Raw genomic sequence first — 72,089 nt, 5'->3', positions numbered from 1 at the left:
GAAGGGAACATTCCACACCCACAAAGCTGAACACCCCGGGATGATTCAGGGTCCGGCTTCAGGGACAGGCCAAAGACCCAAGGAAGATATCTTTGCCAACTGAAATTGTCTTTCTGACTCTCCCAGAGTACAATCAAAGGATGGTCTCCAGCCATCAGTGTCACCCTCAAGCAATGCCCATCACAGTTGCCCATGAACCAATCTGCCTTTCCTTCAGCTGTCAGTGAGAGGGGATGGAGCACATGGGACAGTATTCTACTTCCTTATCCTGTAATGGGACCATGAAGCCTTGGGATGAGATGTCTCAGTGACCTCCACTGTGGCGTGTTCCTCTGACCTTCTCTGATGTTGTCTTTTGGGAGAGGAAGGGTAGAGAAAGAAAAGAGGGACATTTAAAAAAAGGCAACAATCAGAGAGGCATGGGTGGAGATGAAGAAATCTCATCCAAGCAGTTTTGATTAGGCCTAGAAATTACCATCAGCCAGGGCTGTTGCACTTTTAATCCAGTTCTTTTTGCTCAGCCTTGCAACCTTGGATTGGATTGGTAGATTGAGAAGATAGAGCTTTTGCTTTCTGTTGTTCAACATCTTTAATTGCTAAACACCAGTCTCCACTTCACCAGCCCTGTTATCGTTACCATGACTTCAAAGCAAACATCCGTCCTAATTTTCTTGGCCGGAAATGGTTCTAACTCAGCAGCTCCCATCCAAGGCTATTTGACAGCAGCTGCACCTTAAACAGATGAAGAAAGCACTGAATCAGTCCCATCATTTGTTACTAGTATACCTACTGCTGCTTTGGAAAGAGAACATGCCATGGAAGTAATCAGACACTGAGTGGTTTCTGCTGTAAACACACAACCAAATTTAGGTGACAATAAATTTTCATAACTTTATTTCTCATTATATCCAGGGCCTTCAATGTCTGAACATACATGAAGGTTTAATATTCTTGGAGTGTTCATTTGATACAGATAGTGCTTTTAAATCACAAGAAAAAGCTTTGTGATAAACTAACGTTTTTATGTAGAACTAACATTTTACATAGGGCATACTGATAGGAAGAATACTGCAGAAAAAAAGAATTTTCGAAGCAGGCAGCATCTCAAGCCCACAAAAATGCCCACACATAATTTTCTAAAGTAGCAGAAGTCCTAATTAGCAGAGAAACTTTTTTTTTAAAAAAAATGGTTTTAGAAAATAGTAACAGATACTGTTCAATTGCTAGAATAATTAAATTTCTAATTTTAGTCAAAATTAGAAATTAGCCAACTGTCTTTCAGGGATGACTGAGTGCATAAGCAATTAGGAGTAGATGCAAGTGGGCTCTTTTTGACGATTGAGTTTTCTGTGAGAAAATATTTTGAACAATACAAGAGATTGCAACAGGTATCTCTGCCGATAACAAATTGGGCTAGTTCTAAAATCCGAAATGAAACAGTGTGCATGCTGGTTAATTATACAGAGGATACTAATAAAAACAATATCTTGTGGAGTGCATTGATGAAAGTACTTGGGTTTGATTTGTTGACTGAAGGAAGAAAGTGAATGTGATGTCTCCATGGAGCCACGCTTGATGCTGTGTGATTACATCGATGTATCCAGGGCAGCGTTAGAGAAGTGGTTTACTATGGCTGTCTCTGGCCATCATCTTTTTTAAAATTCCCAGTCTAGCCTACAGCTTTCCAGGCAGTTTCTGTCCTAACAGTCAGGAACCACGCTGAGACAAGGAATAGGTCTCTAGTGTTTTATTACTGCTACATAAGAGAGAATCCTAACAAACTGAAGAAGCGTGGGAAAAAACCAGACATATAAACCTCAAAGACTAAGGCGGGCCCGATCTGTGTCTCTTGGAATGGCCACCTAATTCCTCAGTACTACGCATGCGCTTTACAGCCTGGATGGGAGCCCCCTGCTCGCCATCGTCACTCATGACAGTTTCCCATCTAGGTATTAACCAAGTCTGATCCTGCGTATCTTAGCCTAGCCCAGTGTTTCTCACCGTAGGAACTTTAAGATGAGTGGACTTCAACTCCCAGAATTCCCCAGCCAGCCTGGCTAGGGAATTCTGGGAGTTGAAGTCCACACATCTTAAAGTTGCCAAGGTTGAGAAACACTGGCCTAACCGAAGTCAGCTGAGTGTTGCCATGGACTGTGATCAGGGCAGACAAAAGCACGGAGATGTTAACAGTTGCTTTTTGATGTCTGGCAAACATGAACAGAAATATGTGTGGGTAGGTTAGAGCATTCCCCAAGTGTTCGAAGTATAACAGTTGGATGTTTCTTAATGCTAATGAACTTCCGCTTACATTTTTACAAGCTAATTGTTCAGCCATATGATGGAGTATCTGTCATGAAAGGCAGCTCCTGGGGTGTTCGAGCTCCCCTCTCAGAAATCTTGATCAAAATGTGTTGTTTCTTCATTGCTTTAATCACTAGCTGCAAGGGTTCATAATATATGCAACTGAGGCATAAAGGAATGTTTGGATGTGAACAGTTGTACAGTTTTTATAAAGAAGGGACATGTTGCTTGGATTTATAGAAGTTCTTCTTTCAGACGATTGCTGGTTCAGCAATTGACTGAATACTTGAATTCAGTTAGAATTAAGCACTCAAACAAAGAAGGTATTCTTTTGCCTCTCAAGTTAATTGGAGTGTCTTCCCCTTGTGAAAAATGTGATCATCTGAAAACTGAAGCAATTGGATTGCTCAGTCAGATCTCTGGGGTTTCTTCCTCTTTTCTGTTGAAAATCTTGCTGAAAGTAACATCACTGGGGAGCAGAAAAACATGTATATAGAGGCAGCATTGAAACATGTTAATTGGGCTGGGAAGTACTTGCCAGAAATGAGAGCTGAGGCTGTATTCGGGCAACACTTTGAAGAAGCCAAGAAAGCACATTAATTTGCTGACCATAATAGATTGATTATGTGCCATCAGATTGCTGTCAACTCTTAGTGACCACATAGATAGATTTTTTCCACGACAATCTGTCCATAACCTGGTCTCCCAACAGTGCAGTCATCGCCACTGTAACTGAGTCCATCCACGGTGCTGCTGGTGGTCCTCTTCTCCTTCCTTCCACCTTTCCCAGCATTACAGCCTTCTCCAGAGAGCCAGCTCTTCGCATAATGTGTCCAAATTGCTAATCATAAGGGACTGGCAAAATTTCTTCATGAACTTACACAATTGTTTTATCATATTGTTTACAATGGTGGTATTATTTTATTTTATTTTATTTTATTTTATTATTTTATTTTATTTTATTTTATTTTATTTTATTTTATTTTATTTTATTTTATTTTATTTTATTTTATTTTATTTTATTTTATTTTATTTTATTTTATTATCTTATTTATTTTACTGAACTAACCAACAAATTACATACAACAGCATGCAAAGATCAACAGCATTTCAGCACTGAAAAGGATAGTAATTTAAAAAGAAAAAAGGAAGGGAAGAGGTCTAAGAATTATATTAGAAACAGAACAATTCCAAAAGACCATATTGCTCAAAAATATTCCTTGCCCTTTATCAAAAAAGGATCAATTCAGATGCTGATGCTGATCCAAGAAACATTAAAAATCCTACTGATGTCAGCCTAATATGTAATCATAGGAGGGTGGTGTTAATTTTGAAGGTAGCGTTGAAAATGAATTAGAGGTCTGGAAGCTAACAGTGTTATCGCTCCCTGAGTTTATAATTGGGAAAACAGGGAGAAAGAGAGAAAAACTTAACTGGCAGAGTAGTGGATTACAAGTATTTGCTTCAGAATGGAATGAAGAAAAATTGTGAAATATTGAAATGCAACTAAAGCAAACTCCCAGACACTTAAGTCCAGTGCCTTATTTAGCAAAAGTCCTTACTGGCAAAAGGTCACTGTAGGTGTGATTCACAAGAATGCACAGAATATCAGCTTGTGTTTCCCAGAGCGTATCCTCTGATTGAGGATGCCCTGACAGCTTCATACAAAACGTTTGAAAAGTGCTTTTTCATTTAACATCATCTTTAAAATTATAGGGATTGTCAGTATTATGTGAGCTTCAACCTAATCTTGTTTTTTTAAGTTATAATAAGGATATTACTGGATATTACATTTGGCAGCACTGAAGACAAGAAAATGTTTATACTAAACTGTAAGAATATTCCTGTTATAGTTTGTCTTGGATTCTTTACTAGTTTTTCTTGACTTTTTATTTTTTTTTTCTGTGCAACCCCCCCCCCCATTTTTAATTTCTTTAGTGAAAAAAATTGTATGTGCAATGCTCTGCTGTCAAAATGATGACACCTGTGTCATGATGTCATTGTCCAAATGGAGCAATTATGTCATGATGTCTCATGCTAGTACGTACAGGTAGTCCTCACTTAACAACCATTTGTTTAGTGATGGTTCAGACTTACAATGGTGCTGAAAAAACTGACTTATGACCAGTCCTCACACTTACAACCATTGCAGCGTCCCCATAGTTACATGATCACAATTTGGGTGCTTGGCAACTGGTTTACATTTATGACCATTGCAGCATCCCGTGGTCATGTGATCGCCATTTTCGACCTTCCTGGCTGGCTTCTAGCAACCAAACTCAATGGGGAGCCATGTGATTCGCTTAATGCCCACGTGGCTCATTTAACACCCACAATGATTTGCTTAACAACCGCTGCAAAAAAGGTCATAAAATTGGGTAGGATTCGCTTAATGACCACTTTTCTTAAGAACCAAAATTCTGGTCCCAATTGTGGTCATTAAGTGAGAACTACATGTAACTCATGTCATAAATCACACTGAGAGCGGGTGGCACTACTACTCGATTCATGTCTTCATATGCCCCTTTTATTTCCCTACAGACGTCTGTGAACATTACAGAATCTTCCCCCAGGTGGGTCTCCTCCAGATGCCAGGATTCCCAGCTAGCCTTTGGGGAGGAGCAGTTGCCAGATGTTTAGTGATTCGAGTGGTGAAGGTTGTCTTAGGGCATTTCTGAGCATATGACTATCATGAGCATCTATTCTTGAACATTGATTGTTTCACAGGGTGGGCACAGTTAAGGCAGAGCACCATTCGAATTATAAAAAAAGAAATGGAGGAGTTCATTTCTGAAATTCTGATCCTCAGAAATAAGACCCATTTCACTGCAGAAAAAGATGATATATTTTAAGACACAGAAGTAATAAACAAGAGTTTGTTACCAACCAAGCCGCCTCGCTCTATGGAACATTGAACCCCAGAAGCACAGAGACTCCAGCGCTCCTTGCTTCCCAGCAGAAATTCAAACTGGGACCATCCTGGCAGGCTTCCAGCCCCTGGTTGTGCTTAGGCAGCCACCATAGTTAGTTGCTTATCGTTTTTTACTGTTTTAATTCATTGTATATTGGAATTGTTGTCTGTCACCCAAAGTCCATCAGGATTGGGGCAGCCTATAAATACTGTCAGTCAATTAATTAATTAATTAATCAATCAATCAATCAAGAAACATATGTGCCTGTCTGATATTCCCACAGCAATAAAAGGTTACTGATTTTTAAATAAGAAGGAAGGGTGCTGCAGCTATTTGCTGAGTCTGTTGGCCATCTTCCTCCTTCATCTGCTGATTTCACTCTAACTTTTTGAAGGCTCTTGGACTATGAGGACCTGGACATCATTCCTGAGGGTCAACATGATGCCTTTGCACACTTGTCTTCTATTCACCTTGTCTGGTCCTCCTGACTCGGGCTGTTCTCGGGGACCCTTGCCTTGCCTGAAGCCCCTTTTGAAACCCCGAGCGAGGGGGTCACTTGGCACCATCTTACCAGCCTCCTCACCAATCTAGAGTTGCTCCTGTTCATTCTGGTGCTCCTTGCTCCCGTTAGTTCTCACCCTTGTACACCCATCGCCAGAGGATAGGGCTGTTCTTTCCCTTCCAAGAGCCGAGCGGATGTGTCTTGATGACAAGAACATGAAAGCGAGACGCCTTCGTTAGTGCCAGAAGTTATTTTGGATAGAGGGGGAGGAGGGAGAGAGAGAGAAAAAGAATGAGAATGAGAATGAGAGAGAGAGAGAGAGAAGCGTGGCTCTGAGACACCCATTTCCTTGCTCAGGAACCAGGAGTGATCTTCACACTGGCACAGAGCACAGTCTTGAGGCATGCACAAGTATGATCTGAAGAAAATAAAGTTTTCCATTTTGTCAAAGGGCCCCTTTTACACAAACCCTGGCTGTATGCAGAATGTCACGCTAAAGGGTGACCTGCCCCGATTGCTGAACCCTGAAAGAAAGCCAGGGATGGTGGTTGCCCTTACTGTTTTAGTATGGGACAAGTTAAGGAACCCTCCACATTTAAAAAAATCGGTCCAATGTCCTTTCAAAAAAGGAGTGAAACCTGTGTCTGTAAGGAGCCAGATAAGATCTGATAGGCCTTTTGGAAATACCCATCTGGTTTTATAGTGACAGATGCCACTGCGGAAGCCAGGGGTCCAGTTTCTTCTGCAGCCTGAGCCAAACTGGCTGTAGAGGGCAATGGCCAGTGACCAGAGAGGCAGAGACATGTCTACAGCAGCCTCTAGTAGCCAGTGGGAGGTGAGCAGATCCCAGCCCCTAAGCTCATCAGCAGCCACACTGCTGGGGAAGCCTGCCAGATCATATCCCTGGCCAAAATTCTGTCAGGAGAAGAGGGAGAATGCTACTCGAAAACTATACGAGCTAACAAGGCCTTTTAGCTGCCTCGGCTGTGGGTTGGGGATGAGATGAAGGCAACACCCTGAGATATGGCATTAAGAAACAGTGACCAGGGCATGTTTGTGCTGTAGTTAGGGAGATACGAGGACCAACCCTTTCACAAGCCCATCTGAGATGCCCATTTTTTAAAAAACTCACACAATGATTGCCAGTCTCTCTTTATCGTTTGTTGCTCATCTGTCATACGGTGCATTTGAAGAGAAGGACAGGGAAAGAAAAAGCTTCATTTCTTGAATTTTCTCTCTACCCACCCTTCCTGAAGAATAACAACATCTGTGTTACTAAGAATAACCTTTGCATTGGTTTTTTTCTGTGTGTGCCTCTCTCTTTCTGCACACCCATATTGTCTCTGTTGGAAGTGTTAACAAATCAGCATGTCTCAATTAGCATATAGATGAGTTGATCCCATGATGCAATTCTCTATGTGAGAGGAAGCTGTTTGTTGCCACTCCCACTTCCTCTTTTTCTCTTCCTCCTTCCACCATCAGAGGAGGCAGCAAACATGCTGCTCTCTCTCCCTCCATCTTGGGCCATATGGTCGGGCCTAAGAAAAGAAGGATTCCTCCCCTTTCTTCCATGCAGCTCTTAGCAGCAATGAGGGCTAAGGGTGAATTAAGTCTTAGGAAAGAACAGAAGATAGAAGAAACTTCATCTTTTCCACTGAACATGGATGTGACTGAACTAAGAATAAAAAGTCAGTAAGATTCTTTTAACTTGTAAACCTACTCTGTCTCAACATGTAATTCTTTATGCTTGGGAGGGCTGAGTGTGTAAGATCAATAACCTGTATTTCTCTGACGTGCTCATTGAAGCTATTCAAGCTACTATTCTTTTTCTGTGTGCAGCTTCTCAGCTGTGTTAAACTCTGCTCATTCAGTGGTCCTAACAGGCCACTAAATGGCTTCAGTCTCCATTTGGATATCACGTCAACAAGTAAATCACACCCTGCCAGGGGTGTTGTGTGGGGCCTGGTGATGGAGGTCCACTGAAAAGTTTGAGACAGACCACTGGCTGAGGGCGCTGCTGCTGGACTGTCTTGAAGAGCACACCCCTCCCCTTGGGAAGGTCCCCTGTGCCTGGCAGAGTCAGGCTGGCTTTCAAAGGCTGGGACCAGGGGAGCTGCTGGAAGCTGATCTTGTTTCTCCAGGAATATTTCATGTTGCCCCTGGTGCTCGGTGGAACATTCAGTCCTTCTGGCTCATCTCACTTTGAAGGCAACAGAGAAATGGAAAGGGATCTTGAGATCCTTGTGGGCTGTTTCTTCTTCAGGGGGCTCTTCACTATGTCCCAGTATTTAGATTAACCAAAGGAAGGGGAGGAGCCAGTAAGACGGGAAGGGGCTTGTCAGAGTCGTCAGTACCTTTTGGAAAGAGCTGCTGCAAGGCTGTTCAAGAAGGGCCATGGCCAGTGTCCTGCCCATAGAAGGAGGAGAGGAAATGACCCAAGGAAGCTTGGAATCAGGGCATGCAGATATTCAAGGGCATCCATAGGGGGGGGGGGATAAAAAAGATCAAGATGGGGGTCTTGACTTATACAGTTGAAGGCCTGCCCTTTTTTTGCACATATTGCATGTGCAATGAACGTAAAAAGGGGTGGGGCTTCAGTCGCACAGTTGCAATCACCATCTTGACTTTTTTTACCCCCAGAGGATGCCCTTGTCAACAGAGGCTGAGGAATAATGGAATACAAGGCTCTCTAAAGCAATGATCCAAGGCACTTTAGGTTTTAGAGAAGAGCTGAGCAACCCTTTTGGGAGGCTGAGGGTGGCTTTGGGCCTTTGGCCTTTTCCCCCAGGCACTTACAGCACCGTGCAGCATCGCCCAGCCATCATGGAGGTGAGATACAAAGTTTGTCCTCAGTTCACTTAAATTGGCCCAATGGAAGATCCCGTAAATGGTTAGTGGAGAAGTGGCCCTTGTGATATGCTGGAGGCAGGATATGGACAAAGGCTGATTGTGCTTTAATTTACGTTTACATTATAAATGTAAATTTACAATACACCATTTGTTATTTTCTTTTGTATCACATTAAACATTAAAATGAGTGTCCTGTTTCAGAAGGACTCTGGAGGCTGAAGCCTGGGCTTCCGGATGCCCACTTCCTGGGCTAAAATGGCAAGTAGGAACCAGTATGAACTGGGTTTGATTTCCCCAGCCATGAAGGTCACTGAGTGGCCCTGACTCCATTTGTTCCAGTTACAGGATTATTGTCAAAAAAAAAAAAAAGTGGGGCTGGGGACCATCACTGCCACTTTAAGTTTCTGGGACTTAACAGAATGTGTATGTAAAATATTTATGTCATGTAACTTCTCTTACAAGATTTGTAATATCTACCTTCCTTCCTTCCTAGCTTGTAGTGACCTTTAGTTACACTACCTTAGGCTGAGTCTCTTGTGCAAATATTGACTTTTGTAGAAAGTCTCAGAAACCAAGCGAGATGGACTTTTGAGTCAGCCACTGCCTGGAAAATAATGGATAAACAAGCCAGCAGCTGCCTTGACTGGACTGGACTACCAAACATCGTAGCTGACTGATCTCTGACTCTAAGCAGCTCTGTGATTCTCCACAGAGATCTTTCTCATTACCAGAGAATGACCGGATCTGTTTCATGGGAGATTCCACAAATCATACCTGGCTCTGCAGATGAAGGATGCAATTTACAATCAAGCAAAGGTGCTCAGCATGTGATGTTGGATTAAATGTCAACATGGGCTAGATGAAGACAGACAGAAAAGTTTTAGCTTTAAAATATCTAAATATGTGGGTGCACATTGAAGTTGTCTTGGGATTGCATTGCAAAAACATTTTGTTTTGGTTTATTAGAGGAGAGTACTGTTTTTATTATGTTAAAGGAACCAGGCTTCACACCTTTTCCGTACTGCAACCCTACATTGATTTAAGACTGGCAAACAAATGTTTGTACAGTTTGGCAAAGTGCTAAGCATTCCTGTGGGGGTGGGGGCTCAGAATTCTTTATCCGGGAGTTCTAACTCTCTTCAACCTCCAGAGACCAGAAGCCCTCCAGTGTTGCTGGACTACAACTCCCAGAATTCTAAACTATCTCATAGAATTCTGGAAGTTGTAGTCCAACACCACTGACAAAAGCCAAGTCAGGGAGAGCCCCTTAAGAACTCCAGTTCCCAAAGCTTCCTGAGAAGAGGTCACTACTAAACCCATCTTAGGCATGAGGATGGTGGATTACAAATGTGAGCTATACCTCAATGTGTAAAGACTGTTCTTACCTTCTGGGTTCACATGACATACAACCACAAATGCAGCCAGCCACATTTTAGTGCAGTGTTTTAGTGCGGTAGCCAACTCCATGCTGGCTGGGGAATTCTGGGAGTTGAAGTCCACGCATCTTAAAGTTGCCAAGGTTGAGAAACACTGTTTTACTGGGTTGTGCAAAATTGTATGTATGTAGATTATGATTCAGTGTTGCACCAAACCCAAGAAAATGGGTTGAGTAATTTATAGGCAGTAGTGAATATGCATGTCGTACAACTGCAGCCATGCTTCTCACGGTGGAAACTGTGGGAGGGCGGAGGATGAAGGCTGAGCACAAGTAGCTTCCTGAAGGTTCCTGACAAAGAAGAAATTTGAACCAAGAGCTCCACTTTCTTAACTCAGCTGCTTAGCTACTGAACTCTATCAGTTTCCTAAAGCAGTTTTTGGAAGATGCTCCGAAAAAATGGAAGAATTTGCCATCTCAGTCAGAAGGTTTGGCAGCTGCAGTCAAGCACTCAGTTGGGTTGAAACCCTTGGGGGCTGAGCTTTGGATGGAGGGATCCCCAAATGCCTGCTTTCAGCCTCAGGGCCATTGGCATGCAAAGCCACCCTTTCCCCCAAGGCAGATTTTGTCTCCCCACCCCCCTGGCTGGTCAGCAGGGAGTGAGTTGGTGAGTCACATAGTCCTTGGGCCTCTTGCTGTTTCCTCTCTGCTCTTCAACATCATTCTTCAGCGACCTGATGAAACCCTTTCCCAGTGAGGGGGCCACACCAGGCAGGGACACTGGAGAACCTTTGATTCCATGCCAGGTAGGGAATCATTCCCATCGGTGTTGAGGGGGGAGGAGTGAAGAGATCATGATGGCCGGCCTATTTTGGGGATAACAAATCAACAGCACGACAGGTGGTGAGACTTACAGCTGCTGCCTGGGAGATATTACTTACTGCTCAAGGGCATCAGAGTTTCCACAGGGGCTCACCATCCTGTGATCTTCCCCACCTCCTGGCAGTGAACTGCAGCCCCAGTGTAAGAGCTTTTTCCTTTGGGGAGATGGGCTTAGCCTCATTTTGCACCAAAGCAGCAAACCCTAAACACTGTTCAATAAGCGAGCTGCTCCAATTTCAGCAAGGGGCCTATCTGTCACGTATGCCCACAAGGCCCACAAGGTCCTGTTTTAGGAGGAGCAGTAGGAACATTTGCTCCAGGATCCCCATATAGAGGGATAGCCATCCAATGGTTTGATCTTATAAGGAATCAAATAGATTGACACTAATTAGTAAAGTATGAAGCTAAGCAGGGTCAGACCTGTAATGGTATGTGGGAATGACCTTGAGGGATGAGGGGAAGAAATGCTGTCTAGGGAACAGTCAGGTAAAAGGGGGACGAGCCCGCAGCTGCATAATGGGAAAAGAAAGAAATTTGAAAAGGATCTGCCCTAACATATCTGGCTGTTAAAAGTGACAGCGGGAGATTTGTATTTTCAGACTTGCAAGATTGATGTCAGCCCTCCCAAGTAAACCAGACAGGCAACACAACCAGTTGAGTGAATTCTACTTTATTTAAAGGCTACATTAACAGACTCTTGCAAGACTGAAAATACAAATCTCCCATTGTCACTTTTAACAGCCAGATACATTAGGATGGACCTTTTTAAGGTTTTTTCCCCCATTACGCAGCTGCGGGCTCCTCCTCCTTTTATCCAGCCGTACCCTAGGCAGCGTCTTTTCCTCTTGTTCCTCAAGGTTATTCCCACATACCATTACAGACCTTGTGAGTTCTTTAATGGAAGAACATGGGAAACCCAGGCGTGTAGGCTAAACTGGGAAGTTGAAAAAGATATTCCAGAAGAAGGTGGCAATAGCAAACTATTGGAATGTTGTCCCCAAGAAAAATGTACAGACAGGTCCTTGAAGCCATCAGGAGTTGAGCTCAGCTCCAGGAAAACTTAATTGCAGAGGATAAAAAATACAGGAAAGAAATGGTGTTGACATAAGAAGCAGAGTGAAGAAAGGATTGGATGGAGGATGGCTTAAGTGAGTCTTCTGCCTTGGATGCTGGGGAGTCTTTAAAAAGCCCTGTCCAGATGAAAGTTAATAGCTGCCCAGCATTTCAGTTGTTTTATCACAGAGGTAGGATCCTTTGGAGCAGGAAAAGGATCTCTGCAAAGAGCAGATTAGGAGCAGTTCGAAGGGCAGCCAATGGGCTCCCCAAACTAGGGAGGATCCAGGAACTTGGCCACAAAGAGGAACAGGATGGTTATAGGCGCCAGACTGCCTTTTTCACTCTTGGCTGCCTGTTCAGATCCCAAGACAGTGGGCACTTCCTTCTGTCTGGCTGCCTACCTGAAATCTGGTGGGGTCAGGGCTGGAATCCCTGTAGGAACCAGATGCTTTGCAAGCCTGGTGAGGGTGTGGGGTTGCTGTCTTTGAATTTGAAAGGGCTTTGTTTGGCACAGTGACCTGGTTAAGTTTTGCTGGAAGTCTACTTTGAGGAGCACAAGTATCTTATGGCTTTTTCTCCACATAGCCCCGTCTTAAAAGGTCTAGTGGTTGTCCAACGTGGGCTAAGAAAACAGGCAAGCACTACCCACAGGGCAGATTTTGGGTGGCCTGGGTGTCTTCTCTTGATTGATATTCACCCAGTGGCTCAAATGCCTGTAATATGACGTAAGCCAATGGTGAGGAGGTCCGTTACCTTTTAGCACCCATCGTTCCTGACCACTAGTTGGGCTGGCTGAGGCTAAGGCAGAGATGTGTGATTTGTGACCTCTTGAAGCCTTTGGTGGAAGCCCTAGAGCTCATCCCAAGTTGCTGCTGAATTATTGATTTTTTAATGTGGTAAAAGTGTTTCCTATGAGTCAGGCTTGGCTCCTGGTCTCTTCATGGGCACATGTTGGCAACCACATAGAAATGGTTTGCTGGACTTCCTTCTAGATTTCTTAATTTTATTTCCTAGTCTAGCCAATAGGCTTAGGCTTTCCTGAAAGTACTCCCCTCCAAGCACAAACCAGATCTGACCCTTCTTAGGTTTTCAAGATCAGTCATGGTCAGAAGAGGACATCGATAATGTGTATGGAATAATCATATTGACTGTAATTACTGCAATTTAATTCTAATTAAGCTTTCATTAAAATTAGAATCCACATCTCTAATTTTTGTCCTGATTCATTTGCTTATCCTGGCCCCACCCACTTTTAAAAGTATGACCCCTGGAACTCTACTCAAAGGCCAAATGGGTCTCAGTCCTCAAAGGGTGAGCATCTTGAACTAAGGAAAGGTGCAATCCAGCAACAGCAGGGGGACCCACTGTAGATCTTCCACCCAGGGTGGAACCAAACCCCTCCCATTTGCATTTTACAGCTCTTCCCATAAAGCCCTTTTTTGGAATTTCAGCCTAGGAAGCCAAACCATCAGATGCTCCTCCCACGCTTCCAAGGGGCATTTAAGGATAGACAAGAACATATTGTTAAATGTTCCTCTTCTTGAGCAGCAGTCTGTATGTAGGAAAATCCTTCTCACCTGTTCTTTCTTGAGTGTTAGGTATAGATCCAAAATTATAAACTGGCGTGTGAACAAAAATGGCAAAGCCAGAAAGTTGGAGAAAGGAGGCAAATACAATATCTAGGAAATTACATTCAAGGCAAAAGTTCTCCTATAAGAAAAGAAGCTTGAGGGGCTAGGGAACTGCAGGCAATCAGAACCCCTCAGCCAAATAAATCTTGAATAAGTCAATAAGCTTTCCTAAATGGAGAGGAAAAGGCAAATTCCAGGGTAAAGCTCAGCCATGAAGTTCACCAGCAGCTTTGTGCTAATCAATCTCTCTTACCTTAACCCATTTCACAGATCTGTTGTAACAATCAGAGGAAGAAGTGCTAGGTGCACCACTTGGAGTTCTTGGGGAGAAAGCAGGCCATAAATGCATTAGATAAATAAGCAAATAGCCTGGTGAGCTTGCAGTCCTGGCAGTGATCTGAATAGTGCCAGCGTCCTCTGCAAAGTCCCAGTCAAGGCCATCTGCATTCTGGATGTTAACAAAGAGCTTGTTTGGGAGGTAAAGATAAGCCTGGCATCTGCCAGCCAAGTAGGGGATCATCTGTCATCTTTTAGCCCACTGATAACAAATAATCATTCCCTCAAAGGCCTCTTCCCAAGAAACCCCAACTAGAATGCTTTGCCTCTAAGACAGCCTGCAAAAGTGAACTAACTGGGATGCTTCAGAAAGGTCTTGCCTCAGAAAGCAGTAATAAAGCTTGCTACTTCCTATTATACCCACCCTTTGAGGAATGTAAGCTGTTCAAACTATTCAAAAAATGGAAAATCTCTCTGCAGGGAATCTCAGTACCTATCAATATTCCTTAACTGGCTGATTTTTAAAAAATGTTCTTTTGCTTCACAGAAATACTAATAGGACAGTTTTAAATTGCCAGTTTTGCTAGAAAGAAGAAAGGATTGAAAAATCCATGGCTATATTAAACTTGGTTACTTTTCTTAAGCATGAACTTTTCTTCTACAGTTAGTCTTTCCACAGAGATTAAAAAAAAAAAAGGAGGCTAGCTTCATGGAGATTTTCTCATGTGACCATGAAAAAAATCCAATAAGGGACTCCATAGCTGCCTAGCTGCATATGCTTTGCAATGCATTCATACTTGTTACAAATACGTCTATGGGACTGTAGCTCAATGGCAGGGCGCATGCTTTGCATGCCACAAATCTCTGGTTCAATCCCAGCAAATCCAGATAATGGAAATTATGCTCATGTGTGTGGGGGGGAAACCCACCATTTGGAATTCACCCAGAACTAGTAGCGTAGGTGGTTCTCTATTCCACGTTGGCCCCATCTTATTGATTTACTTAAGCATTTATGCAGCTCTGCTTTCAGTGTGGAGGCTTCTAGCACACCTTGCAGAAAATTACTAATCTTTAAACACAAGGCAATCCCTGTTCTCAGGCTTCCTATCTTAGAGGACCCGACAGAAAAGGTAAACTCAGGCATGCTTCCTTAAGGTTCCTAAAATGGGCTGCTCTTGTAGAAATGATCTGCTCAGGGAAACCCACATGCCGCTACCATAACTCATCCCAAGCAGATGGTGTGGCTCCTCTTAGAGAAGTTCATGCTGAGAGCCTCTACATAGAACAGGGCACCCCAACAAGCAAATCACAGCAAGAGTAGGGGACTCTACTAATGATTTCTATAGAACTTCCTTCCCCAATCAGGTGTCCTACAGGTAGTTGAATTTCATCACTTCTAGCCAACGTGACTGGAGGATAGCAGCGTATGGGAGATTGCTGTCAAGGAAGACAACAGACACTTCATTCTCTTTAGCCAAGTCTGTGCTGTGATGCCATTAAATTAGTTAGTCCAGCTTTCAGAAAACTGGATTAATCTCATTTGAAGGATATTGAATTGTATTTTGCAGTGGTGGTGGTCAGCTACTGAACAAGCCAAAACAGGACAGAATTCCCAATATGTGTATACCAAATAAATAAGCATAGGATAAACTACAGTGGCTACTCAAGGAAACCATGTCCAGACATGGAATTGATAATGTGTAAGCATTTGACACACAACCCATCATCTGAAGTACACTTGCTGTTACTGGAGAATGGCAACTCTGTTTGTACCTGTCTTTTGCATGACCTAAATAGGTAGGTAGGAAGATTGATCAATCCACTTTCTCATTATAATGTCTCAAAGTAATTTGAATTATAATGATAATAACTGTCATGATGAAAATGGTGATAGGAATACACTCTTGCCATCAGGCTTACAACATAAGAAAACAAGGAAGTGAGAACAGAGGGAAGAGGTAAAGAAGAGAAATCAGTTTGACAGTATTGGAGCTGAACCATAAACCAGAGATTTTATACCCAGCTGAACATTGGCTGAACTTTCCTTGCTGGAAGACATGTGTCAACAGAGCAGTGTTTCTCAACCTCAGCATCTTTAAGATGTGTGGACTTCAATTTCCAGAATTCCTCAGCCAGCATGCTGGCTGAGGGAATCTGGGAGTTGAAGTCCACACATCTTAAAGATGCTGAGGTTGAGAAACACTGCTCTGTTGACACATGCAAATGACCCAGAAGACTATGCTTTCTTGTGAGATCCTGGGCTGTGCTTCCATCCAAGTCTGTCGTCCTGGATTGAAGGGAAGTGGGCACTATTTTTTTTTCTCATAGGAAGGAATAACCTCCCTGCCGTTGCTCCTTCTGTGGCAGATGGAGGGGGCAAGGCTGAGCAGCCAATATTGGTCCTGGACTGACCCACACGGTGACCTGCATTTAAACAAAGCAGAGCATCTGTGCAATGTTTTCACCTGGATATCTGGAAGGCTTTCAGCCCCTTAAGCCATTCTACATATTATAGAGGCAGCTGGGAGAATTTTGGTTTGTACCATTTCTGGTTCCAGAAGAGATTTAATATACTCCTGCAAGCATTATCTTGCATAAACAACGGGAAAGGTTTCCATTTTCCCTCTCCCATGTGTGAGAATGTACTAGGTGCAGAAAGGGATTTTTAAAAAATAAAATAACAACAACAACAACAATTTATTAAATTTGTATGAAACAAGGGGAAAATACAATTAAATCATATTTGTCCAAAAGGGTGACACTGAATTTAAAATGATCCCTGCCCCCCAAAAAGGAGAAGATAAAACTCATAAACAGATCACCAAAGCAACAAGCAGTTACTCTAATTAAATGTGGAACAGCCTTTGTAGCTGCTGGGTTCTGGGCCTCTTTTGCTTTTCCAGTTTAATGGCCTGGTTAAGGTTGGAGGTCCAGGGACAGGCAGGAGAAGCCTTGGTCTATTTAAAACAAGGCGCTTTGAGCACTGAGCCACTCTATTTTTGTGGGGTTGCTTTAGCTGCCCCTTTTCACGCCAAGGGTCAGAAGAAAGAACTAACCTCAGCTGAATTCACAAGTTCTAAAAAGGTAAGCTGATCAACTCATCTAGGTATGGGGTGGCCTCCCTTCCAACCTACAAGTGTCTGGGTTTCCAGGTTTGAACCACACACTTGGATCTGCTTAACTATGCTGTGTGAAGGTAGCTTAGGCTACCCAGAGCTTCCAATGGTGAAAATCTATTACTTGGTTCATTCCATGATGTTTGTCCAGCCTCCAGCTTCTCTTATCCTCAAAGAGATTAAGGCAGCATAAGGATTCTCTTTTAACTTGAGATAGTTGTTTGAAACCAGCTAAAAGTTATTGTTTTGAACTTTGAAAAAGACAACAGATGTTAAAACCTTAAAATAGCACATCAGGAAAAATATACAATATTTTCAGAAATATTCCTATAAGTTGCCCTATAGAAGCAAATCTCAAAAAGGTCCAGTATTTTGAGATAAGCTATGTACTTGCTAACACATGCAAATGAGTGAATGTTCATTAAATGGAGGCGGATAACAGCTGGATTTATATGCTATGCAATGCCAGAATGAGACTGCTTTGGTCTTAGCGTATTTACAATTTCCAAACTCAGCCACTACATATTGAAATCTTGAAATTTATCGTGTGTAGCTGTATCAGTCTGGCTTATTCAAAAGCATGATTACTAACTGTGGTTTACAGCAAATCTGTGAATCCTGCAGCAACTGAAAGCACTGAAGATAGCAGAACATTAGTGTGAAAGTCACATCACAAGTGGCTTGGAGTTGCACAGACAGCTCTCTGTGGAGTCAACTTGGTGCTGAGCTTGGTTGTTTGCTTGCAGACACTTCATTACCCAACTAGGTAACATCTTCAGTGCTGGTGAGTGTGGGGTTTGCTCCCTGTTTATAGACAGTAGCTTGCCCTGCCAGTGCTGGTGGGGGTGTGGTTTTCTCCTTGGTAGTTCCTTGATTGGGGTATTGTTTTCTGCTTGATTGTCTGCCTGGTGTTAATCCCTGCTTATCTGGGCGGTGGCTGCTGGAGAGGATGGGTTCTGGTCTTTTTGTTTCCTTCTTAGCTTTTTTATTGTCTCTTTTGAATGGTGTGTAAATGTGGCTTATTTCTATGTGTCTATTGATGGCTAATTTGTCTGAATGTCAAGCTTCCAGGAATTCCCTAGCATTTTTGGATTTGGCTCAGACAGCCCTCTGTGCAAAAGGCCCCAAACTGATCACCCAATCACCAAGCAGGGTTGAGAAAAAAAACCATCACTGATTTCTACAAAAGTGTGCACATACCATGGGAAACAGTGTTAGTCTCTGGCCTTAGGAGTGTTTCATTTCCTTTCTAGCCTGGCCCTTCACTTCTGTGCTGGAGTTGAAGCATGGGATGAGAACCACAGCTTCCCCTGCAAAGAATTCTCCAGTTTCAAAGCACTTGGGCTACCCTGGCATGTAAATGATCAGGCACATAAACAAGTGGGATTAAGAGTTACATCTACTTGGGTATTCTTTTTTATTCAATATATTAAATATATATATATTTATATATATTAATAATTGGAAAAGTCACATACTGGAAATTGGAAAGCAGGGATAGACAAATATAAATGTCAAAAAATGGAGGACTTTACAATACAAAGTTATTTACATAGAAAGACAGAAGGTGTCCTGCAGGTATAGAGTGATACACAATTGTTGGTGGCCCAAGACAAAGAGCCTTCCTTTCCTCCCTCTGCACATCTTTCATCTGTATTTACAGGCCAACCCATCATTCTTCTTATATACATCTTTTACAGAGAAAATACTCAACAGAGCAAAACTGCCACTGTCTAAGCAGCAGGTGGGAGGGACACATGCTCATTTACGGCAAAACTCTCCCTGACCCCCCCTCCCCCCCCAGTTGCACCAAGGACAGGATGCAAACAGCTTCTAGGCCAAGGGGTTGGAAAACTTCACTTCCCAAACCTGGGAGTGTATTCTCCGCTGGGGTTGATCCAGGCCTGATGACAAGGTCAAATAAGAGAAGACAACTTTTTTTTTTTTTTAATTCTAAATCTCTAACTGGCCTTCAACTGTCAAATCAATGGAAACGTTCCATTTGTGATACAGACAGTGGCTCCATGCAACAGTATGGAAGAGGGGTTCTGGATTGCACACAGAGCTGTTGGCAGGTCCTGGGACAAGGCAGCATTGCTTAGGGATTGTGTATGTAACCCGAGAAGGCACACAGGGCTTCCCCCACAAGTTTTAAAAAAAATACAAACCCCAAGAAGTTGTCCTAAGTTCGGAGAGAATTACATGGCAATTCTTAATGTCCTGGTAACTTCTAAACTTAAAGGGAATGAAGGGGAAAGGGCACATACAGTGCTTGTGGTTTTCAGTCTCCAGCCACTGGGCTAACATTTTAAAACACTCTTCCGGAAATGTCTCTGGAAATGTTCCTGCAATCTTCCCTCCAGACAGAAGGCAGAAGAATATTCACTCAGCGAGTTTTTCTCTGCCTCCGAGGAAGATAAATGGCGGCGGTGGTGGTGGCAGTAAGGAGGAGGAGGAGAAACCCAAACAAAGACACTCTCCCCCAAAGAAAGCACCGTTTGGTTCATGGTGGCTTCCCTCCACCTTGTCCTCAGAATGGCAGTGTGTCCATGAATATTTTATCCACAATGGGAGGAGGGGGCACCAGATCTTCTAGCTTCAAGTAGAAGATGCGCTGTAGGCCTTGAGTGCAAAGGGTGCGGAGCTCAGGAAGTTTGCCCAATAACTTCGAGAGACAGTTTGGATGTACCTGCTCATTGGTGATGGAGGTCACGTGGTCCTTAAGGCAATTGACAATGCGGTTCTGGAGGTCTTCAACCTTCTTTGGCTCCTTTAGCCCATGGCGGTCTGGTTTAGACATCAGAGTTGGGTAAGGAACAGGGAAGAAGTCATTAAAGAAAGCAACAAAAGTCTTACTTTAAAGCATTTAGATAAGCAACCTTCTCTGGAATGTATTTCGAAGCTCTCTATCCCTGAAGTTTTTCTATTGAAACTAATGGGAAACAGTGGTTTCTACAGAAACAGTCTCTTATACAAATCTATGCATCAAATCTTATACGTCAGAACAATCCTGCCTTGTGTTTCACAAAGAATAAACACAGAAGCAAGCAATGTAGGGCCTTCCTTTGGACTCATCAGTTTCATCACATAAGGACAAGTATACGAAAGTTGGGATTCTATGCATTTTTTTCAGGGATCTCCAACAAATGCTGCTTGAGCCCCATGGTCTAAGTTGATTATTTTTGACCTCACTAATACTATATGCTATTCCGGGGACAGAATGTTTGGCATTCCTAATGTTACTGAATTGCAGCTCCAGACAGTTATGATTAATGATGAGGGATGCTGAGGGTTGCTATTTAGCACCTGAAACAACTGGGTGGACACAGGTTTCACACACTTGAACAACACTTTTTCTGAAGACATCTATATTACAGGCATGAGTTAAAATATTTTTTCACAGATACCTGGAGTCCCCTTCAATAACACCTTGCAATTCCAGGTTATTATATAGCTTAGACCTCTGAATTTCCATATCCCTACAAGTGGTAGTTGTTTGATCTTCCTAGGATTTGCTCCCCACACCCCCATCCTATATCTCCTGCTTGCATATCTCTCTGTCTGCTTGCCTGTCTGTTTTTCTCAGGAGCCCTGCTGTCCACCTACCTGTAATTATGACAAGTGCTGCAAGGCAGGAGAAGGAGGGCACATCAATATTCATGCGGTGGAGGTTCTGGGAAAATTCAATGATGGAATCTATCCATTCCCCAAAACCCCGGACACACTGCATACGATGCAGCACAACACCATTACAGAAGATAAGTGTGCCTTCTTCTGGCTTGGATCTACAAGAGAGACAAAACATTGTGTAGTCAGGGAAGATGGCCAGAAATGAACACCTGAAAGGAAATCTGGTAGTAGTGGCAGAACCATGCAGAAGATCCCAAATTCAATCCCTGGCCTCTCCAGGTAGGGCTAAAATCAACCCATCACCGGGTGGACAGTTAAATGTACAACATTTCCTTCCTTACAAATTGTGACTGGGAAGGGCAGCCCACTGAATCCAAACAAGTGTGGGTTGCTTGTGTTAATTATAATTATCACATTTAGGGTTGCTTGTGTTAATTATATTTTTATTTTGCTGCTTCTCAAAATGAATTCAGTGCAGCAAATATAGCTCTTGCATGCATCAACAGATACTCTATTTTATTCTGTCAGCTACACTGTGAGGCAGCCAACCCATGCAGGTGTCATGAAGCCAAGGTAAGCTTCATAGCCAAGCAGTTTTAAGCCTTGGGTCCCCTGGTCAAAATCTGACATGCTAGCCCTATTTTCTTTTCTCACCTCACAGGATTCCCTTGCTACTCTGAATATTGGTCTTACTTCAATACCTACAGCCCCTGCAGGTCTTCCGTCTCTAACGCCCTACTGATTTATTTAGTTACACACACACATATTATTTTTATTTTAAAAATCCTGAAGTAGCTTACATTCATTATACAAGCATATGATAAAAGCAAGATACAATCAGATTTTTAAAAATCCTTTAAAAAACCCTTGCCCTAACACAACATCCAGAGGCCCTGCACTTTCACTGAAGCAGAAGAGTGAACCATTCTTACTGGTGTCATTGGCCATGGTGAGTACTCACTAGAGTAGATATGTGGGATATAAATCAAATTAATGAAATAATTGGAGTGGGCAGCCGTAGTAGCAGTAATCATAATAATAATAAATTCTGAGGAAGCAAAAGTCATGAGGCTATGGTAACTACAGCTCCCCTGTTCTGATGTTCAGAGCACCTTCAAGCCACTGGTGCTATTGGTTCCTCCGCTGCAGAGGCCAACGTCTGTTTTCCTTGTATATTAGACCAGGCATGTGGAAATGGTCACTGAAATGCACCTGGAGTCTACCAGAATGGAGCTTATCCACAGAAGGCATTCCACCCTTCTTGCTCTGCTCCTTTGATGCTAAGGAGCATAAGTGACACTTTAGAATGACGCTGAACCTGTTTAACACTTATAGCCCCAAATATTGAATGGCTTCATGCAAATTGTTTCAAGACAGCGAAGGCTAGGAACCAGATGGGGCTAATAGACACGATGGTTTGCTGTTAACCGAAGGGAGTAGCTGTGACGTGTTACCTGTATGCGAGCCGGAGAATGAAGAGCTCCAAAAAAGCAGATTCCAAAAGCAGGTCCTGGTCCTCTTTTGGAAGCTCTAGGAAGCCTTGAATCTTCTCTGCCCATTTCCGGATCACGTCCATTGAGCCCGTTAATAAGTCATAGAACTGCTGAACATCCACACAGTCCTCCTTCTCAAATTGATAGGAGACAGATTCCTGGAACTGACAGCACAAAACAAGCAAGTCTTTAGAAGAGAAGCAGAATTTTTTTTGTGAGGTGGCAAGCAGTGGTCTTCTTGAGGTCAGCAGCATACAATCCACAAAGCAGCAGTCAAGAGTGGCTTCCCCACTCAATGATTACAACTGGAGGCACACTCAAGAATTACTTTATTCTCTAAGGGACAGAAGTGCATTCTATAAAACTTCTTCTGGCACACTTTGGTTTGCCAGTGCCATCTAGCATGAAGAGCTTAAATATTGTAGAGTATATGCTCTAGAGCAGTGTTTCTCAGCCTTGACAACTTTAAGATGTGTGGACTTCAACTCCCAGAATTCTCTGACTGGGGAATTCTGGGAGTTGAAGTCCACACATCTTAAAGTTGCCAAGGTTGAGAAACACTGCTCTAGAGGGCGGGCAGGACATGCCACATAAAGTTAAAAATGATGGCTGTCAATAATCAAATGCAGTAAAATATCTGCTTTGTCATTAGTCATTGCTTGTTGAGAATTCTGGGATCAATAATCCCCACACTTCATGCATGTGCCACACAGGAGGTTTTTCTCCTTGGCCCAAGTTGATGCACCACCATCAAGGTGATGTATGAAAATCAAACCTGTATACGTTCAGATATGGAGATTGAATCTATATCCAATGTTCTATTAAAAATTTCCACTTTTTAACAATGGCAATTAAAACTTATAACCCCAGTCATTACAAAGTTGAATTTCCCTCCTGACAAGACCACCGCTTTCCTTTTAAGTGATCAGTTCCTAAATACTGTCAGTGACAATAGCAAAATTTTTATCTGTAGCTTTAGCTCATAGGAACTGGCTAGTGCCTCCCGCACAGCTTTGTCTTCGTCATATATTTATATTTTTATTTGTGTGTGTGTGTGTGGGTGTGTATTTATTTCAAATTTCTGTCACCGCCCATCTCCCCCAAAGGGGGACTTAACTTTTATGTAATTTATATATATTATTTTTTCCCTTAATTGCCGTATATGTCTTAATGTTTGTTAGTTTGGTCTTGGACCATAAATTAATAAATAATAATAATAATAATAATCCCAACACTTCTAAAGGTCACCAGGTTGGGGAAGGCCCATGTACATCAGCAGTTCATAAAATATAGCCACTGAACAGCAGCCATTAGCATAACAGTCTTAAAAAATAAGCTAAAGGAGTCATGGCTGTGAAGTGAAGTGACAGCTGTGATGGCTTAAGCAAATATTACCTGGATGATATTTAAAACAAAAGGATATGGATTCTGAATTGTCCCGAGAACTTCTAGCTCTATAGTGACTGGTTAAGTTTTAAAAGTAAATAGATATAAAGTTACACTAATCTATACAGAAGAGCCTATCACTGGCTACTGGTTTTAAAAGGACACATGAATTGGACGATACTGGATGAGGGGTCTTGGCCTGACCCACCACCATTCTCCTGGTGCCACTTACCTGTTTAATTTGGCAGAGACATTTCAGGCACAATTATTTCATGTGGCTTTCTCTGAGCCACACATGGCCAGTCCCCCAAACCAAGTGTGCATTTTATACAAAAGCAGAGTAGAGAGAAGGAGGGGGAGAAATACCTGCTGCCTTCTGTGTAGGAAGCATGAGGAACTTCCAGATCTAGTTAGGATCAAATGATGGCCAGAGGATTGAGGTCCAAAGATATCAGGCGTATTGTCTCACTTCTCAGTTTCAGAAATTCAACCCAGAAGAGTGTCAGTGTCTAGGCCACAGAATCTCAGATCAACAAAGAACCTGATAAATACCTTGGAATAGTCAAGTTTGGTAGCGCTGGGTACAGAATCTATGTGTGCTCTCACAAGAGAGGAGATGAGGCTGACCGGTGAAATATCTTGAGCTTGTTTGGGCTTGGAGGGCAGCCGACCACGTCGGCCTTTCAGGCTGTCTGTCCGCACCACTGAAACAAAAATAGGGAAAGGGAAGGTGAGAAGAGGATTGTAGACAAGCAAGAGCTATCACCAGGAGAAGCCCACAGTCTTGGAAGAGCTGCTTCTTGCTTAAAAATCAAGGACCACGAACTGAATCTCAGCCAGGGGCATACGATATTACGCTTCTGTGCATCTCAATGCCATCCAATGGGGTTGAGAGCCGTGCAGCCTTCCATACCTTGCGAGGGCTTTTCATAAGGGCAGCATGCCATATTCTCCAAAAGTTGGATTTGTTTGGCTTTGGCCTAGCATGTATGTGGACCCAGCCATTTTGGCTTATTTGGCTTTATGGCTTCCTGCAATGCATGATTTATTCAACAAATTACACCATGGATTTATACAGTGTGTGACCCTAGTCACAGAACCCTAGAAACTACTCTGGATAACCAGAGGAAGCGGTCAGAAGCCCTGCAGTTCAGTTTCCTCTTACTGCATTTTCAATCTTGGAAAAATCCATGTTTCCACAGCGCAAAGCCATTTTCACTTCCATTGGTTGCCTTCTGTCACAAGGCTCTGAATATCTCAACTCCACATATGAAGATCTCACTGTCCAAAACAGGGTACCAACCCCTCCTGGCCTGAAACCCCACCCTGATTCTGTACATGACACAGTTCAAGTTGTTTGGCTTAGCACAAAAAGCCAATCAACTGGCCATACTGACAAGTCATGCTTGAAGAGTGAATGTTTCCTACCATTTCAGTACATCCCAATAGCTACCAAGAGGTTTTAAATCCTCCTTTGCAATTACAGGTACTGGACCAGGCAAGTGGATTTCATAACTAATGCAGGTAAAATGCTGCTACTTTTTTTTTCAGCCAGTTGCCACTCAACTTGTAAATACTTAATTTGCACTGGGAGCCAAATGTCTAATTCCAGTCTCTTGCAGCCCTATCCAACCTGGAACCCTCCAGGCATGTGGAAGTTCAACTCTTAAAATGCCTCACCAGCCTGGGCTTCAGAAGGCCTCAGTATGGAGAAGGCTGGTGAACAGGAAGGAACACGCCTCACCTTCTTTGACCATTCCCACAGCAAGGCACTTCTGGAACCGACAAAACTGGCACCGGTTTCTCCGCCGCTTGTCCACAGGGCAATCTTTGTTGGCTAAGCAGATATATTTGGCATTCTTCTGTACTGTGCGCTATGAGGGAGAACATAACAAGGTTAAACCATTATAAATAAAGGACATTTCAACCTTGGTGACAGGGAGACAAAGGGGTGTTAACTAGAGATATATTTCTTGCAACATTTTGACAACCTGGGTGGTTTCCCATGCCATGAGGGCATTATCCTGTTAGTATGACCAAAATCTCATGTTCCATCTAGGTGCACCTTCCATGCACAGCTAGACCGGCATACCTTCATTTGCAAGTAATACTATTCTAATGTCACAGAAACTGAAGCTGAAAGATGGAATCTGCATGGAGCAGTTGACTTAAGAATCAACTCATCACCTCTGCTAAGAAAGAATGTAAAAGTGTTTCTGCTTCAAGCAGCATCTCATGCAGAGATGAGGAATGTGTGGCCTTCCAAATGCTGCTGAATTGTGAAAGGTGTTGGGAACAGTGGTTCAACATCTGGAGGGTCAGACATTCCCCACTCCTGCATTACTGGATTCTGGTATCTACATACCAAGACACAGACCCACACAGAGTCAAGAGCTGAAACCAAAAAGCATTTTATCTGAGGTGATACTCTCTTTGTGGCGTTAAATTTATGACAGCCCTGGTGCGCCTAAAATCACTGGGTAGTAAACATGAACAGATGATTCAGCAATCTGACATAATACACCTTTCACGTATTTTGGAAAAGCAGCGATACATCCAGAAAGTCATCTTTCCATTCAATTAGTGGAGATGCAAACGAAGCTGAATTCTTCAGAAGACATCTCTTTATTAATCCATATGCATTAAAAGGAGGATATGTCTGGGCAAGGGACAGACCAACCCACCAACTCTAGCTTTCCCACTTTTTAATTTTTCCAAACTTGTTCATTCTATCCTGTTTTTGCATTTTAAAAAAAATCTACTTGGAAATGTAGACACATTTCTCTAAGCATTCCTGCATGCAAGTTTCTTTACTTTGTGCTTATTTACAAGTCTTTGCAGCAGGAGATTCAGAAAAAGGTAACTGGGGCCCCACATGGTGGGACTGTGAGCGCATATCCAGAATACAGTGAAAGATCACTTCCTCAGTCAGGAACATTTAACAAAGACCAGGGCAATCAAGGTAGGTGTCAGGAGTGTGGCAATGCGTAGAGATTAGAGAGCTTGCAAGTTTGCTGTTCCATTTCTTCTTTCTTTTTGAGGCTGGGTGGAGCCTAGCCTGCTTTCCTTGGGGAACTAAGGCCACGTTTCCATTTATTTATTTATTTGCTTGCTTGCTGGATTTCTATCCCACCTTTCCTTCAGGAGCTCTAGGCATTGTGTAGATCTCCTTCTATTTTTCCCCAACAACCACAACCCGGTGAGGTTGGCTGGGCTGAGAGAGAGGGACTGGCTCTAAATTGCCCAGTGAACTTGCTCGGCTGAGGATAGATTAGGGCCCGGGTCTCCCTGATGCTGATCCAACTATGTCCAAGACGCCTCAGAGGTAAGACTTGCTCCCTCCGTTGCCTAGTAACCAAGAATAAAGAGACAGTTCTGGGCCTGGTGTGTGTTGGCTGGGAAACCCAGCCTAGAAACAGGCTGCCAGCAGAGATGGCAAGTTCATGGTATCAAAAGCGCACTCCTCCTTTCCTCACAGGGTTTTCCAATGCTGAAGTCTCTACTGACAAGAAAAGACAAAGCACTCTAAGCCTTCCTAAATTAAATGTGCAAGAAAACTTAGGAGAAAATGGACACAAAGACTGCAATTTTATCTGCAAGTTACAGACGCGGAGCAAGAGTCAGGAGACTGTGCACATTGTGGTGGTGGTACATTGTACAGGAGAGAAAGCTTTAGAAACAGGAAACAGTCCTCCTAATACCTATGCAGACCCAGCAAACAAAACATTAGCAACAGCTCTCACTGCATTTCAAACAGATTGAGAGCCTAGCTGAAGCCCTGCTTTTCAACTGTTCCAGTTTTGGCTTCCTAATAGCCACTAGATGGCAACAGAGAGAGATAGAGCCTACCTCTCTGCTGCCATCTCTTGGTCATCTGAATGTTTGCAGCCTGTGTATGGTAGGCCTACTCATGAAGAGGCACAGGCATAAGTGATGTCATCATGTGCAAGAGAAAAATCTCAACATTGTAAATCTGGAGCCTCTAGAGTGCTAATGCAATATTATTTTATTTTACCATAAAATAAACAAGACCTCATTCTTAATTACTGAGATATGTAAAATGTTTAAGTGCATCTGTGTTTTGTATATCAGATGTGGTAGTTATATTACATTAAACTTTGCAAAGTAAGTAAGAGATAGTTTACTTTTCAAGTAAGTTAATATCTGTTGGTAAAACAGATGCAAAGCTGGTTGACTTCACAATATTACATACTAATAATACCAGTATTAAACTTAACAATGTAGTTTACTTTTGGCAGGGATTCTCATTTGTTCCTTTGCCTAGGGACCCCCTAATCCTTGATCTATCTCTAAGTAATTTTCTCTACTGCAGTGTATTTTTGCAAGTTCTTCATTATATACAGAGTTGAATACATTTTTTGGTCCAAACTGTAAAAGTCAGGAAAGTCAGAACAAACTTTGTTTTGGTTTATGATTTGACTTGGGAATTACAAATTAGGTTCGTATTCAAATGTGAACCAAAGAAATTCCTCCTTCGTATCTACTCTGATGCATTCATCTGTTCTAGAGAAGTCGTTCAATCAAAAAAGGCATATTCTAATTGCAAAATCAAACACCCAGGTTAAGATCTGCATGCTGTAAATCAGATGTGCAACTGATTTGCCACATCCCCAAAACACAACCATGAATCCCCACACCCCTCTTCCCCCATTTCTACCATATTTCCAAATTGCAAAGAGTCACCTGATCGCTACATCACCACAACCAATGAAAGTCTCCCCCGTGTTAATTTTATGATGTGAAGTAAAGCCAACTGTGTGTGATTTTCTTCATGGAGTTTGCAACATTTTAATTCAAATCTCTGCTTTTCCATCCCCTATCTCTCTCTCTCTCTCTCAAATTTGTCACCACCCATCTCCTCCCACCAGAGGGACTTTAGCTAAATTTGTGCCCCTAGCAGCTTTCTTTCACCTCAACCCTAACCTCTGTTTACTGGGAAACATCTACCTCCATTTCTCTCCAGAACTTAATTCAGATTGGAACTGCAACAAGCCTCAACAGGTGGAAGTCTCTCCATCTGCCTCACCCTGGACTGAATCCCCTCACTCACTTAGAAATTTGTGGGGAAAAACATATGCGGTTAAGGGAAAACCGGGACCGTTCCCCTATGATTTTAGGAAGGTTCCCTCCTTTCTATGTATTTGGACATTCTTAGTATTACTGTTTACACTCAAAATTGATTTCAGAGCCATTCCTTCTGCCACAGTCTTGGGGCAGGATAGCTACCAGTTATTTGCACCAGAGAACTTTATATCTCTGAGATATTAACACCTTTATTTATGGTTGCAAGGAAGGAGATTTGTTGCCAGCTTAGCACAAGCTACACCAAACTGACCTCTGCAGCCCATCTTGAGCTACCACTCCTATGGTTCCCAGCCAAACAGACTAAACACATCTGGGGGTTAAAAGATGAGTAAGGTTGAATTAGAAAGCCATGTAATGCAAGAAATACTTTAACAACTACATTAAAACTTAAAACACATGTAAAACCAAGCTAAGGTATTTTGATAAAACAGTGTTGGTAATACAGCGCCTATTAACTCAGTTCTGGAATTGTACCACTAATTTCTAGCAAAATAATCACCCATGTTCAGTGAATCACAGTAGTTCAAGGGGCATTAAATTTACAGTATCAAGGCACCCTTAGAATTACTGGCTGCTTTTCAAAAATCTTAGCTTTCATGGCTGCACAACTGGAAAATGCAAGGGTCCAGATGTACTGGTTTGGTCACTTAGCTGAGCCCTGTCTGAGCTCCTGAAGCGGCTCACAAACAAAGAGCCCTTCCCAGAGAGAAGAGAAAGGGCTTTCTCTCACAAGTACCGCTATTCTCCACAAAGGCAGGGAACGCCCTCCATTTCCTATCTTTGCCAAACCACAATGCAAGGGAGAATTCAAGAGACGGAAATGTGTGCTGTTGAGAGGCCTCCTTGCCAGAAGCGCCTGCCCAGGAGAGCACATTAGCGGTTGCTCAAAGTAACCAAATGTGAGGAATGCAGACCCTGTTGCACTGCTGTATTTTCTGACAGAAGTCAGAAGGGACATCCTAAGGAAGAAAGATCTTTTCTTTTTGGCCAAGTCCAGCCTACGTCAGGCTGCAATTAGACAGCAGAGCTACGCTGTGGGCTTCAAGCATGAAAGCAATGGGAGAGAAGTCATATTTCAGGCTTTTCCTTACATTCTGTTACTAAAAAGGAAAAAGATCTGGCCACAGTTAACTTGTGGCCTTCCAGATGTTGCTGACTTCCAGTTTGGAGGGTCCTGCTGGCTGCAGTTGCTGAAGTTTGTACTTCAGCAACAACTGGAGGGCTGTAGACTCTCATTCTTGCTCTAGCCTGTTTACTGACTACCCCATAACATCTTGAAAGTAAGCTCATCTTCTGAATGCTGGTTCTTGTATAGACAAAAGAGACATCAGCAAGTGTGGGGAACCCCAAAGCTTGCAGAAGGGCTAAGATTGTTAATGAAAGCTTGGAGGAAGGGACCCCAACATAGCTCTGGGAGCACAACACTGAGTGCCTGCTGAGAAAGAACCCCCAAAAAGAAGTAAGAGGGAGGGGAAGATTAAGGCAGCCTTCCTCAACTTGCTGCCCTCCAGGTGTGTTGGATGTGCAGCCCCCAGGATTTCTCGCCAGCCTGTATTGAAGTCTTTCTTCATCTAAGTGCCCGCTCAATAAACAGTGGACAAACTAGACAAGTTGAACTATAGTAGGCTAATTTCAGGTATGCCTGTTTGGCTGTGCTCTCCTCTCTATTGCACACTGGCTACGGGCCTGTCACCCTTTCTGCACTTGTGGCCTTCAAAATCTCTGTTCCCAGAAGGGCAGTGACCATCCCTGGGATGCCAAACCATCCAACAGATTGGCGTTCTCCTGCCTGGCATGCTACAGGTATGTCTAATTACAACTCCTATAATTCCTAGCAGGTTCCTCATTTTCTCATGCTATGTTTTTTTCAGTGCTGCAAAGAGACATTTCAAATTTTCCTCATGGTTCTACAGAAGGTTCCCCATTTTCCAGCCCTTCCCTGAAGACACTACCCCATTTCCTTGTGATTTCTGCAGAATGGCCTTCTCCCAACTTGGTGTCTGCCAAATCCACTGCACCGTAACTCCCCTCATTTTGTTCTTACACTCCCCCCATTTTTTACAGCAATCTATAATGCCCATTGGGAAGGAATTCTGTGCACGGAGGAGCTGCTGATTCTTGGCTGCTTTAGTCTCAACAGTTCCCAGATGAAATAAGGGTTGCCTCTGAAATACACAGAAGGATTGATATGGACCTAGAGCTTGCCAGAGCCCTTCTACAGCCTCCTGCTAAAAGAATTTTTTTCCCTGCCACCTACCCTTATGAGGGGAAGAGAGTGCTTACAATGACCTCCTTTATTTAGAAAGCAGTCAGAGAAAGGTCTGATGAGTCATCCCTGTGGCAGTCAACACATAGCAAAGGCTTTCCCTTTCCCTCCCTGAAAAAGGAGGTCTTGAAATCCTGGCGTTCTTTGCTGGGGCTGTAGGGACATGTAGAATGCTGGGATTGTCTTCAGCTAGCCAATCCCAACCTGGTGCCCTCCAAATTGGTTGAGACTATGACTCCTCAACTATCATAGCCTTTAGCCATGCTGGTTGGGAAATTCTGGGAGCTGCTGCTTTGGGCTGACTGGAAGACCACTGGCTGGAGAAAGCACCAGAAGTTTCAGAAGCAAGTTCCAGCTCTAATCTGAAATGACTTATTCCTCTTACCTTGAAAAAACCTTTGCAGCCCTCACAGGTCCGGACACCATAGTGTTGGCACGAAGCGTTGTCCCCACATACAGCACAGCGCCCTTCATTGGATCCAGGGCTGCGTGTCTTTGTGGGCGAGAGGGAACTGTCCAACAGGCCAGAGCCATCCAGGCCTGGTGAGGCCTGGCTGAGTGGCAAAGGAGAAAAATTGACTGAAGAGGAGGTTTGTGGGAGTGAGAAGACTTCTCCGTCCACCAAGTGCTGGTGGGCCGTTGGCTGCATCTTCAGAGGACTCTGGGGTGGGATTCCAGGGCTGTGGGTCGAAAGGCCAAAGGAAAAATAAGATGGTTGAGTAGAACTACTTTTGGGAGGCTCTGCTGTTGCCGCTGCCACCCAGGGCTTCATGCCCTCATAAGTATGAGTGGGGGAATAGCTTCCAAAGGAGTTCTCCCAAGTTGGCCCTTGGGAAGTCTGGAAACTTGGCGTGGAAGGGGAAGGGACTGAGCATGGACTGCCATAATAGTCTGAGCCACTTGAGGACATGGTCTCATCCAACTGGCTGCTGAAAGGGCCAGGATAACAACCATATACTTGGAAATCTTCCAGCTTAAAGGATGTGGTATTGGGGTTCGCAGCTGGAATCTGGTAGAGGAAAGCGTCAAATTCGCCTGTATAATTGTCCATGAAGGTGCTGAAGCTGGGCAGAGTAGTAGTGGCAGCAGAGATCTCGGTATTGACCAGGTCCATGGTGGGTTTGCCAAGCTCAGGGGTCAAGAGGTCTGCTGGGTAGCGCTCGCAGGACCCTCCATTCTGAAGCAAGGTCCCATATTGTGTTTGGATACAGGGCATCTCTAAGGAAAGAAAAGGGTAGGGGGAAGGAGAAGATCTACTGTTAGATATTGGAGATGCATAAAAAGTCCTCCAGAGTAGAGGTTAGCACTGTCTATGTTCTAATTTGGAAACTTCACAAGTTCATTTTGCAGAAAAGAAAGTGATCTTAATGGTGCCATAAAATGGGAGTGTCTTGTAATTGTACACTAGCTTTCCCTGACCTATTGACAACCAGATGTGCTAAAATGATAAGTAGCTAACACAAGATTCTGGGAGCTGTTGTCCCAACAATGTGGTGGGCCAGAGAAGGCCAGTCTCCACCAGATACCCTTACAAATATGGTGGGCTTTTATTAACATCAGGACAAATTGTTACTTCAGATTTAATACAAACTGAGTCCTTGGCCTTGATCCTCCCTCTTGAATGTAGTTCTAAACTTTTATTTACAGAAGCGGAGGAGTGCAAATGAGGGAGGAAAGGGTTTGGGGCCCTTATTAAAAGGAGGGCTAATATTTCATATGCACCATTTCTTCATGGGAATATTAGGAGGAGAGATAAAATGTGTTTCTTCCTTTCTATCCCAGATATTTCTCTCTACCAACCAGAGAACAGCTGTTTCTACAGGATTGATCATCATGTTGAAAGTTGGAATAAACGATATTTATTGACTCTTGCAAGTGAGTGGTCGTGGTTTTCTTGTCACACACTTAATAGGTTGGCATCTAAATTCATTTCTACATCTTTTGCTTCATTTTCTCTTGCTTAAATTGTTATACTGTACAGTTTCTTAAATTTTCTAGACAACTGGAGCAGCAGGCATATATGTAAGGTACCATTTCCTAGATACAAGGTACACCATGAACAGCCTCACTAGGCATGCCCCACAGAAGATTCCTGTGTTTTTGTCTCAAATTAAAAATACTTCTGCCAAGACAAGAGACAGTAGAGGCAAAGGTAAAACCACTCTTTTGTGCATCCAGAAAAGCCACTCTTCTAAAACAATAATGGGACATTATGATACAGACCCAGCTGTAGATTTGCAGACATTCGATGTACCTACTGTTCCTTGCCCATCTGCTTGGCTGGTCTCATTTCAAAGAATAATGAATGCCGAACAGTGTACATGATCAAGCAAGTGTTTTGGTGAGGAAAGAAAGGAAAATGAACAAGGGAAGCAAACAGGAAATGCAATGAACACAGAAGGAACAGGAACCCCTGAATTTTATACTGGCTTCTCTCCCAATATGGAAGATAAGAACTAAAGCATTAAGCCAACAGCATCATGAAAGAAATAGGCAAACGTTCTATAAAGGTGTTCTAGGTGAAAAGAGCAAATTTCAAGAACTTCCTTAGGAAATTTAAAGGACCGATGCAACCATCAGTTTACCTAAGCAACTTCAAGCTTTAAATGACAAAGCTACTAAGATATTAACACCTGATCAAAGTCCTTAATTACTCTTGTTTCCCTGCAATGCTTGGAATTCCCATAACTTACTGAAGCTTTATTTGGAAATTTCTGCTGCTGCTATTCATCCATCTTAATTTTCCAAACTTGGAACCATCAATATTCCAAAGTTCCTGAAACAACTTGACATATAAAACAAAAGTAGAATTTAGACTGGATTCAGTTACAGATTGGGCCTTTCCCCAATATTAGAGGCAACATGGTTTTGAAAACCCGAATTTCAGGTTGATGAACCAAGGAGCAAAGGAAAAAAGGATGCAAGGCAATGTACTGAATATTCTCTGCCCCCAAATTAAGTTTTTCTCTTATCTTCCCAATCTTAATATGAATACCCTGTACACAATGCCCAATCCTAGAAACAACAATTCTGTTCTCACCCACATCTCCATCAGTCCAATTATAAAACAAGGAAATTTTAAATGTGCCTGCCTTGCCAGCTGTACAGAGGAAAACTATATAAAAAAGGAGGTATTAGTCATATCTTACTTGATCATCCCACTTCTACCTCATTATGGCCCTTTGATTGAAGGAGATCCATCTAAATGTTTGTTTTGGCCCTTAAGCAGCAGCCTCAGACAAGGAACATGAAAACTGGACCTGCTGTGGAGACAGGATCTCAGAACTTTATGGTGTCTTGCAGAATGGTGCCCTCCAAAGGAGGAATCATAACTGGAAGCATTAGCCAAGATGAAAGTCAAGTCTTTAGCAGCAACTCTTGCGGCAAGATGATAACGTCAGCCGTATTGCTGACCTTTAAAGGTTAGGTTCTGTTAGCAAAAGCTGCTGCTTTAACAGAGGAAAGGATTCTGGGATGTCGAGACATAGAGAATTTCAAGGAGACTTTTAACACTACCCCACTGAAAGACCATCACCCATTTCTTATGGGGACCAGGGCTCCTCTTTAGTAACTTGGTGTGGAAATCTTTAGTTGGAAATAATCCCCCCTCCACTAGTTAAAATAGATCAAGGATGGCAGCAAACCTGGAATTTGGATGGGTAAGAACTACGTCACCCAAGAAGTGGCTAGCTGATCCAGTACTGAACTTCAATTAAGAAAACAAAACAAAAAACAAAACAAAACAAAACTGAAGCCTGCAGCTTCTCAATTTGTCAAGAGGATCAGGTGGTGTTGGCATAAGCACGCGTACGCTGTGGCCGACAGGAAAGCCACATCATCAAAGGAAACAGAGAACAGAGCAACCAGGAGCATTCATGGTCCTAAAGTACCAGAAAGAGATTTTGAAAAATTATTGTGTGACATCTTTTTTTAATGAATGTGGTTCCTATTAAGGTTTTTCTGTTACTTTGTCCCCAGATGCTAGCAAGGTGATGGAAGAGTTCAACATGTGTGTGAATGGATATCCACCTGTACGCTCCCTACCCCAAACTCCAGAAGAGGAAGCGGCAGAAGGACCGTGACTCTCAACCGCTGGTTGATTTGAGTCCCTTGCTGAGCTTTCCCCTGAGACAAGGTTTTCATTTACAGCCTAGGTTGGCCAATTCTGCTCAACCACTTTCCTTAAAAGAAAAGATCTTGTTCACGTATCTTTGGAACATCAGTGTGCTGGCATAACCCCTCTGCACACCCACTGACGCTATCTGATCTTGTTATTCTGCATTCCTAAAATAGAACTTTGATATCCAATTGTTAAAACTTGTTATGATCCACACTGTTCCAATGTAGCAACAGATGATACCCAGGGCTCCTCGTAACACAGGATTTATTAGCGTACTCTCCCTAGGGGAAGTCCTCACGTCTGCAAATGTGCAAGAGCAGTATCTCCCTAGGTAGTGCAGGACTAAGGAGCTCCGTTACATGAGCTGGCATTCTAATCTTAGAAATTGCTGCTAGCACCACTGAGCGCAAGGGCTGATTGGACAGCAGATATCTAGCAAAGAGGAAGGATCAACAGCGGGCCTGTTAGTGCAAAGCTAGGTGTGATACTTCTCATGATATTAGTCTTTCATGTGCAAGCTTTTAAAGGTCTTTAAACAAAAAAGCAATTGTGAAGCCTTTTATCCAGTCTGGGACCATTTAGTTCTTTGTGATACTGTTCCAGTTTGGGCCCTTCCCTCCCTGCCCCTGCCTTTTTTAAGCCTCTATGCTTAACCTAACTATACAACAATGTCCCAGCTATACTGGTCTACAGCTTCTGCAGGGAAAAAGGACAGCACTTACAAATTAGAACAAGAATTAAAAGAAAATGGCTTGATTGATAATACTAACTTTTCCCCTGGGCTTGAAGGCATAAATATAAAAATAAAAGTAAGAAAGAGTAATAACAAAAGGGCTGAAAAGCAGCCTTGGCCCACCCAAGGACTGAGAAATCAATAGTGGAAACTTATTATGCTCTGAAACTACACAATGAAATTGAGCTAATTGAAGTGGAATCCAAGAAAGTTCACTGCTGTTCCATCATTTTTGCCAAGAGTCTCCACCCAGCAGGTCTCTCTTCTCCATACTTTTCCTTAGTTGCCGTTGTCCTAAAATTGTGCATCATCATCATCATCATCATCATCATCACCATTATCATCATCATCTAAACTTGTATGCCATCTGAATCTTCATGACACTCTGGGCAGCTCACAAGAATCAAACAAAGAAATTACAGTAAGAACTCTTGCTCTAAGAATATGGGCATTATAAAAAGGGAAATTCTCTGAGTGGAATAGGGTGGACTAGCTTTCAACCAGCCATCTAAGATGTACTTGATATGCCAATGTTAGCAAGAAAGGATACTTCTCTGAACCTGGATGAGCACTGCCTGCTGATTTCTGCACTGATTTGTCACTCGAAGCAAAGAGAAGGGCAGGCAACACTCTTCGGGTGAGTTGGCATCCCTGTGATAGAAGGCTGAATCCACCCAAGAATTACCTGGGTAGATAATAGCCGGACCACTAGATATTTCCACACTGCTCTTGAAAGGTGAATGAAGAATTCTCTTCTGGGAATGGTCGTTTTTCCCACTGTGGTCATCCAGTAGTTTTAATTGGGATTCACCAGAAAAAGCATTTCCAGATATTTCAGCTCCTCTCTTTCTCAGAGCCCACCTAGCTGCCTAAAAACACTTCTTTTGACTCATGCACAGAGGGCTGGTGCTCCAACCCTTTCCCACAAAGAGCCACAGCCAGGGAAGCAAGCCACAGAAGCTCCTTTGTAGCAAAGAACATGGTTGGAAGCACCAGTGTCGTCTTCCTGCAGGCACTGTCGCCATCGCTTTCTCCTCTGTGTATTTCTCTGTCTTCTACTATCTTCCAATGGAAACGGCGCAGGGTTGCTATAACGACACACCTCTTTACCCTGTGAGCCACCCCTTTGAGATTCTTGTTGTTTTAGCACGCAAATGGCCCCTGTAATCACTATAAAACAGATGCAGCAACAGATGTGCTACTATCCCCTGTCTGACAGGCAGAACAGCATTTTTGCAGAACTTTGCCACCCTGAAGATCCCCCATCATTGGACAGCTTCCGCTTACCTTCCTTGTTTGAAAGGTTGAGACAAAAGCAAAGGCGCCGAGGGTATGTAAGACTGAAGCCTGGCTGACTCCCCACTGCAATCGGCAGGATGGAATGCTTCAGGGCCAGTGACCCAAGGACTGCTGCCTTTGGTTGGCCCCAGAGAGTTGTCCTGGGATAGGAAGGTTGAAATCTCAACGTAATATACTAATTCCCCCAACATTTAAGAGCCAACAGCTAAGTTCTCTGGAACAACGGCAGCTGTAAGCTGATCAGGGTAGAGATGACTGTTTTTGGAATGGGAAATTTAAGCCTTCAAGATGTGGCTGAACTATAATTCCCAACAGCCCAAACCAGTCTGGCCAAAAGCAAGGGATGCTAAGAGACAGAGTTTAGCTATATGTGGAGGTTCACAAGCCATCCAGGGCTGCTTTAGAGGAACAGAACAGAGGCCCATCATTACAGTGTTCGACATAGCCCTACAATTTGCTCCCAATTTGTTGTACTGTATTTAGACTTTAGAGACTGCTCAAGAGCACCCTCTGCTGGAGCTCCAGAACAGCAAATGACAGATCAACTTCCCGGCAACTTGATTATGCTGGGTTCAATGCTAATGTAAAACCACTGAAAGATTCCTAACTCGGTAAGCAAAAACTGGCACGATTCAGCATAAATGATCACGCTGTTTCCAAGAAGAAATACTCAACAGCTTAAGGAAACTTGCAACAAGGAACAGACTGTTATTGTCAGTTTGACAATGGGTGAATTATCTAAAAGAAGCTTTTCTTGTTGAAAGCTATTTCTTCCAGGCTCAAATGTTCCAGGGCTGAATCTGCTGCTTGTGCTCAACCCCACTTGAACAAGGGCAGATGGATTCTGGCATTAGTTATACAACTCTCCCCTGCTATACAGAGACCCTTTTCCTGCTTTGCATGTTTCCTGGGCTTTTAACAGCTGCACATCAAGATATTCAACAGATGCAGCTCTCTACAGCATGTAAACAGCAGCAATGAGAAAAACTGCAGCTGCCAAGGTGGTCTGATCTGCCAGAAAGGATAATCAACACTACTCAAAGCTACCAATGGAGAGGTAAGTAAGGCCTTCATTCCAAGAGACCAACCCCAATGCTGTTTTTGTGTAAACACAAGCTTTTTAAAAGCTGAAATAACCCAGCTGGGATTTTTCCCACTTCCTGCGATCAAACAATGGAAAAGGGTAAAATAATCCATATTTCCCGGCTTTTTGTCTTGACAATAGCCATTTTCCTTGGTAGAAGGTGTCTAGAGAGGGCATAATGAAGGCAACTGGTCCTCTTCTTATCTAAGTTTCCGTTCCAGGCAGATTTGCCTGGGAGTAAACCCCTTAGAAGAGAGCCGCCCTTACTGCTGGATACATCTGCACAGGATTGTGCCATGTGAAACAAATCAAGCTTTTGGAAACGCTGTGATTACCACACATGGCTCCATGGAGGCTGCTGAGATTATGCTAGGATTCAACCCATTTTGTACCTATAGGCTTACTGGTCTTGATCCAGGTTTTCAAACCTCCTTCTGTCCCACTTAATGATTCTGGGGTGGCCAAGACTGCAAAGGAGGTGCTCACAACGGACAAAGAAAAGGCTGTGGCAAGTGGACTTCTTCAGCCTTTGAAGTCCAGCGCACAGGCTTGGAAACAAGAGGAGCCCAGCCACAGCAAAGGCTGCCAGGTGCTCAAACTTGATGCAGCACCTGTTGCTCTGAATGCGCCAGGAACTGCCAGCCCTCCACCCCCCTGCAAAGCCACATGAAAGCACCGGGGCAGGAGCGTCGTTCCTGATTTATGTCCTTCAACACCTGTGATGGTACCAAGCTGCTCAGCAAACTGACTCACAAACATGCGTGTGCACAGATGTGCACACACACACTAAAAAGAGCATCTCTTTTGAAAGGGAAGGAGGAAAAAAGAGAGAACATTGGAAAACATTTTTCAAAGATGCCCTCTGTACACACTTTTTGAAAATATATGGAAAGGAATTTCTGCATCTAGGAAAGAAAAATGTAAATGTGCATACAGGCGCGCACACACACAAACAGTACACACAGAGAGATTAACAAAAATTCTGCAACTAAGAGAGGACTAGCTGTCTTTGACCCTCTGCAAGCAGAGTGACAGTAAGAGTCTGGCACATGCAGCTCTTCCCACAGTGATTTTCCAAACAGAGAAAATACACTTGAAGTTCTTTTCTCAGTTTGGTTTGGGCAGAATCAATACATTCAGCCCGATGAAGAAGAAAAATATCTTCAGATGCCTAGGAAGGTAGAGTCTCATCTGTTTGTCTCCAAAACAAGGGCACAATCGCCAAGCCTTATGATGAGGCCCTGCATCTGGATGGCTTTTTACTAGACACAGTTTTAATCACAGCACACAAGCACTAGGTGTACGATGTACTTTACTTATCAAGCATCAGATCGCTTCTTAATATCACAGGTTTTCTTCTAAAAGAGACACCTTCACTTTTGCCCGAATGAGGTGCCCATCGTGCACGGCCATCACAATCAAGGTCACGGGAGATAAAAATGGCAAAATGCACCCAGTCATTGGTACACATCTGCCAGGTCTCCCACAAGCTCAGGTTACAGCAACTTCGTCCTTTAAAATGCAAATGCAGACTTCTGAAAACTGCTTTTTGAAACAAGTGCACCATTATAGTTGCCATCAGGCCAATCCAAGACCCCAGCCAGATCCTCTTGCAATTTAAGCTTCAAAGTACAAATACCTCTTTTTAAAGAAAGAAAGCCTGCCCTTGTAGGATTAGTCCAGCAGTTCATACAATTTTGCCTTCTTAAAAGCTGTACCTTAACCCATGCTTTCAAGTTGTCCCATGTTACATAGGAAGAGCCGGGCAGATGAGATCTTGGCAGTTCTAGAAACTTTCTAAGATCTGCAAATCAAAACATCCCTATATGAAAAATCAAGTTGCAGTTCATGCAGTTAAAATATGAATAAGCAACAGAAGCCAATGCCGCTCCTTCAAATTCATCCTTCACGGATAAACCCTACTCTGCTCTTGCAAAATGGCTTGCACATCCATACTTCACTTAGCACGCGTTTGGTGCCGTTAGAACGGCCCTACTGTTTACACTTCCTTTTTACTTTGCAGTACATCAGATGACAACATGCAAGCATGTATTTCCCACCTCGTCCGTCATTCTTGCGCCCTAACTTTTGAACACGCAAGACTCCTTCCGATCCCCGAAAGGATTCGCCTACTACGAAGTCCTCTCCTCTCCTCCCTGCCTTTCCCCAGTTGCACGCCTCTCCCGATCTGATAAAAAGCATCCCTCGTCCTGCAAACCAGTCCGTTAACAATCCTTCTTGACAGCCACGAAGCACTTCTGCACCTTACGAAAAATAGACGGGAGGGGCTAACAATAAATCCACACATACCCAACGGAGCTCAAGAATCTAGCTGCGGTCTCTTCCACTTTTACATGTGAAGGTGTGGGGAAGTCGGTTTATGTTTAGAAAGCCCAAAGTGCATCGGGAAGCGCCGATTCTCGCTGCTGCCGCCGCCGCCGCCGCGCAGATCAAACCCCAAGATAAGAACGAGCGAGCCCGCGCGGGAGCGAGCTACCTACAGACTAGACGCCGACTAAGCCACTGAGGCTCACCAGCCCGTGGCCAGGAGATTCTCTTAAGCTCTCTGTGACGCAGGGGCGAAGGGGTTGGAAGAGAAGGAGGGGGGATCCTCTGACGCACGCGCCCGGCTGCAGCCTTCGCCATACAAGGCAAAAAGGGGCGGAATGTTCCGGCGCCCTCGGAGCGAGGGGCGGGATTGGAATGTCTGTGCGGGTGACGCACACGGGGTTCCATTGACGCACGCCTCGGAATTGTTTGATCTAAAAATAGAACGAGCTGCCCCCAGCTAAAAATAGAGCCCTTTCCTAAGCAAGGATTTGATGGTGGTGGTGGGGGGGTTAAAAAAGAGGAGGAGGAGAGAAAAGAGTGTCATAGGAAGAACCAAAAAAGGGGGAGCACCGGAGCAGAAAGGTCCACGGTACGGAAACGAAGGGCCTATCGCAAGCGAAGGGGGGCTGGGGCTGCACAAGGGAAGCGCGGTTTCAGCGCCACTTTCTCAACTTTCGTGCAATAACTTGATGGCCTCGGCCCATGGCCCTGCAGCACAGCCACGCCTTTATTTCCCCGCTTCCAACCATGGCGGCGCCCCTTCCGTTCCGGTCCACGACCCTTGCCGTTCTCAGGGCAAGCTCACACCGTGCCTGCTTCTGTATTTCCCGAGTCTTTCCTCTCCATTTCCTCTTCCAGTCACTTCAGAGGACGTCTCTTCCCTCTTCTGCTGGTGCTGAAGAAGACGACAGCCACGCTATTCTCACGTACCCTTGCAAAGATGTGGAGATTTTGAGCAACCGGTGCCCTAGTGGCAGAGGAAGGGTGAGAGCCGAACAGGGGGCGGCGGTGCTCTCAGGCATACAACCGCCTCAGTGACCCTGCAAGTTCCTGAGAAAGGCTCCAGGTGGAAAGCTCTGAGCAGATCTCCTCCAGAAACATGGTCCAGCTGCGCCAGCCTCGTTCTCTCCGCCGGGGTAGCTTTTAATGGGGCCTTTCTTGGGCATTGTCTCTGCCTCGTTCCCAGAATGGGGTCCAAACATGGTTGACCCCTTTCAAAATGATGGAGGAAGTCATGCCTTCTAGTCTGTGATCCTCAAAACTTAAGCAGTAAAATGTGTTTGCTGTTAATGTGGCAGAAGATATTTTTTTTATTGCTAGAAAATACAGCTACACTGTAAACTACCAAGCAAAAAGTACCAGTTTGTGTTTTCCTCAGGATTTTCTCCTGAACTTTTTAAAAAAAATGTCATGGGAAAAGACAGGGAATATTGTTATGGTGGAGGAACATACTATAAATACTGTAAGGCAGAGAGACCGCACAGTGTGAACCAGCCTTTTCTGAAACTGCCTTACAGTACTAGAACCCTCCTATGTTTTTCTTTTGTTTCTTCTTCTTTTTTTTTTGCTGCTGCTGCCAGAGATCTGCCAGAGAAGAAACAAAATAAAACAACTGCATGTCTTTTGGGTGATAGCACAAGGAGCTCTCTGTCTCAAAGCACCTTTTGTAGTACGAAAAACAGACTGAAGTGGAAGTGAGAAAATACAGGAAGGAGATTGCTAATGGACGTATCCTGACCTCTTGACATTATATAATGTCTGAAGCAGGGCAACAGCACAAGGAAAGTCTATGATGAAAGTACTCTGATTCTGCTGTCACTGAAAACAGATAACTTGAGAGGATATAAAAACATGGAAAGCAGGTTTGCAATATTTTACTTGCGTTATTCCTTTTATTCAGTAGCAATAAGCATGTAACATAGCAGATTTTGAAAAAGGCTCTCTGCCCTGGAAATAAAATGGTGCTAAAAGCATCTTCTGTTAAAAGGCACAGATAAAAATGCCTAAAAACAACAAAAAACAAACTGGTAAGGTCAGTAAAAGTACTGCAATGTTGGAGTCAGTTTTAGCCAGCCATGCACTGCACTTTTTAAAATGCCATCTAGTAATACTTTAGTAATTTTCTGATTATTGTTTTAATAAATTGACATTAAACAGTCCCTAGGCCTGGGTTAATAAATTAAAGGTAACGGATAGAGGAAGTGGCTGAAGCCAAGCAGATCTGTACCTGGACAGTCTGTGCAGCCGGGAAACGGCAGTGAAATTACCTGTCATAGGCTAAGGAAAGATAGTTTAACACAAATTTAAATCTGCTGTTTTGGCCAAGCTGACCCTGTAGACTGAACATTTGAAAATTTACGTTTTATAAAATAACTTTGGAAAAGTATGTGCATCTTTAGATCAGTGTTTCTCACCTTGGCAACTTTAAGATGTGTGGACTTCAACTCCCAGAATTCCCAAGCCAGCATGCTGGGGAATTCTGGGAGTTGAAGTCCACACGTCTTAAAGTTGCCAAGGTTAAGAAACACTGCTTTAGATAGACAGAGTTGTGATCTAATTAAGTACATTAAGGTGATTTAGTTTGATGGACTAAATCATGTAAACTTGTTTTTATAATGCACATACATTTTGTATGCTTCTCTCATGCAGGAAATCTTTTTTTCCAAGATGATATTTACTACTGCAAGTTTTTATCTATTTTTTTTAAAGCTCCCCATTAGATACAGCTAGTTGTATCATATTAAATATATTACAGTAGGGTGAAAAATCAGCTCCAAGCTGGATTATTGAGAAGCATAGTAGATGTGAAGATGATGGCAGCACCAGCCAAGCTATTTAACATACTTCCTTTTATTACTTTTATTACTTGCTAACTCCCTTTCAGCCTGGTGGAAGCCCTCAATCAAGAAGAAATTAGAGACAAGAGTGACTAAGGAATAAAAAAAAAGTCAGTTTCTGCACATGCCTTTTTACACCTGTTGCCAGCTGAGTAGGATTCTCTCTAGGTCTCAACCACTAATATATTTTAAGATGCATTTCACTGTCCCTCTTCAGTCTTCTCAAGAGATTTTCCTCTCTATCTATGCATCTGAGTGTTTTCCTCACTATGGCCTCTGTCAGTGAAGTTTCTTTTTCCTTCCCTGAGCTAACTTTCCAAGTAGTTTAAGATTTCTCCCAAAATCAGGCTTTGAAACATTTGAAAGACTTCCATCCACCATTGAGCCTTCTGTTCCCAGAGAAGGCAGCCAGATCAACACAGCAAACAGAAAGGACATCACCCATCAGATGTGTGAAAAACCAAAGCTAACTGGAAATGTGAAATATCATAAAGTGGGTGCCATGGATATATCCTCAAAAGGTAAAGATCATAAGAGGAGAAACTGGTTTGTAAGTGAAGATAATTGCAACTTTCAGCCTGCCTCATGGAACTGGACAGGAGTGAACAACACTGCAAGACTGTTGTTATCATTCTCTATTATAATATAGCATCAACACTGCAGGATTATTAACATGATGGTAGACCCACCATTGCACATCAAGGAAGCCTGCGTTCTTCCTAGTTATATCTCCAATATTTGGAATCTCTCAAAATACCAAGAATTGTGGCCTTCCTTTCCCAACACAAAACTATGACCAAAATAATTATTATATAACCCTGGAAGAATAAATCTATACTTAATTTACAGCAATGGATGTGTGTTATTTAACAATGTTAGAGTCGCTCTGTGAGTGAGACAGACAGTGACTAAATTAGAAATATAAATAAATAAATAAAAATTGAATTAGTTTTCTTTTTCAACAAAGACCAAAGAAGGCACATTATGGACCCTGTCCATAAAAGAATATCGTTTGGTGGGGCCCAGGAAGAAAGCCTTCTCTGCCGTTGCCCCCGCCCTATGGAATCTTCTCCCCCCAGAGGTGAGGCAGGCCCCCACTCTCCTGGCCTTCTGGAAAGGAGTGAAGAACTGGCTCTGCCAGCCTGCATGAGGTATGAGGAGGAGCAACCAATCCTGGGGGTGGTTAGCACCCTGAAGATGCTCCCATAAGTGTATTGTATTGTAATCCGCCCAGTCGTGCTCTGAGTGAGATGGGTAGTGACTAAGTTTGAAGTATAAATACATCAATAAATAAATAAGGAAGATGGCTTCTGAGGAACCTGGCCAATTTTGGAGAGAACCTGTTTTGTTTATAACATAATTTACCAGGCCTTTTTGCTGCATTCGCTTCCTTTAGTTTTAATTTCTATTATACTGTTAGCATAAATGTATTTTTTTCTGTTACTAGATAATGTGTTTCTATGAAGCAGCACTGAGGAAACCCCTTGCCCAAATAATGTATGAGCCAATACATGCTGTTTTCTCGCTAGAGATGCCAACTGCTGGGAAATGAGTACTTGAAAAAATAGCTGCTGTTAAGCATAGGAAGAAGAATCAGCTTGTTATAAAAACCTCTTACAAGCCGGTTTGGTGTACTGGTTTAAGGCATCAGCCTAGAAACCAAGAGATTGTGAGTTCTAGTCCTGCCTTAGGCACAAAGCCAGCTTTGGGGCAGGCAATCTTAGCTCTACAAGAACTAAAAAAACCTGCCAAGCCACTTCTGAAAATGTTGCCAAGAAAACTGCAGGCAGTTGCCTGGAACCAAAACTGGCCTGAAGGGACAAATTTCCTTTTCTGAGAGACAGTTTGGTATTGGGGTTAAAAGCACCAGGCTAGGAACTAGGAGACCTTGAGTTCTAGTCCTGCCTCAGGCATGAAGCCAAATGGGTGTCTTTGGGCCAGTCCCTCTCTCTCAGTCCCAGAAAGCAGGCAAGGGCAAACCACTTCCAAAAATGTTGTTGAGAAAATGGCAGGGACTTGTCCAGGCAGTCACCGGGAGTCAAGACTGACTTGAAGACACAAACAACAACAACGCTCTTGCTGAAAAGCATCATCTTTTGAGTGAGTATGCTGAGAAACAGGATGAAAAGAAGTCTGCCTCAAAGGAAACTTGAGTTTACTGCCTTAGCAGTCAGATGCAAAAGGCCCTTTGCGAAGTTTAGTTCTAAAAAAAGTTTGCCCACCTTTGGAGACAGGCGTCTAGCCTTAGTCTAGCCTCCTTCATCCCCTCTCCCCCGGTTCTCCTGTTTGGTGATACTGTTGTTTCAGAGCGGAATTTTGTGGGCCAAGCATAAAAGACACCGATAACTCAGCAGCTGGAAAGATTGATGCCTTTTCCTATTGTTAAAAATATTTTTGGCCTAGACAGCCTGAGTTTGCTTAAAGGCCTCCCATTTGTAAAACCGACTGCGTAACAAGATGCGTTTTTAAGGCAAGGTTTGAGTCAAAGACCTGGCGGGAATCCCGGAGCAGCTGCTCTGAAGAGGAATGTAACCATCAGACGGATCTTTCCAGCACTTCTCAAAGGCTGGGTTGTTTTAAGGGCAAACCCGAACATTTAAGGAATGTGGAACTGAGGATGTCCTGTGGAGGATTTTTTTTTTTCTTTTTAAAGAGACAGGCTGGTAAACAGGCAACAGAGGATTCAAGCTGCAGCATAGGGCTGTTCAGAATAGCCCAGATATTAGCCCGTTTCTAGCACAAGTACCAGCCACCCTCTCAGTCAAACATAACTGCATTCTGACAATGGTTTGTATGTTCAGGATAACTTCAAATGCTTTGAATTCCGAGTTTATTTAACAATCATTTGAAAAATAAACAACTGGTTGGGTTCATCCATCACAATACGCCACAAACCATGGTTTGCAGATCACAATGGCTGGATTTGTTTATTGGTCTAGTTAACGTGCTTAAGCCAAAACCAAAGAAATCATATTTTGTCTCATTGTGATGTGCAAATTTAGTGACAGTAAAGAACATGGAGTCGAAGCCCTCCTAATGACTTCATAGAATATGAGCTGGAAAGATCAGTTTGGGCCATGAATCCAACCTCCTCCACAATGCAGAAAGCCAAAGCCTCAATATTCCACCTCAGAACATTCTCCCTCTCTCCACATATAATCCTGGAATCATTAATAATGCCAATTTGAGTTGACTGATAAACAAAAGGATTTGGATGTGGACTACAATGAGCTTTGCAAGGGAGGACCCATTCACTACCTAGCTTTTTGGTTTGTCTTGCAGGTCAGCATGGAGTTGATATGCCCTCCCCTTGTCCATGGAAAAAGAGCACCTTGGAAGAAGAGCAGAATGCCAAACCTGACGGAAAATGAGCAACCACAAACCATTCTGCATGTTCACCTGGTCCCCAAGTGGTAGGTGGTGGTTGGGATTCCAGAAGAGAAAGGAAAACAGCACCATAAAAGACAAAAATCAAACTTGGGAGACCTCAAAGTGGTAAATGTCACAGCATATCTTCAGATGGCTTTGGTGGGAAATTCCACTGAAGTAAATAGGCGTGCTTGAGAGTGAACCGCCTGTGGCTTACAGCTCTAGCAATGTCTGTGGGGGAGGCAAACTTCTCTAGATGCATGGAAATGTGGCTAGCCACTCAGAGGAGGCAGGGGAAACCCACTTAAATCTCCAGGCCCAGATACCTCCTTTCTTCCCTTTGGTTCAACGTAACTGGCAGAGCTGTCAATATGAATCTAACCCCCAGGGTTCCATTCCTGACCAATGTGCTGGAATGAAACGGAAAATCTTGTGTTACAGCAGCACCATGCAAGTAGGAGCAAAATGGAAGGTGCAGCCAGAATGCAAATCTATAGGTATCCAGCCAACCCAGCAGCCGGTTAAATTATTTAAGACCTGCAGCCCTTGGCCCCGTTTCATATGGTCCTCAAGCTCATTTCAAACACCCTTGGCAAGATATCAGTTCAAACCTCTGATGAAAGATATGTTTCTTCTCTGATTTTGGAAGAGAGAGAGAGAGAGAAAAGGGGATGTGAGGAAGAGAAAGAGACTACTTTTATTATTTTTTAACTTAGGATGTTGAGTGGACCCTGCCCATTTGGCTAGTGTCTGGATTTGCACAAAACATTGAACCACAACTAGGATTAATTCAGTAAAACAGGTAAAGCATATTGTGTGAACCCAGCTAATGAGAGAGAGAGGGAGAGAGAGAGAAGATCGTTAAAATGAGAGCCTGGGTCTTGCAATCCACTTTTGGCTCTACCCCAGCACCTTCCTTGCTTTAGTTATGCCTACCCTGTAACCCACAAACAAATCACTCTGGTGCGAATGTGGCCCTCACTACAGAAAAAGATGCACTAAGCAAGTATGCTCAGCAAAGGTAAACCAGTAGCACCTGCATCAGGTAATTGCAGCCCAGAATGCTAATTCAATTCTACTTTCCCACCTGAGATTTCCTTCCCAAACACATAAACACAAAACATTTCATGGCCACCAAATATGCTCCATTCTCAATGGATGTTTATTCAGAGTGTTGTTTTTTTCCTCCCCATCTTGGCATTTATCTCTTTGTCTGTTAGCTGCTTCTGCAGACCTGGAAATTCTTTCCTACCTTTCTGATACATTTTTGTGCTGTTCTGGTTATATATTACTTGGTACACAAATTGTACACATAGTGCCTTTTGCAACCATTTAGAGGATATTGGAAAGGAAAGGGAGAATTTTTCATAGCAATGACAACAGTGGTGTGAAAAAATAGGAGGCTTTGAAAGCTATCTGGAAATGACAATTTGTGTTAGAATTAAAGCCAACCACAGTTCTACTCGAGCAACAAAACTATTGCTTTACCAGCCAGTCACGCTGATGGAGCAGGTGGCGAGTCCTGCCTCCACTGGCCAAGAGAGACTGTGCCTAGCGGCCTCCTCACATCAAGATCACCCCCAAACAATAACCCAGACATGCAAAGCGTTCTGGCACAGCTTGGATCTAAAGGAAAGAGGGTGTGCAAGTACTCAGAGTACGTTTGCAAGACAACTCTGTTTTAGAGTGTTCTCAGGCAAATGGGAGATCTTGGAACTGGCTGGCAGAGAAGGTAATAAACACCATGGAATTGGCAAGTGCTTCTGGGACAGACATCAGTGACCATCTCAAAGTTCCTGTCCAGGACTCCTTACCATGCGTGTTGCTGGGCTTTGTCAAAAAGGCCTTGCTCAAGATACCATCCTCAAGATTCCAAAGGAGACCTCTGAGCAGCAAGCCTGTCATGAGTACTGATGGCGAGCAGGAGGGGGCCTCTATCCAGGGGGGAAAACGCATGCGTAGTACTGAGGAATTAAGCAGCCATTCAGAGAGACACAGATCAGACCCGCCTTGACTTTTGGGGTTTATCTGTATGGGTTTTCCCACGCTTCTTCAGTTTGTTAGGATTCTGTTTTATGTAGCAGTAATAAACACTACAGACCTACGCCTTGTCTCGGCGTGATTTCTGACTGTTAGGACATCGCCTAAACATTGGCCTACCAGCCACTTGAAAGAATACAGAAGTGGCATTTGAAAAACATTATCAGTGCAAGTGCTTGATTAAGAGGGTAAATTTAAATGTTGGGCAAATATATGTTTGCTGCCTTGAGTTATTTATAAAAACAATAAAGGTGGGATAAAAACAAATAAAAAAATAGATTCTTGGATGCATTATTGGTTAAGGCCTGTTTTCTTTCCTTCTAGACTGCAATTTTAGTAGGGTAGTAGGGGGTCAAAGACTAGCCCTCGCTGCCTGCACCATTTCATTCCACCCCTCTCCTCCTGAGAGACCAGGGAAAGATCCTTTGGCACCATTACAAATGATCCTGAGGACTGCCATCATGGCATAGGCCAGTTGTTATCAGAAGACACATCCAACAAAGGTGTGCAACTTTCAACTGGCTCTGACTAAAACTGCAGGACCTAGGAGAGCAGGGGCAGAGGCGGGGAGGTTTCCAATTGTCAAGGTTGCAGACTGCATCATTCACATGCCCTGCTCCTTTTTGACGTTTTGGCATTCACTGGTGACTGGGTAGATGCACTCAGTTCACCCAGGCTCGGTTATTCTTTTTTCAAATAATTTTATTAAGATTACAATTGGAAAAGTAAAAACCAATGCAAACTACAAAAAACATAAAAAGAAAAATAGAAAGTGCAGAAAAAAGAAGTAAAAAGAAAAATAGAAAAAAGGAATAAAGAAGTAACTTCCCCCTTCACCACAACACATACAATTTTAGTAAATTATCACCATCTCTTAAGATACAATAAATGCGCTCTTCTTCCCAAAACATCTCTTAACTATTAACAAAATCTTAAAGCCTTGCTATTCATTCCTAGTCAGCAAAAGTCCATTAAGGGCTACTAGAAATAACTGCATAACTATTTTAACCTTTGCTTGCTCTTGAGAGATTGAGACAGATAGTAGTAGAGTTCCGAAACTCTAACCACTCAAAAGCAATTTCTTCCCTAGAAGGAAGGGTGACCTGGACAGTCTGCTTCAAAGACAGTTGTTCTGCCTACTAGCCCTATTGTTGATTGCATCTGGCTCAACATATATCATGATTAGACACAGCCTGATGTACGTTGAGTTTGGAGTTTCAGACAGTTGACTCCCACCTCCTGCCAACAGCCCAGGTGCAAAGCAGACTGGCTAGAAGGACAAAGTCCTCCTCGCTTACATTCTGGAGTGGAACATGCCAAGGTGCTTGGAGTTCCTAGCTGGGATTATGGAGACTGATATTCTAGACAGTAGCTAATATTTCCAGGGAAGCAAGTCCTTCCCAGAAAATGTAGTGGCTCATTGGTTGATGTGCTGCAAAGCTGAGTAGCTATTCAAAAAGTAACCAATCCTGGCAGGGTTTTCATCCCCCGAGAGCAAAAGGTTCTATGGGGATTCAGGATTCATTTCTTCCAGGATAAAAAAGTAGGATATATGATGTTCCTTTTCCACCAATTTTAGCATTGCAACAATTCTGTGAGATAGGTTAAGCTGGAAGATAGCAAGCAATTAGCCTGACCTCACTGAGGAAGTTTCATACTTGAGTAGGGATTTGAACCCAGATCTTTCTTGTCCTAGTCCAGTACTAAGACAAAATAACTCCCATGTCACCTTTTTACTGGGGAGAGGGGAGTGTGGCATCATAGATAGCAACTTTGTTTACCCATTGTGCTACTCTGTGGCTTGCTTTAATCAACATTTGCTCAATAATCAGAATTGGCTGGGTTTGTGCTAAACCGGAATCAAACAAACCATGGTGTTACACTAGAACTTTGAGCCTGGAGATCCAGCTACTTGGCCTCATCTGGGTCCTTTCCTTCTACTTTTGGGAGGATTTAAGGGACAAAGTTTGTGCCTTAAGCCTAAAGGTACTGACTTCGCTCTTTAAAACACATGAAGCCCCCTCCCCAAATAGCCCCGTTGGACAGCTGCCCTGAAATATCATGCAAAGCTTGGTGAACCCTGAGCTGATAAAAGTGCCTCAGTTAGATCAATCTAAATCTTTAGATTTAGACTTCCACACAGGATGGTCGCGCTACTGTTTCTCAAGTTCTTTGGAAGGATAAGACACGTTTTATAAAATTAATAAGTTGTGCCTGGGGAGCTACATAAAATAGTTGGATCTCACAGTTTAGGGTGTTTCTCTGTCTCTGAGAAGGGCTATGTCAGTTCCATATGGCTCCCAACAATAATGTTAGGATGAGGCCTAGGCTGTTTAGCTTCAGCCTCTCCATAGGATCAGCTTCTGAGCAGCGCCTAAAGTACTAAAGCAAAGTGAATCTTAAACCTTCCGGATCATCACTTCCACTGACTCAAATTCCAACCATGTCTCTCCAGAAGGCCAGCATCTTCTCATATTGTGTTTGTGAGGAAACATTATGGCAGGATTCATGTCAGTTCTGCCAAATCCCAGCATGTAATGCTAGCTTTCACTTTAAAGGGAAGAAACCCCTTAAACCTTTTGGTCTTATCCAGAAGAAAGGGAGAGATGGCTCTTTCCAGTTCTACCAGGAGACAAACAGAAAGGTCTTTCCCCATATTGAACCTTACCCCAGATGACTCCTGATTGTTTCAACAGTTCTGTCACTCTGGACAATGTTCAGCTGAAGCCCATGTGTCCTGAACCCCTGCCACAACCATTTTCATTGGCAGAAAACCAATACAATAGTAGAGCATCCTTTTTGGCACAACCCATCAGCTGTAGGACAAGGTGTACTGGCAAGTCAGCCAGGGAACTGAGTTGGGAGAATCCTTCCAAGAAAAGCAACAGGGTAAGAGGAAGAAACAGCTCTGCAAGAAAGGCATTTTTGTTTTGAGGACTCTTGCTGTTCTTTAACATAACTATCTTTTGTTGCCGAATCAGTATATTTAAAATGTAAAGTCCTTCTTTTATACAGTTCCATTGTTCCTCCTTACATAGTACCTTCCAGAAGCATTGGACTAAAATTCCCATCATTCTGATTAGCAGTCCAACACCTCTGGAGGGCATCAAAACTGTATATTGATTGGTGAAATATTCCTTGTTTCAACTCTGGATTAAAACTGGTTCTTCTACTCCAAATGAATGAATCTCTAAATGAATTCATCTGTCTGCTTTCTAGACTATCACTTCAATTAGTTTTAGTGGTTTCAACTCTTTTCTAGCTGCCAAAGTCAAATGTTTTATTCAAATGACGGCTTTATCGTGACATTGCACAGGGAGAATTTCACATTTCAGCATGCCCCTCCTGTACTTTCCCATAATTCTGCCTTTTGCGTTTTTTCATATCCAGGAAGAGAAGAAGGAACAGCTGTGTCATGCCCTTTGATTGGTAGTGACAGAAGCTCTCTGGAAGCACAAGTGACTTAGAATCAAGCCAGACCCCCACAAAAAACTGAAAAGCATGTTTTTTTTTCTTAAAACGTGACATGCCATTTCAGATAAAAACTTAAGAAAACTTAAGAAAAAATATTGATTTTGTCCAGAATGTTGTAACTGCAGTTATTTTCAAGGGCTTTTCCTTCTGGAAAGAATGCATAGTATGTCCTCTTCATCCCTTTCTCCACAGAACAGAAGAGTCCATGGATGAAACAAGTGCCACTTGGAAGAAGAGAACTCAGAACCCATTTTTGGTCCCTACTCTGTCCCCCTCTCTTCAAAACAAACCTGCAGGTGCAGTGAACACCTTGGGCACGAGCCATCTGGCTGCCTGCCAGCCACGGTGGAGGACTAATGCCTGCAGCTGGTTCCAATCTGCAGAGCCTGGGCTGGGAACTGCTAGCGGAGGTTTGGCAGCCAACATGCTACACGCACGCATGTTTGTGTTTCTGAGCAAGCCAAGCCCACAGGGGCGTCAGACAAAGTGCTGGGGTGCCCCACCCACCACTGAACGTCAGCAGCGGGACAAGCAAGCAGCTCACGTCAGCAGCTCTTGAAAGCAGACGCCAGGGGCTGTACACAGGCCAGGTGGGGAAACCGTCTGAAACTAAGAATCTTCCCCATCAACTTCTAAAACTACACACTTTCCAGCCAATGCTGAGAAGAGAACCCCCCAGCCCCAGTATGGCCCATGCCAAAATAAAACAATTAAATAAAAATACATTTCAGTGCAGCGAGACAAATACTGGCCAAGTGCTCACCATTGTAATTCCCTAATGAAAAGGCGTCTCTTTAGCCTGCAATGGAGGTGGAGGTTCATCAAGCTAAGTGACTGACACATGGTCTGGGATTAGACAAGCACCACTTGTCTACTGCTTCGGTGAGTCTGTTTTTAAAGCCCGGAGTGTAAACAGTCCCATAAGGATCAGAAATCATGTTATGGAGATTGGCAGTGAGGAGACCCCATCAGTCATGACATCAAAAACTCTACATACCATTTAACGAACAAGTTCTCCTTAATGGAATGATTTTTGTTAAGCAGAGCAAAGCAGGATGGGTGCATATGGGTGTGTTTTTGCTGTCGACAATGAATATTCATGGTTGTTGAAAATGAATCTTCCTGGATTGCAGAGAAAAAGCACACATCCCTACTCTCCCATCCTTGCCTTCAGTGAAATAATTATCATATATCTACAAAAACGGTATGTTGTGGAGGACACATCCAAACATTGAATCTCAAATGGCAACAGTAAAAGTAGCAGCTGTCAACTAAGTTATTCTTTATCTTTCATGCTAAGTTATACTGTGGACAAACCCAAACACTGTGGTTTGTAATTCATAGTTTATGGCTTAGCAGGCCTATGATGATCAACAAATATTAATTAAAACAAACTATGACTAGAGGAACCTGTGAATTTAGCTTAAGGATCCATTTACAACACCATAATTTCTTAGCATTCCGAAGTCCATATTCTGAGTGCATAATTCACACTTAATATTAATTTCCAGCAAAATTAATAAAGTGACAGAATTTGGATTACTTATTACTTCAGTCAATTCATACAAAACAGCTAAAATGCTTAATATTGTATAATTAACTATCGCAATATGTTCAAAAGGCATTTCTCAGGAAGTAGCTACATTAACACACTGAAAGCTGACTGCTCAGTTCTAATTTCAGTGTTAACTGTTCTACTAGACAGCACCCACATAGCTTCAAGCCTGATTTCATAGCCACAAGCCCTATGGAGTCCATTTTCTAATCACTAAAGAAAAGCAAATAATCACACCTAGAGAGGAAGCTCACATTAAGTTTACCTAGGATGACTGCAGGAGCAGTTAACACACCCAGCCCGACCGACTTCTCAGGCAAGCTCTTCGCAAGATAGATGATATGGCAAGAAATCCATCGTTCTGCTGGGGTGGTCAGAACAATTACATAAAAAGGGATTCTGGCCCTTTGGAGCACTGCCAAGATCATCAACCAGAGCCACGTGGCAACCAGAACTGCAGTTCCAGCCAGAGAAACAGGTTGTACTCTAGAAACTTATCTAGCTTGTCAATCAAACACAGACACCCCCCCTACCACACACACACCACTGACATTTAAAGGCTACAGGTCTAAGCCCATGTGTGTGGACTCTCCCCAATTGAACTTAGCAGGGCTTCCTTCCAATTAAATATTCTTAAGGATATTTGGGTAGTTTAATTGCCAATTAATTGGCTTAATTCAGGAGTAGATTCCATGGAACCAAGCTAGCTTTACTTCCAAGCAGAGGGCAAAGAGGAGAACTGTTTTAAGCAAGTCTGAAGTATTTAGAATGTATCACAACCTGATTTTTGATGGTCTGACACAAAGTGGGCTTCTGCAACCTATAAATAAAGAATTTGATCTAGGGACACTTAGTTTCATCCCAAGACCAAGTAAATCTAGTTAACTTCACTCACACATGCGGTCCACAACAGGGGCTTACAAGTCTCTTTGAACTCTACCCATAGCAAACTGGGTGACTAAAAGACTGGCCAACCATACTTATTTCCACTAAACTCATTTCTAGGAATAGGGGAAAAGAAACCTCCCCGCTCCTCAGCAGAATAATTTTTGAGCAATCTTTTTCCAGAATCTGATGAGGTCTGGGCTTTGCAGACTTCAAAGGGAAAGGAAACTGACACCGAAGTCTGTGGCAAACAGTAGAATCTTTTTAGAAATTAGAGTTCAACCCACACGCTTCCATGTGCATAACTCAATGCAAATATCCAGACAGAACGTATATTATCTTACTAAGCCCCCTTGAGATGTGCAGAGCCACCAGGGTTTCCAAAATCGTCATGCCACAACATGAGTAGGCACCGTGTTGGTGAAGGCTGTTCTAACACCTAATAACCCCAAGGAACAAAGCTGATCTGCGAAAGTCCAAGGTCCAGCCTGGTGCCCTTCTGAAGTGTTGAGACGTGGGAATCCCAGGAGCGGTGGTCCCACAAGTCCTAAAGAGATAAAACACCCATAAAAACAGCCCAGCCCTAGCTATACTTCCTCAGCTCCGGGGGGAATGGTCATCTAGGTCAACCCACACAGGAGTGCCTATAGAATAAGAACGAGGAGAGACGAGGCTGCTCCCTGCTTGCTCCTCGTCAAACCTCTTCATTTTAAGACCTTGCCTTAAGGTCGAGGTAGAAACTTCACCACCTAAGTTCATACGCCCCAAAGGCGTTACTGAGGAGGAAGTCCGGACGAGCTCAAGGGACTGGATTTCGGAGAGACCGCTGTGTGGGCGGCGGGGGGCGGATTAGCGGGCGAAGACGCTGGGCGGAATACAGGTGGTGGGCACTGCCCGGGCGCGCTCCCCTGCTCCCCTGCTGCACGCGCTTCTCCATCGCCTTTCCTGCAGCGCCGGCTCTCGGCGTCCTCACCCAGGAAAGCGGCCCGGAAGCGGGCTCCGGGGACGTGACCTCCCCAGGCATTGTGAGCCCGGCCGGCCTGTCTGCTCGCCCACTTCCGCGCCGAAAACAACAACTTCCCAACGCGCTCACCCCGGCTGCTCTCCCCATCCGCCCGCCGCTTTATTTTCTGCAAACTCCGCCCATCAGCCCCGGCCAGGAAGGAGTCTCCGTGACGTCAAGCCCCGACCCGATTGACGTCGTCGGAATCCCAGCCATCAATGGGGCTAAAAATAGACGCCTCCGAGCCCAAAATACACGCCCGATGCGCGCAGCGGCTCCCCTCCTCGAGTGCCATTGCTTTTCCCGGCTGCGCGGCAGAATCCGCGGGTCGCGGCGAGTGGAAAAAGGTTTCCCGTTCCCGAGCTGGCGGGAGGCAAGAGAGGTGGGCTGCGCAGGTTTACGAGGCCGCCGTAGGAGGATCGCGCTGTCGCTAGCATGACGTTACGTTGCAGGGTTAGATCAAAGGGTCACATTAGTTCCTTCATCTCCCTCCCCTCCAACTTAAGCAGGAAAAAAGTTCCTTCCACTGTGCGGCCGCCTGATGAATTGCTCCGGCGAACGCGAAAGTTTGCACGGTCCTTTGTGGCATGTTGGTTGATGACTAATAAAGTATTATCCAATTGTGGACTCTGCATTTTTTCTTCTCAGCGGTCAATAAGAAGGCCACTGAATTTTTAGGTTCTTTTAGGGTCTGGAAGTGATTGTCTTTTCAGATCTCTTGGAACGAAGGCATGTAAAAACGTGAACACCTGGTCTCTGTAGCCTTCCAAAGACAGTAGTAAATGGACATCAGAGAAGAAAGAAGACGATGCGTCTCTGCTGAGCACGGAAGAAACTGGGGATACCCTCGGATAGAAAGAGGAGCAGCTCCTCTGAAGGGGCTAATTCCCGCTTCTTAGTTAAAACAAGTATGCATCTGCTTGTCTGGGAGCTGTGGGATTTTCTTCTGAGTACCTCATGGCATAGAAACAGGAAGGAAGGACGACTAGAACCCTTGGCACTTCAGCAGCTCAGTTAGGCACTCCTGAAAGCAAGCCTGATTTTTAATATACATAGGTCAGGGGTTTTCAAACTGGCAGGGGGCGCACACAACGGGGGGTTTACAAGCAACTTTAGAAGAAGGGGGTGCACGCTTTTAAAAACCCTAATGAGGCTTATGGAAGCAAAGTGGGAGAATCGCTAAAACCCTGCTGGTTTGTTTGGACAAGCTGTAGCTAAGCCAAGAAAGTAATGCGTGAAACTAGTTTTGAGAGATGGCTAAACTATCAAAGCCATCTGCCAATCACAGCAGTTTATTTATGGTTTAGTTTCTTGGGGGTGAGGGTCACACAAATTCATTCAAAGGGTCATGGTATTGTAAGCTTTGAGACTCCCTGGCAGATTACAATAATTTCTTGGGGAATCCAGATGATGAGCATCCTTGAGTCATCAACTCCGGTTTAAACTCTGTTTTGCCTGTTCTTGACCATTTCCTCACTGGAGATTTGTACCACCCGACAGTGCTACCCATGCATGGTTTTGGCAACAGGTAATTTAACTATTTGCAGGTGTCTGCATATGCATCTTTTCATTTTTATGGTTTTTTTTAAATACTAAAATTCTGGAATTTCAAAATGCCATACTGTCATATGGTAATTCAGGCTCTGTTCCTGTGATCTTTCAATTCTTTGTTTTCGGAACAGAAGAAAGATTCTCTTATACCTGTACAGAGTAAGCAATCTTGCTGCAATCAAGCATCCCTTTTGCCCAGACCCTCTCACTGATACTCAAGGGAGGAAAAAGGCTGAAAGTGGTTTATCTCCCCCGCAACTGCTGTGCCCAGAATGCTCGTTAAAAGTAGTTAATACATGCTCATGAAGTCCTATGAAAGATAGTGCTATTTTGCTATATCAGAATGAACCATGCTAATAAGAGCAATGGAGGAAAAAACGTAATTAGCCAGCCAGAAATTGGCAACAACTGGAAATTAAAGAGATGCTATTCAAAAGCTTTTAAAAGGCAATTAATCACTCAGTTCCAGGCCTAGATCGACAAGAAGCCATAAACAGTCTGACTGCAAATTTTGGAAGAGGCATTTATGGATTTAAACTGTCTTCTGAGTAAACATGACAGGAGGATCTGGGTGAATGGGGTAGACACTGCCGAATAGTACAGTACTATAATAAATGCTCTGAGGACCGCTATTAAATTTCCGCCCAGAGTCCCTCTTTTGGGGGAGATGGGCGGTAATTAAATTTGAATAATAAATAAATACATACATACATACATACATTTCACTTTCAGCTAATTGCGAAATGGAAGGATTTCAATAATACCAAAACGTTCCCATATAGAAGCAACTTTATTGCAGGGAAGAGCACGTCGGATCACAGCCTTATGGTCCTTGCTTGGAGAGTAAGACCTGTGATGGGGACCAGCTAAGACATTCTGCAGCATCAAGGACCCGCTGCAGCGCTTCTTCTCTTCCATGAGTAGAAGTTGAATAAATGGCCAGTTGAGTCTTACTTCCAGCAACAGGCAAGTCTCTTCCACCAACGAGGAGGATAATACGTATTCTCCAACACACAAGCAAACAAACAAACAAATAAAGCCACACTGTACAATATGTGCAAAAAACGAAAAGGGAGAAGACTCAGTTGTGACCTCCTTTTCCCTGGGATGTGCTTCTGGTACTTGTATTGCTTATTTTTACAAACACTTTGTCTCATTCTTTGCATTTCCCATACATGCTAAAATGGGGACTATTTTCACACCTGGCCTTGAGTTTGCAATTTTACACCTGCTCAGGTGAACTTCATTTAACTCAAAAGGGAATTTATTCTGGAGTAGATGCTGCATAATTGAGATCTTTTAGTTTCCATGTACAGATGTTCTTTCAGACACGAATGTCACCACAGCATTCCTTCTTCACCAGCCTGCACAAATGCATGGTGGGCCTGTGGATCATCACAAATCGGTTCTTTCAACTTCTTCCTATTTCTTTGTCAATGGAATCGTGACTGCAAGCACAGGAAAAATCATGCGACTGGTGCATGTACTCAGTCAGTGTGACATAGCAGCTGACCCCAGGGCTTCATAGTTGCAAAACCCATTACAGAAGATGGAATTCGGCTTTTCCTCTTCTACGGGGCATTAGAAGTATTGGCTGGATGCCACCAGTGCAGTCCCATGTGGCCCTTTCTACATTTGGGTCGGGTTGCAGCATCTAAAGCAGGCCCTTCTCTGCTGCCAGAATGTATTTTTTGCACGTACCATGAAAAACATTGTCCTGCGTTAAGAGGTGTGCGCAATAAATGTGAGACAGAAATCCTGGTGAACCATTTTAAAACCAAATGTTTTATATGGCCCCTGTAGTTTTTACATTTTTATTACAGATCAGTCTAAGGGAAACTGACTATAAACATCACGTGGGAAAACATCCTGCTGTATTCTCAGAAGGGGAGGTGCGAAATGGACTGTGTGGCTTGACTTGAATGCGGGCTGAGGTGCTGGCTGAAAGGCGATCCTGTCATGCGTCCTCGCTCCAGGTGGCAGATTATCAAAATGGTTTGCTGGGTGTGGAAACAATCTAGAACAAGCTCCTCCACCCAGGCCCTCTTCAGAGGCACTGGCTCTGCAGCTCCCAAAACTCACAGACCAGCACGGTGAATTGCAAGCACGAGTTGAAGGGGCGACCCCTGGGGCTTAGAGATGCAAATGTAAATCAACTCTTGGGATGGTCCATGTGTGCATAAAAGGATCCTGTGCATGCATGTATGAAATATAAACCTGATGTGTTTATACCAGTCAGTCTGTTTACCCATCTAGCCTAGGACTGTCTAGGCCAGGGGTCCCCAAACTCTTCAGCTCATTGACTCCTTCATGAAGTTTCAGATTGTTCATCGACCCCCATACTACTTTAATAATAGTATTATGAATAATAATAATAATAATAATAATAATAATAGCAGCAGCAGCATTGACTTTGGATAGTCCCATCAACCCTTGGGATTGATACTGACCACTTTGGGGAACCCTGGTCTAGGCTGATGTCAGCTCTCTGGTGTTTTAAGCAATCTTGTCCTTGTACCCTGGAGCCCACCCTCTGAACTGGAGATGTCAGAAACTGAGGCTGAAAAGACCAACATTCTGTCACCCCAGTCAAACATCACATGGCAAGGACAAGTCATGGTGAGCTTTCGGCTCTTGCACTCACCTCCTCTCCTCTGTGACAGCCATGACTTCCCATGTCACCCAAACAATCTGTAATGGTATGCGGGAATGGCCTTGGGAGACTGGGCCCCCAGATGCTGCCTGGGGAACAATCAGATAAGAGACAGTATAGTCCGCAGCTGCATAGTGAGTGGGGCAAGAGGCTCAAAAAAGATCCTCCCTAATTTCTCAGGGGTAAAGGAGACAGTGGGAGATTTGTAATTTTAGACTTGCAAGATTGATGTCAGACTTACCAGGTAGACGGACAGGAAATATGACCAGATGAGCTAATTCTACTTTATTGTAAGGCTACATTAACAGATTCTTGCAAGTCTGAAAGTACAAATCTCCTGCTGTCTCCTTTACAGCCTGAGAAACTAGGGAGGCTCCCTTCTGAGCCTCTTGCTCTGCCCACTATCCGGCTGTGGGCTATGCTGTCTCTTGTCTGGCCATTCCCTAGGCAGCATCTCTTTGCCTCATCTCCCAAGGTCTTTCCCACATACCATTTCACCATCAGAGGTAATAGTGGTGAACCTCAATAAGTGTTACTGAAGATGGCTTGTTTAAACTAACCATCACTGTGCTTAACTGCATTTCCAGGTCAACTGTATGAAAAATAGAACCAAGAGCTTCTGTGCTCCTTCTTGTAGCTTTCCTAGTAGAGTGGAGGGAAGCTGGGGATGGACAAACCCAAGATCCTCCATAGTTTATCAAAAGGGACCAGATGGTCCCACCATATCCTTCACTAAGCAGGTATTTAGCGTACATTTGACCCTGGCAAAAGGCTGCCTTCTGCCACTGAGCAAGAATCCCTCCACTGAAGAAGTCATAGATGGAGTCCAGGGTGTGTTGTGATGTAGAAAAAATAAAACAGTGCATCTTTAGAAGGGAAATTTTGCACGCCTTTGTGTGCAGACAGAGTATACATGAGTGACTAGCTGGGTCTGTGGGCTCGCTTTCATTTGTGAATATATGATTTGAAATATAGAAAGTATTTTAACTTTGTGGCACCCAGACTCTGGCACATTTAGAGGGGGGAAGGTGAGGTAGTTTTCCTGTGCCCAGAATATTTTTCCTGTTTTATCTAGCAGAGAGAATTAAAGGGGTGCCTTCTTAAAATGCTGTTTCTCTGCTTTCAGTCTCTTCCCTCTATAAGCGGGACTGCTAAGTAGAGAAGAACCTGCATCAGTTTAACTGCAGAAATTTTGTCGATTCCCACATGTCATTTCCAACCTTGGGAGTGAAACAAACCTCATTCATTAAGCGTCCCACAAGAAAACATTTCCACACAAGTCTATTTTGCAGTGGTGTAGCTCCCATGCTTTTCAGGGGAGCATGCATGAAAATTCCCTATGTTAATTTGTGGAAAGACCAGCCCCCTTCCGATTCTCTGCCCAAGAGCCTTGAGGTCCTTGATTTGATATAGCAAGCTGGGAGGTGGAAGCAGGAAAGACCTGCACTGTGGGGGAAGGCAGAAAGAAGAGGCAGAACAAACGGAGGGTGAGTGAGCATGGAGCATTCACAACTCTCCTTTGTAATGCACAGATGCGCTATTCAACCAAGATGATGTTCGCCCACCGGCTTTTGTTTCTGCACGTCTGGGCTGTGCTGCCCTCATGTGGTTACAGCCTAATTTAATGAAACACAGGCTTGGATAGATGCCCTTAGAAATGCTATCCAAATAAGACAGGAGGGTATTTTAATTTTTTTAAGGAACTGCAAGAAGACGTAAACCAGGTCAGGTGGCAAACTTATTGCCACTAAGCTTGGCTAATGTCAAACAGGTTAGACCTGGTGAATATCTGGATGGGAGTCCTTTTCTAAAACCATTCTAAAACCCAGGACTCTGGGTGGTTTACAACAAAATAATCACAAAAGCAATAAATACATAAAATGCACTATAAAAATTACACATCACTAATAAATATAAATAAGAGTAAAGTTGAGGTGGCTGTGATCTCATTCAGTCTTTATGTGGAACAGGCACTTCAAGGCATAGCCAACCCCAAGCATGACTGTACTCCTCCCTGCCCCAAGCCCGGTGGCAGAGCCAGGTCTTCAAGTTCCTCCAGAAGGCCAGGAGCGATGGGGCTAATCTCGCCTCCAGGGGCAAGATGTTCCAGAGGGTGGGCACTACTGCAGAGAAGGCCTGCCTCCTGGACCCCGCCAGATGGAATTCTCTTGCAGACGGGGTCCAAAGCATGCTCTCCCTGCCTTACCTGGTGGGGCAGGTCAATGTTATGGGGATGAGACTGTCCCTCAAGTAGCCTGGACCCATGCCATGTAGGGCTTTAAAGGTGATAACCAACACCTTGAATTGGATCTGGAAGCAAACTGGTACCCAGTGCAGCTCACATAGCAAAGGTGTTATATGTGCCCTTCCAGGGGCACCAACAATAGCCCGCACGGCTGCATTCTGGACCAGCTGAAGCTTCTGGATACTCTTCAAGGGTAGCCCCATGTAGAGCGCATTACAATAGTCTATGTGGGAGATGACCAGGGCATGAGTGACCGTTTGGAGGGCCTCCGGATCCAGGAAAGGGCATAACTGGTGCACAACACAAAGCTGCGCAAAGGCCCTCCTGGTCATGACGCCACCTGCTCTTTCAGCAGGAGTCATGAGTCCATGAGGACCCCCAGGTTACGCACCAGGTCTGTCTGGGGCAGTGCAACCCCATCCAGAGTCAAAGATGACGAAGTCCCGGATATGGAGGAGCCCCCAACCCACAGCCACTCTGTCTTGCCAGGGTTCAGCCGAAAGAGGGTGGTCAGACATGTGCAGCAGGCTGGTCCTTCTCCCCAGAACAAGCCTCACTGATTCATTCTTATGTGCATCAAGGTTAAAGAGCTAGAAGAAAGTTGAAAGGCACAAAAGGGGAAAAAAAGGGGGCGGGGAAGAAGAGAAGAAATGAACAATGACTTCTGAAGAGGTTGATTTCAGCCTGCTGCTCCCATAGTCAGGTGTTTTCTCTCTCTCTCTCTCTCTCTCACACACACACACAAAACAAAGCCCCACAGTTCATATTATAGTCTTAAAATGAAATAAAATTCTAATTTGCACCTAAGTTTCACTACTCCTTATCTTTCTGTGTCACTTTGTGATTCCCCAAGCCAGATATCAGTGGGCTGGGGCTTCTGTCCTGATCTAGCTTTCAGCCAGAGGAGCTCTGATGGAACAAAGGCAAAAGCAGAAATGGAGCTGTCCTGTCTTATTTTTAAAAGCCCACCTGAGGGGGGAACCTTCCAGCTCCTGATTGGCTCCTCAGAAATAGATTTTCATGGGCTTTGAATGTCTTCACCCATTTATTTGGATTAATCGGTCCAGGTTTTATTTTAACTCTTCCAGTTGTGGGACTTCTTGGGATGGGATTCCCTGCTATTCATCACAGGTGGTGTATTAAGGCCTTTCCCAGAGGCTTTCCCCTGAATCCTGACAATGGGATGTGACCAAGCCTTGGAATACAAAGCATTACCCAGATACATTTCACTTGCTCAGACCTTCTTCAGATCTGTTATTCCTGGCTACTGACAGATTCATCTGCCTTTTTCCTTTTTAGATTTTTTAATCCTACCTTTATTATTTTTATAAATAACTCAAGGTGGTGAACATACCTAATACTCCTTCCTCCTCCTATTTTCCCCACAACAGCAACCCTGTGAGGTGGGTTGGGCTGAGAGAGAGTGACTGGCCCAAGGTCACCCAGCTGGTTTTCATGCCTAAGGCAGGACTAGAACTCTCAGTCTCCTGGTTTCTAGCCCAGCACCTTCACCACTGGACCAAAATGGCTCACTTTTAATGTACTGAAATTCTTGTTTGGCACTCATTTCTTGGAAAGGTAGTTTGCATAATTTAATCAGCCAAATAATTAATCAGATCAGTGTTTCTTAACCTTGGCAGCTTGAAGATGTGTGGACTTCAACAAAGCTGGCTGGGGAATTCTGGGAATTGAAGTCTGTTGGCAGATTGCTTGGAAAGCCTTTGGCCCAGGAGAGATCAGAAAAGTCACACACCAGGCATTTCTATAAAAATAATTTTATTTACAGAAAGTAAACATATTTAAAGGCTGTTTGCTGAGAGGAGAGATTTCTCTCAGCTGCATATTCTCTGCAAGCCTACACAGAAGGGAAACTGAAAACTAAAACAAGTTCAGACAAGTTCCTCCCTTAGGCAATGCAACCATTAACACATGAAAAGGGGACAATTAAATTCAACCTCTTCATCTGGCCAAAATGATTAGTTACCATAGTAACCTTAATCTGTAGTATTAACTACATATTAACACTCCCCTTTTTATACTACAGAATAAGACACAAACCAATTTTCTTTGACAACTCTGTATGTCTTTCCATTCACATTATTTTAACATTATCTCCCCTTTGGTTTAACAGAAAGCTACCATCCTTCTTCCTGTGTATTTCCAAACCTAGGTTATTTGTTACAGTTCCAAGGCTTTTTAATGTGAAATGGCTTTTCATGCAGACTTCAAAATCAAGCCTTTGTTTTTCTGTTGATGTGAACAGCAGCAAATCATCAACATAAATGCACAGATACATACAGCCTTGTTTGTCTTTCTTCATATATATACACATGGATCTGCTTTTCCTTTTTCAAAACCAAAATTCTGCAGTTTTTCATCTGATTTTTGGTTCCAGGATCTAGCAGCTTGTTTTAACCCATAGATTGACTTCTGCAGTTCACAGACTAGATTCTCCCCTTTTTCATAGCCAGGGGGTTGCTGCATGTATAATTTGTGGTCTAAATCACCATAGAGAAATGCAGTTTGAATGTCATAGTGGTGAACTGACATTCCTTTGAGTGCAGCAATTTTTAACAGTAATCTAATTGATTCACCTTTAGTAACTGGTGCAAAAGTCTTGTCAAAGTCCAAATCTTTCCTTTGAGTGAACCCTTTTGCAACTAACTTTGCTTTATATTTTTGGATTTTGCCATCAGCATTCCTTTTCAGTTTGAAAACCCACCTGCAACCTAGACAGCGTTCATTGGGAGGTAGATTTACCAGTTTCCATGTTTTATTTTCTCTCAAGGATGCTAACTCCTGTTGCATGGCAGAATGCCAATTTTGTGCAATCTCAGGTGGTAAAGCATTCACTTGTTCTAAAGACTCAGGTTCTGTGAATATGTGAAAAGCCTTTACTGTTTCAGCCTGAAAACGTGATGGAGGAACGCCTTTATTACTTCTCTGAGATCTGCGAGGTAATACAGGGCTTAAATTTTGACTCCTATCACTTTCCTGAGAAGCATCTGTCTCATCAGACAGATCTTCAGTTTGCTTTTCTGGTTTAATGTCCTCATCAGGCAAAAGATCACTATCAGCAAGTCCTTGCTGTTCTCTTGTGGTGGTCAGATCAACTGGAGAGCTAGAATTTAATCTCCCACAGTTCTATTCAGCAAAAGAAGCGCTTTTGCTAATTATTAATTTCTCTCCCATTGTGAACCTGTAGCTCCTTTGGCTTTGTTCATAGCCAACAAAGATGGCTTTCTTTGTTGTGGGGCCTCCTTTCCTTCTCTGTTGTTTTGGAATATGAACCCATGCAGTGCTACCAAACACTCTAAGATGGTTTACCTTTGGTTTCACACCATAAAACAAATGGAATGGAGTGTCCTGAATCACAGAGTTATACAATCTGTTTTGTAGATAACAGGCAGTAGATATTGCCTCTCCCCAATACTTAAACGATAAATGTGAATCTTTTAGCATGCATTCCATCGCATTTTGCAAGGTTCTGCCCTTTCTTTCAGCAACACCATTTTGCTGAGGGTTGTAAGGGTTAGAAAGAATTTGTTCTATTCCCTTTTCCACTAGGAACCTTTTGAATTTGTGAGAAAGGTATTCTCCTCCTCTATCACACTGGAGTGCAGATACAGGCCTAGGGAATTTTCCATTTGCTCATGTCACAAAACCTTTAAATTTCTCAAATGCCTCATCTTTATGTTTTAAGATGTAGAGAAATGTGTATCTTGAGAAATCATCAGTGATGGTCATTGCATACCTTGCTTGTCCAAGACTTGGAGCAAAAGGACCAATAATGTCAGAGTGTACAATTTCCAAAGGTCTAGTTGTAACTCTGTCACTGTGCTTACTCATAGGAGCTTTTAGTGTTTTGCATTCTTCACAAACTACACAATCTAACTATTTGTCACAGGGTTTTATCTTTAGGTCAGCACACAGCTGTGGCACTTGTGCTATATACTTGAAATTAGCATGACCAAATCTCCTGTGCATCAGGTGTACACATTGGTCATGATATGGAGTGTTGTCAGTTGCAGCCTTGCAGCTTGGCTTCCTTGCATTTTGCACAATGTACAAGGAGTCTTTTAACATACCAGTAGCACACAATTTCCCATTTTTACGAATCTCACAACCATTTTTCTTAAATGTTATGACATACCCTGTTGCAGCCAATTGTGCCACAGATAAAAGGTTTGATTGTAAATTTGGCACATACAACACACCTTTTACAATTTCTCCCAAGCAGGATAAATACAAGTCACCTTGTCCCATAATTTTGGTCACAGACCCATCAGCCAAAGATACACTTTGTCTTTCAGTTTTAGACAGTGACACAAAAGAGCTTTTACAATTACATAAATGACAATTGGCCCCAGAATCTAACACCCATACATCAGAATTACCCTTCTCAGCAATCTGTGCAATTTGGGTTGTCTGAAGAGCCTTCTTCTGTGTTGCCCTTGTGTTCTTCTTCTCTGTCTTTCTACTCTTGGGTCTCAAGGCACAGTCTTTCTGCAAATGTCCAGCTGAACCACAGGTGAAGCATCGCTGGCTGGCTAGTGCTGTGGCCTCAGCTTCCTTTCCCTTCTTTTCCCTTGTTTTCTGGTACTGCAGCTTTCCAGAAGAGATGGGGGGGGTCTTTCCTCTCTCTTCTCCCATTCAGTGAGTAAGCGCTGTGTAACATACGATGGGGTGAGGTCTGCTTCAGGCATAACCTCCAGGTACAAATCAGCGTGTCCCATGTTTCATTCAGTGAGGACAGGAAGATATAGGATTTTGTATGAGGTGTAAATTCCATTCCTCTCTCCTGCAACTCAACAAACAGCTGCTGAATATGATGCAGGTGCTCAGGAAGGCTATCTCCTTCTGCAAGGTAGGCTTTGTACAGCTTTTTTGTCAGGGAAACTTTACTCCCTGCTGTTGCCTTTACATACAAGTCTCTCAAAGCGTCCCAAAGTTGCTTTGCAGACTGCATACCTCGCACGTGGACTAGCTGGTTGTCCTCAACTCCCAGGATAATGGTGGCTCTAGCCCGCTCATCCTGTCTCAGCCATTCAGCACTGGGATTGGGGGGGGGGGTTGCTCACCAATTGGCAGCCAAAGATTCTCTCTGCAAAGATGCATCTCCATCTTCAGGGCCCAATTCAACTAGTTGGTCTCTGATAGTGCTCCAGAGGCATCGCTGAGGGCTGGGAGGTAGCCATGGCTTCTTCCTTCTTTTGCAAGTCACCTCAGCTGGCTTCTTTGTCCTGTAGACCGGCAGTGGCTGGAAAATCTCCAGGTGGCTCCAAAGAAAATCTTCACAGGTCTTTGCTACCTACCTTTAAATTGTGCATGAGGTATGGAGCTGATCTCTCTATTCTCTCTGGGTTTTACTGGGCTTACTGGGTTTACTGGGCTGCTTACTGGGCCCATAACCTGTTGGCAGATTGCTTGGAAAGCCTTTGGCCCAGGAGAGATCAGAAAAGTCACACACCAGGCATTTCTATAAAAATAATTTTATTTACAGAAAGCAAACATATTTAAAGGCTGTTTGCTGAGAGGAGAGATTTCTCTCAGCTGCATATTCTCTGCAAGCCTACACAGAAGGGAAACTGAAAACTAAAACAAGTTCAGACAAGTTCCTCCCTTAGGCAATGCAACCATTAACACGTGAAAAGGGGACAATTAAATTCAACCTCTTCACCTGGCCAAAATGATTAGTTACTAAAATGATTAGTTACCATAGTAACCTTAATCTGTAGTAGAAAACATATTAACAAAGTCCACACATCTTCAAGCTGCCAATGTTGAGAAACACTGAATTAGATAGAAGCTGCTCACATCAATGAAAAATCTTGCATATATGATGATCAAAAATAACCATTAAAGAAAACATCTTTAACCAGTTATGTATCCTACTCTTCACGAAATCAGGGCAGCTTAGAGATACATGGTCATGTTACACAGTAGTATGTTCTGTAATATGTGAAATGATACCTGGATTGTCATCATTACAGATATCTGCATTAAAGCACTGACTACCCTTAAAAAAGGTAACTTTCTGGCTTCCTTGGGATCAGAAGGACCATTGAAGAACCTGTTTTTCCTATATACTGTTTGTCCATATTTGGAGAGATGGTGGAATATTTTGTGCAAAGCAGGATTCATATCTTGGGCTAGTATGATTTATCAGAGTGTTGATGGTATGTAAAACCATGATTTATGGCTTAACATGATGTCTGAACCTGGACAGTTCTAGTTTTATTAACAAGCCATGGTTATAATGTGGCTTAGTGGAATGGGTGAACCCAGTGTGTAGGTATGGGTAAATTTCTAGAGGGATATCAGCATATAATCAGAATATATCATACCAGAGCCAATATGTGAAGGGTGTTTTCCTGAATGATTAAAAACTGTGGTATTAATTCACAATTTTTCAATATCCAAAAATTGCTAATACTCTTCCAAGAAGCATGGCTGCATTTAACACTTTGTGCAGTAGATGGCGCATGTCTTCCTCCCTTCTAGTAGTGCTGATGAGGGCAGACTTCAGACTCCTGAGGTTTTCATTGCATTTTATGGAAAGGGGAGACAGGAGCAAAAGACAACCACTTAGAAGGAAAGAATTATTGAGCCCAGGAATTTGTTCTGACTCCCAGAACTCAAGCAGATCACAGAGCTTCCATGCAAAAATATACTCCTAGTTATCCCGTAGCACTTGGTAGAGCATCCATGAAGGCCTTCAGATGCCATGAGGTGTCTGTATTGTACCTACAAAGATCAGAATCATGCAAGCCATGGTATTCTCTGTGGAACTCTATGGAAGGGAAAGTTGGACTTCGAAGAAACAGGATAAGATGACACTTCTGAACTTTGGTTTTGGAGAAGACTCCTGAGAATGCCATGGACAGCCAAGAAAACAAACAGATTATTGAACAAATCAATCCAGAGTTCTCACTTGAGGCACAAATGACCAGGCTCAAATTATCCTATTTTGGACACATTATGTGAAGATCTAGCTCTCTGGAGAAGGCTCTAGTGCCGGGAAAGTTGGAAGGAAGGAGAGGAAGAGAACAACCAGCAACAAGGTGGATGAATTCAGTTACAGCGATGATGGATGCACTCTTGGAAGACCTGAAAGTCCAAGTTAGGGACAGATTGTCCTGGAGAAAATCTATTTATGTGGTCACTAAGAGTCAACACTGACTTGGTAGCACATAATCAATATCCTGCCAATTCAGGCAGCAATATATAGGCGGGGGGGGGGGGACAATTTGTTGCTATTATTGTTAAAGATTTTGATGTCAGAAATTTCAGACAACTGATTGCTAATCATACAGAAACATGAGCAGATGATCCAATTCTACCTTCTGTGCATCTATTGTGCTACAATGTTTTAAAATGAACTGAATCTGGTAATCTGAATCTGGTAATTTTCAAGTACAAATGGTACTTGTATATGTTTATACCAATTCAGTGCAGAGAGCTGGATTAATAGGTCACCCGAATACACAGCTGTTATAAGGGGGGGAAAAAAAGATAAGCTTCATGCTTGGCATCATTAGGAAGGGGACTAACAATAAACAAGTCAATGTAGAAATGCCTTTAGGGCAACCTCTGGTGAGTCTGTGTTGGGCGCCCTGCTCACAGACACCCCACCAGGAAAGGGCTATTGTTGAGCTGGAAAAGAAGCCAAATAGGCCAACGCGCATTATGAGGGCCTGGAGAAGCTCCTCTGCATTGAAAAGCTACAGCAATTAGGAATTGTTAGTTTGCAGAGAAAAGAGCTAGGGGAAGAGATAAAAGAAGTACAACATTCAGGCATAAGAGGGGTCTATTATACCACTGATGAAGATGGAAAAGATAGATGGAGTGTTCCTTTCTCACTCTGCCCATGGCCAGTTCAAGGAGGACTGGGTTATCAGTAGCTACTACGCTGGGTCTGGAATTAAAAACAGTGAACCTCGTGTCCCAGCTGCTCAGGAGTAAATGTGGAAGGAGACCATTGCTCTCCTGACCACACTTGTGAGCTGGCTGAATACATCTGGGGCACATATGCTGCTGGGCTGAATGAGCAGTTGGCCTGATCCAGCGGGGGTCTTCTTTTGCCAGATGTGGTCAGCAAATGAGGAATATCCTGTGTTTGTAGATCCAGGAAACATTTGAGTTATGAAAGTTGTTTAAAAATAAAATGAAAATCCATTCTCAATTCCACTTTTAAAAAATCTGAATTAGTGAAAGCGTTATGTTCTTCTCCCGCATGTCCTCAGATTTACTGTGTAAACATGCCTTAGCACTACACATGTTGAGAATAGGTCTTTCTTTTTCTTTCTTTCTTTCTTTCTTTCTTTCTTTCTTTCTTTCTTTCTTTCTTTCTTTCTCCTTCCTTCCTTCCTTCCTTCCTTCGCTGGAAAAAACCAACATTTGCCAGGGTGAGTTTATATCATAGTTTGCAAGGGGACAAACACTCCCAATCTAATAGGTGTACATGATTCACTTCTCAGATGCAAAGAAGGAGCCTTACATAGCCTCACTGCTATGGGGATGGGAAAGAGCAGGGGCAGGAAGCAGGAATGGTGAAAGGAGAGGTCTGAGGCTAAACTACCTTAGATAGTGACCACAAACAAAGCAATGATTAGGCGTGACTTGGTTTATGAAGTTACCATAACAGTTTTTCCCATCTGAGTAATAGTGACCAAGAATTCTTTAAAATGAGGGACTGAGGGGCATCTGCTTGCAAAAAGAAAGAGCCCTGTCTTCTCTAAACCTAGAGGTGGTGATAATCTAGGACAGCTTCTCAACCTCAGCAAATTTAAATTGTCTGGACTTCAGTTCTGGCTGGGGAATTCTGGGAGTTGAAGTCCACACATCTTAAACTTGCTGAGGTTGAGGAGTGGTGGGAGATGATGGAAGAAAGAATAACAGGTTTCCATTCAACTTTCAGCAGACTCGAGGGCATCCCCTTGCTGCCACAGGAAAAGCTGGGGTGGGAGTTTCCAAGCAGGAATTCCACAAGATCCCACAGGAAACCAGGCAGGAAAAGAAGCTTAGAGGAGCCTATAGTGCACCAAGGGAGTCTAAGACACGGAGCCCTTTGCATCCTTCAGGATCACAGGCATCACAAGCCTCTCGTCTCTTCCCCTTTGCAAATTGGCCAGTTGCAAATTCCCTGCTGAATTCCAGGCCGCAAGCATTAGGTGGCTGGCCACAGGGTAAGATCTATGGGGAGGGAGAAATCAGGCTTGGGTCAGGTGACATCATCCAAGCTGATAGGCAGTTCTAAAGGAAGGCAAAATCTTCACTGATGGTGAATACATGAATACATTGATATCGTTTTCTTGGCAAAATACAACATGGATTGTCTTTGTCTTCTTCCAGGATGATTTTTTCCCCCAATTTTCCAGTCCACCCCATAGACCTGTGCTTCTCTAGTTGTCCCCTACCCAAGGTCCAACTCTGCTTAGCTTTTAAACTCTAGCTGAGGTCATCCAGGTGTTACCATCCAGCAGGGCTATTTATAAACTCTTTTCTTCCTATTGGCTGAGAGGCTGTGATATCATGGAAAGTTAAAACCTAACTTCCTGCTACACATACGTGCAGACACAAACCCACAGAGACAGATAGGAATAGACAATGGTGTTTACCTCAGTGCCTAAAGAAGCATTGCCTGCTGATCTGTACAAGTCAGTTTGTTGGTAAAGGGAAATGGGAAGAGGACTGGACAGGCTTTTGAATTAGAAGTGCAAAGAGGCTTTGCGGCACCTGGGAGCAGGTGTGGGACCCCAATGCTGCCAAAATAACAATATGCACCTGATGATGGAATCATGCAAATGCCACCATGACATGCTGAGGCGAGCAGGTGAGTCACAGCATTTGTAGGATTATGTCATCACACCCATCGTGTCATTGGACCCTTTGCCCTCCCACGCATGGGGACATGACGGCAGCACTCGGCAACAACTCCTGAAACCAAACCTGGCTTCTCCTGCCAGGGATTGTGCTGCAGCTCTGGAGGGCAGCCCTAAGAAAGAGCCCAGGAAAAAAGACAGCTGCTGAGGGGGGTTGTGTGAACACTCCCTGTGCTCCAGAGCACGTTTTAGCCTTTGGATTCAAAGCTCCACATAGTTCAACAAGAGAAGAACTCAAGGCTTG

The 72,089-nt window shown here is 43.5% G+C and overlaps 1 protein-coding gene across 2 annotated transcripts; it reads right to left on the bottom strand.

The window, feature by feature from the left end:
- Positions 1 to 18,176: 18,176 nt before the first annotated feature.
- Positions 18,177 to 53,956, bottom strand: NR4A1 (nuclear receptor subfamily 4 group A member 1). Of its 2 annotated transcripts, none has more exons than XM_063293642.1 (7): positions 53,890 to 53,956; positions 31,168 to 32,000; positions 25,155 to 25,284; positions 23,963 to 24,114; positions 21,986 to 22,188; positions 20,508 to 20,686; positions 18,177 to 19,688 (listed from the first exon to the last, which is right to left on the bottom strand). In XM_063293642.1, the coding sequence occupies exons 2-7, from the start codon at positions 31,996 to 31,998 to the stop codon at positions 19,432 to 19,434; spliced, it is 1,752 nt and encodes a 583-aa protein (XP_063149712.1). In that variant the 5' UTR covers positions 31,999 to 32,000; positions 53,890 to 53,956; the 3' UTR covers positions 18,177 to 19,431. The 2 variants fall into 2 exon arrangements, with proteins under 2 accessions (XP_063149712.1, XP_063149711.1); XM_063293641.1 differs by lacking the exon at positions 53,890 to 53,956 and adding an exon at positions 40,329 to 40,538.
- Between the last annotated feature and the right edge of the window lie 18,133 nt (positions 53,957 to 72,089).

The sequence above is a fragment of the Candoia aspera genome, chromosome 2, assembly GCF_035149785.1.
Source record: "Candoia aspera isolate rCanAsp1 chromosome 2, rCanAsp1.hap2, whole genome shotgun sequence".
Taxonomy (NCBI): domain Eukaryota; kingdom Metazoa; phylum Chordata; class Lepidosauria; order Squamata; family Boidae; genus Candoia; species Candoia aspera.
The sequence above is the reverse complement of the archived record's forward strand: the minus strand, read 5'-3'. Positions and strand labels throughout refer to the sequence as shown.

What these genes read in the sequence shown, in the direction of transcription:
- NR4A1 (XM_063293642.1), bottom strand. Translation starts at nt 31,998, where the DNA reads ATGCCCTGTATCCAAACACAATATGGGACCTTGCTTCAGAATGGAGGG. An exon ending in TGTGGGAATGGTCAAAGAAG is followed by an intron (nt 24,115 to 25,154) that starts GTGAGGCGTGTT and finishes TTTTTGTTTCAG; the next exon opens with TGGTGCGGACAGACAGCCTG. An exon ending in AGCACTTGTCATAATTACAG is followed by an intron (nt 19,689 to 20,507) that starts GTAGGTGGACAG and finishes TGTCTAAACCAG; the next exon opens with ACCGCCATGGGCTAAAGGAG.